Consider the following 52,710-nt stretch of genomic DNA (forward strand, 5'->3'; position numbering starts at 1 on the left):
TAGCTTAAATAATTATGCAACAAATTGATCCATGCACTTTAGTGCCGCTCCCTGTGTATCTATGGGCCGTGAGGTGGTTTCTATCTTGCTGTTCGGAATCTGGTTTGTGTCTGACCTGACATCCCAGACCAGATCAACAGGTTTCGGTCACGCCCAGGAGCTAGAAACGTCTGCTATATAAGGAATAAAAGAATGCAGATGTTCAGAACTAAGCTAAACACGGCAGAGAGAAACATACAGAGTAAACTACTCTCGAATTAACCACCATAATCCACCAAAATGCAGATGTCCGAACCCCTCAGCCAGAAGAACGCTCTCTTCACGGCAATGAACCGCTTCATCGGCGCCGTCAACAACATGGACCAGACGGTCATGGTGCCAAGCCTGCTGAGAGATGTGCCGCTGGACCAACAGAACGAGGAACAGAAGCTGACCAATGTCATGGGTAGCTATCTGCGGGATGCTGAGGACGACATGTACAGCTATTACAGCCAGCTCAAGTCCATCCGGAACAACATCGAATGGGGTGTCTTGCGCGCAGAGGAGCAGAGGCGCAAGAAAGACTCTCCTGCGCCGGAGCCAGTGCGCACAGAACCGGACAGCGACACGGATCTGGAGCAGCTCCTGCAGTACCATCTGAAGGGCTTGCATGGGGTGCTGTCCAAACTTACAAGCCAAGCCAACAACCTGACCAACCGATACAAGCAGGAGATTGGCATTGCTGGCTGGGGACAGTGAACTGCATCATGAAGGATCCATGTCTTTGAATATGATGAACAATTCTGATCTAATATGATCTATTCTGCCTTTGTGGAAGAGACAAAAGGGACTGACCGAACAGATGTTAAACTGTCAAAAGTTAAAATGCAAGGCAAAGCGAGAGGGGGAACAGGGTTTTGTAGTATTGGTGTTGATCACTGACAAATTGTAAGGGCATGCTTCCTGTCTTGAGGTTATATTTGCACTGGAAGATTCCCTTTTTTACAAAACAAAACTAAATCTCCGTTCAAATGGCTGGCTGCCATGTCTTACCTTGATATTTAAATCTATTTATGGATTATGTATAATTGAAAGCTTTTATTTTTTCATTCTTCTTTAAAGTTGTTGTCCTATGATGTTACTGTGTGTTCCAGAGGACTGATGACTTTAAGAACTAAATGTATGATAGTTTGTTTATGTGAAAATTCCTGTAGATGACGCAGAAACTCTGTAGAAAACTCCTGGGAACGTTTCCTGTTAATGATCTGAAACTATCTGTGAATCATCCTGTGAATCAATGACGTGGACAACTCTGAAAATCACTGCTTTTGTGTGTCATGATGAGTTCCATGAGATTCTGGGTTCAATTGTGCCTAAATGCCAGTATGATCAAAACATTGTCTGTGTTTTGTATTGAATTGGTTTTTTATAACAAAATAAACTTTTGTAATTTGAATATCTGTGGTTGTTTATTATTCATTCATGCTCAAAAATCCACAATTAACAGGCGTACACACACCCTGCACCATGTACATACTCCTCATTCCTTAGTTCTTACAAAAGCCTATCATTTAAATAACTTTCATTTCTGAGACTGATGGATTAGGGATAATGACACAAAATAATAATCAGTTCTAATTTAATCTAATAAAATGAAATTCCCATTTACCATTTCAATTTCTATTTAGTAGCCTATGTGTATGCGGGTACGTATATGTACGTTAAGTGAGACCTGTGCAATTAATCAGATTATTTCTCTTACAAAGATTATTTATGGTCATACTTTTTTCTTTTCTTTTTTTGTGTGCAAAAGGTCTACGAATAGACCTACACATATATTTTGAGGGTCTGTAGGACCTACAAATCTGTGGAAGGTAAGTTTTTTTGCAAGTTTTTATTGCACAATGACTTATTGTTCAAAGATACCAAAGATTCTTCATTTTTGGACCTAAACCTAAACAAACATTTTGACAAAGTGAACTGCCACACTATGTTCATCGGATGAATCTAAATCACCTTGCTTTCACTCTACTAAATGTTTCATACCGTGTTATGAAAACATAAGACACACACACTATTCCACAAAATGAATAAATAGCCTATCAGTATAACAGATACGCTGAATAGTCTTATCCATTTATTTTAATTAAAATAATATTAATTAATCAATAACATGACTTCACTGTATAAACAACAGCTAAGTCTGTAGAAAATATAATGTTTATATGAAAGCTACTGGCAGTAACTTAATCACCTTAACTTAATCGCGTTTCGTATATTGTGTTGTTTGTCCCAGTGTGCACGCCTTACGTGTCAATGGGGATGATGTGGTGTTCTCATCATGTGCGTTTCCACATCAAAATATTAGTTAGTAAAAAGGAAGAGTAATTATGGGAGATGAGCATACAGTCCAGGTTAACAACACTAGCAGCTCCCGCTGTACTTCCTTTACCGAAGCGCCCGACGACTATCGATGTGTAAGTGTAAACTTGGTTTAAAAATTAATGTAATGCTAACTTTTTAGCCCTCATGCTAATCACAATATGACATCATCCTTTCCAGGCATGATGATTTTCACTATGTAGTTTACTCCTAGACGTGAAAGTAAGAAAGTATGGTGATTGATAATCATTTAATTTTAGTTAAACATTCTTGTGGAAAGTATATTAGATGGCTTATGGTGAAGTAATTTCATTTGTAAATAAATTACTTCTTGAGTTGTGATGGGACAAACCACCCAACACACGAGCAGGAAAATGGTTTACATTTCTTTGGTGAATGGTTGCAAAGTGTCTAAAAGAACTATAAAGTATTAAAAATGTAAAGAAATATAGGGGAATCAAGACGTCTATTTAAAATGAAAAGAAAAATATGTGAAGTAGCACTTCATGGAATTTCAATTAAAGGGATAGTTCACCCCAAAAATGAAAATTCTGTCAACATTTATTCTCTCTCAAGTTGTTCCAAACCTGTATGAATTTCTTTCTTCTGCTGAACACAAAATAAGATATTTGGAAGAATGTTTGTAACCACACGGTTGTGGGACATCATTGACTTCCATAGTATGGAAAAACAAAAACTATGGAAGTCAATGGTGCAAAATACAAAATACCTTCCTTTGTATTAAAAAGAAATAAGACAACACGAGGGTGAGTAAATGATGAGATAATACATTTTTGGGTGAACCATTCCTTAAATGTCATATAACTTTTCCTTCCTTATGGTCTTTTTAGTTTTCATTATATTTTTATATATGTATTTTAATTCTCAGGATGTGATTCTTAAAGTGAAAAGAGCCACAGGGACATTTTCATTAGTGGCATGGTGAGTCGATTTATATATTGCACAGAACTACTTTGTTTTAAAGTGACTTTTGAACATTCTTAACTAACTTAAAATGTCCTATCTGTAGCTTTTTCATGCTCTTTGTGATATGGCTGCTGCGCAGATATAACTCTTTGGCTCAGGTACAGTGTGTGTTTGATTTGAATTGCCAAGATACATACACTACTGTTCAAATGTTTGGTGGCAGTGAGATCTTTTTTATTTATTACTTTTTTTCTTCAAATTAATACTATTCAGCAAGGATGGATTATATTTTGCAAAAGTGACAGTAAAGATATTTTGTTAAAAAAAAAAGCGGCACAACTGTTGAAGATAATAATAATAAAATGTTTCTTTTACAACAAATCAGAATATTGGAATTATTAGAACATATTGAAGACTGGAGTAAATTTAGTTTTGCCATCACAGGAATATACTATGTAAACCGGGTTTCACTTTATTATGATGGTCCCTTTAACACGTTCTGTTGACTATAAGTAACATTGCACCTACATGTCTGCTAACTCTCATTAGAGAGTTAGTAGAGTATTCGTAGATTAAAAAAAAAAGAGTATTAGTAGACTAGTTGGGTTAGGGTTAGAATAAGTTGACATGTAGTTGCAAAGTTACTTATAGTCAGTAGAATGTCTGTTGGAGGACCATCGCAATAAAGAGTTAGCAGATATTAAGCAGTCTACTAATATTCTAATGAGAGTTAGTTGATATGTAGTTGCAAAGTTACTTATAGTCAACAGAATGTTCACAAGGGACCATCAAAATAAAGTGTATTTTAAATTGAAAAGTGCAGTCTGGTTGAAGAGTTCGTTCAAAAACATAAACAACTCCAAACTTTGGAATGGTAGTGTAATTACCCAACATAATTTAAAATTCATAATTGTCATATTCTGTCATATTGTTGATTATTTTAAATAACATTGTATCTCTTTTTATCTGTATCTTATAATCTCTCTCCTTTCCTTTTTTTTTTCAGAAAATGGTAGTCAGTCTGACAGTAGCAGCATTTTTTGACAGTGTTGCATATGTTATGGTAAGTTATGTTGATTAATTTATGTGTATGTTTGAGAGAGAGATACATATGTAGGCAGAGAGTAATTATTCAAACTAATGTATGTTGAATTTTTTTTATTTTTTTTATTCCTCTTTAATAACTTTATTTCATTGCACCTTTTCTTTTCCTCTCACCTGCAGGGAGAGTCTCATCCAGAGGGTTCTCTGTGTAATTTTCAAGCGTGGTGGCTCACATATTTTGGTAAATTTGGCAACTGATCAAAAGATGTTTGTTTATATGTGTACTGTCTTATTAAAGGGTCAGCTCACCAAAAAATGGGCAAGGCATTAATTACTCCCCCTCTTTTGTTCATCTTGTGAAAAAAATCAAATAAATGTTTTATGAAATTTGAGAGCTTTGTGAATAAAAGCCTAAATTCAATCTGTTCATCATATAAAGTGATCGAGTCTCTTCAGAAAATTTGGCCTACAACACTTAAATCACATTGATTAGTTTTACGATCTCTTTATGAACTTTTTGAAGCGTCAAAGTGGTAGTTGTGTAGCTGTCAGTGGAGGGACAGAAAGCTCTCAGATTTCATCTATGATCTTAATTTGTTTTCCGAAATGAACGAAAGTCTTACGGATTTGGTACGACCTGAGGGTGATTAATTAATAACAGAATTTTCATTTTGGGGTGAACTATCCCTTTAATGTAAAGTAACAGATCATCAAGTCTGACATGGTATAATAAGATTATTTAATTTAGTCATTGATGTAACTAGCAGAACACTTTTAAACCCAAAAATTCACACCACAAAAAACATGTACAGTATGATATTTGTGAATAAAATGTGAATTTGTAGACTGATGTCATGAAAAATTGCTGTTGTTGTTGTTGTTATAGTTTTTGGCTTAAACAACTTTTGGTATTTGACTTTAGACTGGACTGCACTGGTGTGGGTGTGTCTTATTACTTTCAATCTCTACCTGAACCTGGTGAGAGAAATCAGAACTGAACATTATGAGATGTGAGTCACTATACAATACACACAAAAAACTAATTTAGTTATATATATATATATATATATATATATATAAGTATTCCTAACATCTGCATGTGCTTATCAGACCGTACCATGTGGTGGCGTGGGGGGTTCCTCTGTTTATGTCCACTCTCCCACTGATGGCTGGATACTACGGTCCTGCTGGAGCCTGGTGGTATATGCCCTTTGATTTTTGATATATTCTTAATTGCAGTTGTATCACTACAGTAGTCATCAGTCCTTTCTGTCTCATTCTCTTCCTGCAGTTGGATTACAGATAATCATGTTGGGTGGAGGTTTGGCATGTAAGTTTGTAATGTTCAGCATGTGTATGAAATGCGTGTTGTTTCTAGGGATGAACCTGGGTTGGAGTAATGTAACTATGTTATGAGTTTCATCACATTTCAGAGGTTCACGCAGCTCCTCATGCTATTTGCATCTCAGGAATTTCCGTTCTCAATCTGACAGGTTTTTGTGCATGCTGGAGCTGCTTAGAATATTTTTCACTCTAATTATGTAAAGTTTTGCCGTGTTATTTAACACACTGGTAAACACTGGCCACAGATATATTTAGACACCTAAAATGCATGAATGCTTTTGCATTACGTAACTATATAATATATTTATATGGATGCACAAGATATTGTTTCCATGTTGGTTACTAGCCAATATTTATATATATCGAATATTTAATTGTTCATTCTAATTTTCCATATATTTACATTTACATGACCTTTTCCATCATCCAACAATCACTTAAAAGTAATCTTTAAAAATAAAACTTATTAATAATGTTAAATGTTAAAACTTTAGCAAATCTAAAAATGAATATCCATTTTTCATACTGTTAAAGTCTTTTAAAATGTTGTGATGCTTAAATTCAGTTGTAGCATTTAAAATGATTGATTTTACTTTTTTCTTTTACAAATGTAAAGAAAATTATTATATTATAAAAATTATTGATTTGAGTTTTTAGGGATTTATTTGAAACTTTAGACAAATTATAAATAAATATATAATATATACATAATATATAATGTAGTAAAGAAGGATAGTACAAGTGCACTATCTAGGGAACGTAAATGTCCATATACTTTTTGAGGCCTCTGTTTGTGTATTGTCTTGTTTGAGGTGTAAAGTATTTCTTTGTTGTTGTTTTTTTGCAGATGGTACATCCCTCTGTTTAGCCTGATTATCCTCATGATCTGCTGTTATGCTCGAATCATCTGTGTGGCCAATGAGAGGGTGAGTGAATGTGACTCACAAACATCAACTAAAAAATTGTCCCGCTACTTCCAAAATTTGATTGCATGGCAATTTTAGGTCCAACTTAGGTGTGTAATTCAAATTCATCTTGAACAAAGCACTTCGCTTTTCTCTTCCCTGTTCTCTGTAATGCTGACGTGCCACGTCTGGCAGCTTCTTCTAGTCACTGACGCAATAAATCAGGCTATACAGGCTCATGTACGTGCAGACACCCATGTACTCTGCACAGGTCTAAGGGGGGGGGGGGGGGGGGGGGGGACATTGAGCATTGTACAGTACACACCACATTATGATCCATGCATTAGGAGTCTAAATGCATGTTTAAAGTTACTGTCTTTATTTCAGATGCGGTCCTGGTTAGGCACCTTTAATCCTGAAAGAGAGAGGAGGAAGGTAAGCGTATGTATTAGTGCATGTGCAGATATTACAATCCTGCCCTCCACTGGTTTATACATCAGTAATGTATCATTAATTCTTCCTGCAGATCTCTCTAGCTGAAGAGATCAGACCGTTGAAGTGGTATCCCTCTGTCTATCTGCTCGTCTCTATCTTCCCCCTCATAAATCGGTAACAGTGCGTTTTTTTTGCCATATTTAACATACTGAACCTCATGGATGTGATCTGTATTTATATTGATTTCCATATTTTCTGAAATGAAGTGTCCCACATGTTAGCTGATCACATATACCGGTAGTTGTGGATGCATCTTTGTGCTTGTGTGCATGATCTGCATGTGTATTTCTGCAGACTTCATAATGCTGCTTACCCAGAGGACCCTGTGTTTTTTCTGACATTACTGCACGTGCTCAGTGCACCATTGCATGGACTTGCAAATGCTCTCGTCTTCGGTAAGGACACCTGGAGTCAACTGAGTTCAACAGGAATAAAGGTACAGTTCACACTCACTGGTCTCAGCCATGGATGGCTGTGATTGGTCTACTTGTCAATCAGACAGTCCCTTCCTGTATCATTATGGTTACTAGGCAGCATAAGCAGCAATGCATACCAGACACATTTGTGCGGTTTGATTTCAATCTCTCATTCACGTAATGCATGCGTTTTCCACAGATGGCGATCCAGTCTCGACTGTGTGACAGCACAAGGATTGGAGAGTACCATGCCACGAATGTAAGATACACACATGACCTTGATACACACTCCGATTCTGATGATGAGGACAACAATGTCATCTTTTACAGTCCGAACATGATCTTAAAAGACAGGGGACCCTTGGAAAGTGTTTAGAAAAGAAGTGCGTATGTGTGTGCCTTTAAAGAGTTTCATTCAGTGTTTCTGTTGCAGCTTTTATTTCGACACTTTAAAATATGTATTATGATTATTGGAAAACAGAAAAGAAAATGGTTGATAGAACGTCTTCCTTTGCCTTTAATGATGGGTAGTATCATAACATTTGTTTGTACTGTATTAATGTGGGAAAGCTTTCATTCAAGCTGTTTACCACCTGAAAGTAATATATTTTGTTTTAAATAATGGAATTAAAGACTGCCTTTTCATTCATCTGAATATTTCAGACATTATATACTTTGAGAAAATTTGAGCATGTTTTACTATCATATTTATGAAAATGTATGATATATTTTTGTATTGTTTACATATGCAACAAATTTTTAATAAAAATCTAATAACATTTATCTCATGTTTGTGTCTTTTGCCTAGTGGAATGAGTTAGCACTCTAACTTTAGTTAATTAACTGAGTTCTAGATATTAAATCTCAGCACTTAAATCAGGATGATTAATGAGAAAGCCCAGTGGAGTAAGACATGCTTCCCATGATAAGAGCGTTATAAAAGCTCCTTGATATAAACCAGTGATATAAGTGATATAGTTTGTGTAACTTTGTTTTACGAAAGCTAATTTAAACGATACTGACACCGTGTGGACAGAAGTGTGAACACTATTCTCGTCAGAAATAGACAATATTTATCGCTCTATATCTTGCTTTATGAAATAAGAATCCAAAAAGTTGATTCTAAAAGTGTATTTAAATATAATTTAAAGTGTTCAATAAACTATAAGCAAAAGGAGAGCTGTTATTTGGTTATTTCGCGGTTCTGTTTTCCTGATTGGCTGTGTTGTGTTATATCATCTAAGCGCATTTAACAGCGATTGGTGAACAACTCCTCGTAAGTGACGAGGGAGCCAATCAGTGAAGAGTGCGTTGTAAAATTGATGATAAATGCAACAGTAACCATACGTAACATATTTTCATAACATCAGCTGGCGAACATTACATACTAGGCAGGGCACTCCCGGAAAGACAACAGTATCATCCATAACCCGTAAAGGCTGGTGTTTCAAGGCAAATTGCTGGGTAGGAAACGGAATACAGTAGAAACTGTTCTATCGAACAGAAACATTCTATCTAAACCATGGTATGACTTCTGATAAAAGGTAAGACTGATTAGTTCTTTATAAGCCTTTAACATTTATTTCCTGTATATGATATAAAAGCCTATTATATAGTTAATATTATTGAATAATATCTTTTTTTTTTATTAACAAACATGAACAAAAAAGTATTACATTTCTTGACTGTTTCGTGTACATACAATTGTACATGTGGTAATATGGAATTGTGCTTTATATGAGTACACAGTGTTGTGATTTGTGTTTTGTGTATTTGTATGACTTGCAACATTTCCTTTACAGCCAGCGTCTATGTGGTGCGCAAGATCAGGGCTTCCATTAAAGAGGGAGAGCAAACAGAACAACCTGTCCTCACACCATGTAGCCTGGCTAAAGGTGAGTTTACATTATAAATAAATATATATTTCTATTTAAAGTAAATATTACTGTCAATTCACTGGAATAACAAGTTATGAAACTCATGAGGAACGCAACAGTTCCCGCCCCCTTTTTCAGTGACGTTGGTTCCGGGAGTTTAAAAAACGTTTTATTCTTTTACTTTTTTTTCTTTTCTTTTTTTTTTTTTTTATAAATGAACGATGAACCAAGCCAATCAGCTACAAGTTGAATCACAACACTACAAACTCTGATTAAAAGCAAAAACCTTTTTTAAAATCGGACAAAAAGAGAGAGGTACAAGTGTACAAGACTGTAGTCTACTTAACGGTAGGGAGGGAAAGAACTACAATCCCATGAAGCATTGCGAACAGCATAATCGAATGGATGTGGGCGGAGCTAAATAGCTATTTTGGAGTGTGTTGCTTTTTTCGACTCTGATTGGTTTAGTTTTCTGTACAGGATCTTCATGGGTAATGTAATTTTTCACCAGCAATTCCATTGTTAAACACGATTATTTTATAGATAAACTGACGGCTTCAGCAGAAGCAGATACCATGGATTAGCAACCTCATAGCTCACAGTAAGGGCTGTCTTTTAAAGGGGTCATATAATGCCATTTTTGTACAAGCTAATATGATTCTTTAGGGTCTAAATTAAAAGTTTGTAATATACTTTAATTAAAAATTCTCATTAGTATTGTAAAAAAACACTCATTTTACCTGGTCAAAAACAGCTGTTTTCAGCACGCCGTTTAAGTGCATGTGTCTTTAAATGATAATGAGCTTTGCTCTGTTCTGTGCGTACTGCGTACACAGTTTTAATAACACAATAACCATAACGCGTTGTTCATTGTAAACGTGGGATTATGAATTATATTGAGAACGTCGTACATAGAAAACATGCCGTAATGTACCCTGAGTGTAAACAGCCGCATTCATCGTGAAGCGTGCTAGCGATTTGCAAAGATTAATATAAAGATTAATATAAAGGTTAATAAAACGTTACACTCACTTCTTCTTCTGGAGGTGCAGCAGGAACACGAACAGTTGGTACCGATCCTTTTTTCAGGAGCAGCTTCTTAGCAAAACCAGCTTTATAACGTTACTGACCCTCGTTTGTAAAGCAATGTATGGTGTGTGAAATGATTCGCGCAAACATGAAAGCATTGACGTTGATCGTGGGGAATATTCCCTTCAAAAACAAACTCAGCCACTGCGTCTTCAGCGGTTCGGATTTAGGAACATCAAAATGACTGCTGTGTTCGTTATTACACCCAAGAACAGAACACCACAATCGCTTCGACGCCATTCTGCTCATAGACAGTGCTCCAGCGTATCAACAATGACCGCGCCGGTCCGCGCGGACTATGATTGACAGCTCGCTCACGAGCGAGGGTGGGTCTGTGTTGAAACGCTGCTGTCAATCAACAATCGTGGGAGGGGCATGATTTGAGACAGGGGAAAACATAAGAAGATTTAAAAAAAAACACTGGATGGATTTTTATCATTTTATGATGGTTGTGTACAGGCACTGCCAACACAAGTTTCAGTACAATCAACTTGTAAAAGTGCATGTACCATTATATGACCCCTTTAAGGTTTTAAGTTATCATTCAAAGTTCTTACTTCCGGAACACACTTGTTGCACTCTATTAAGAAAGTATATAGAGTGAAATTGTATCTCAGTGTTTTATTACTCTATAGCCTTATCTGAATGAGGCAAAGTACATCAGAGTGCATTAGTTCATTCCACATTGTACAGATCAGATGTGAATGCACAGCGGGTGTTTTCGAATGTCACTGAAGTTGCCGGACTTGTTTGTGTGTTTCCAGGTAAAAAGAAGAGCAATGCGTCAGACAGTGCATTAATGGCAGCTCCAGAGTCTGAGGGTGCTGTTGGGTCATCTGCACCTACGGAGAGAGCTATACAGACATGTGGTTCCTGAGGTTAAAGGTCACGCAGAAGCAAATCTGGAAAAAACTGCCTCGCTGGACACCAGCATATGTTGTGTTTTGCACGCTGGTGTTCTGGTGTTCCAACAATGGCATCTAAGCCGGTATTTTCAACATAGACTTTACAGAAGCGGAAGGCAGATTGTGACAAAGATCTGATATCAGACCAGTTTTGCTTTGCGTGACCTGTATTCTCAGTTGCCGACACTTGCTCTGTCTCCTAGCTCTTTCTCTTTTTCTTTTCCTCTTCAGCTGTAGTTTATGAAGGTCTGTTCATCAACCTCTGCCTCAGGGGCGGTTCAGATCTGATGTTTACCTGCAGCTTTTGCATTTATACTCACTAACAAACTGAATGAACACGTATCACTGTAACTTTGACGATATTTATAAAATCATTTCATGTTTGTCATGATAAAAACAACTAATAAAATTGTGAAACTCAAATTTTTGTTTACTCGTGTTCTTCCTAAACTACTCAACATTTTTTTTGTAATAAATATTTCTTCTAACCTGAGCCTCTATTCTTTGATCAGATAAACACACTTCTGTATTTAAAAGATGACATCACAATGACATAATTCCTCCACAGGGTTAGAGATGATCTCCGTAATCAAAGGATTTATTTCAAACAACATGAAAGTTGAAAATATATGTATTGTTATTTATATGTGTGTAATTGTAAGTGTTATTTAGATAAATACTCATGGTCATGGTGAACAATATTGACAGGGAAAGGATTTTGTGTCACACGATGTAAACACGAAAGCAAATAAGATTTGCATTATATTATACACATGTATTATATTATATTAGTTATATTATATTATATTATAATCAGTTTGAGGACGGTTGTTTTCTGCTCCAGCATGACAATGTCCCTGTGCATAGACAAATGTTCTACTGACCCTGGTGTGATTATGTAAACCTGAACAAAGTCTAGACCTGAACCCCATTTGAACACCTATTGGATGAATTGGATTGCTGACTGTGAGACTCCGTCAGTGCCTGAACAAACTGGTGATCTTATTTCTGAATGGGACCAAATCCCTACTGCCATGTTCCAACATAATAAAAGCTTTTGAAGAGAGAGAATAGAGAAAGCGTTTAGAGAGAACCAGCTCCCTATAACATCAATGTTTTTTGTTTATTTTTAAATAAATGCTCAACAAAGACATATTGTTTGAGTGTCCGAATACTTTTGTTTTGTCCATACTTTGTAATTTCGTACAGTCTATGATTCAACCTCAGGGAAAAAAAGGAGCTTACACTAGTTTATATTTAATTCAACATATCCTCCATGGCGCTAGATGGCGCACAATACCTGGTGGGGAGAAGAGAAGAAGAGAATCCGATTTCCTGTGAGTGGCGGAAGTTTTCAATCGAGGAATATAATCCTAATATTCATGTGCTCATTTCTGTTCAGCAACTGAATTATCTTCATTAAACATGTTCTACAGCTTAAACTGACTCCTGGACTTAAAAAGTAGGTGCAATATATAAACTTGAAACCAGATGAAGATATAATAGGACATTGTATTTAGCTACAGGCCAGTTAAGATCACTTTTAATTTGCATCAGTGTAAGTTAAATTGCTGACTGTTTTACTGCACTGACAGAAGTGAATAGTTACAATGTGCAGATTTTTGACTCGGTATATTAGTTAAAGTCATCTAATGATAAAATAATCTTGATTTAGCTCTTCTAGGACTGGTTGCAGCGGTACATTTAAATGCATTCATTTAGCAGACGCTTTTATCTAACGTTAGAGCGACTTACAATTGAGGAAAACAATCTACAAAGTAACTTAGTATATTAAGGTTCTTACCCTTTCCTGATTGTTGTTCTTCTCACTGCTTTATCTGTGATCTCAAAGAGGCCTTGAAACATCTGTTTGCAGAATGCCAAATGAAAAAACCCGCAACAGCCCTCTTTCTGATTCGTGTAAATTTACTTTGGACCGGAGGAGAGTTCTGACTCTCTCACCTGGGCTCAAACGTGGCAACTGTCAGGTATGTCCATGACTTAAACAAAATTGAGGAAGGTTTGAGGTGTTTCCAGTGTTTCAGTGCTTTCACCTAAATCATTCGGTAACACGTTATTTTACAGTGTCCTAGTTACATAAGTTACATGTACTTATTGTAGTAATAACAGTAAATTATGTGTAATTACATGCAGCTAACCCTACCTTTATAGTAAGTACATGCTGTTAATTAACATTACTCATTACTAAATGTATTATTACACTGTAACAAGGACACCTTAAAACAAAGTTAGTGTATGCAAAACTATTCATATTCAAATTTATTCTTTTGATTAATATATTTTATTAATCATTCCTTTTTATGAATCGTATTAATCTCTTGTCACTGATAGCTATGCATTAATTTAATTATCATTGTTATATTCCTTGTTGCATTATTATTCTTTTACATGTTATTGATTTCTTTAACAATTTATAGGCTATATTTTCTACTATATGCGCTGATATGTTTGATTATTTACATATGGTGTCTCTTTTCTTTTACATCTCCTTTCATTGTGCAAATGTCTTACTACTTTTGGGTCTTTTCTTTATACTCAGATCTTCAAAATCTTCATCTGTTAGATACAGTACTTTGGATTTCATTATAAACTAGGCCTATTTAATAAGAGAAACCTTATTTTTGTTTAAACCTATTTGTTATTATAATTTTCATATTTACTTAATTTGTTGTCTTTATCATTGTACATGTTTACTTAATAAATTGGTTAGTCCTTATTCAAATTTGATCTCTGAGTCTGACATAATTATTGCTTTGTATGCCTGGATCTCTCTGCATCAAAAGGTAAACTCATCTCTTCATGTGTCTCAGACTGAAAGTCCCCTTAAGATCCCCAGGAGAGTTTCCGCAGCTGAGGATGAGTGTGCAGATACGGAGATGTTTAAAGATCTGACAAAGAGCCACTCCAAGGTGAATGAGATTGGACAGGAAGTGATGCATTACATGTGTTTGTGTATTTGTTGACTTTTTTTATTTTTTTTAGAACTACATTTGAACTAAGACATTATGGACATTTGTGGTGGAAATTCACCAATAAAATTAAAGTCAGGCAACTCAATGGTAAAAATGAAATGAAATGTATTTATGTGAAATCGCGATTCAGATATGTTTCTCTTACTACCAAAACATATCTGACATATATTCTTGACATCCCATAATATTCATCGACATCCCATAATATGCATGCCCACCTGACGTGCGTAAATATTTTTAATTGGAAACATCTTATCTGACTTCCTAAACTCTCCTCGGCCTAACTTACCTTGACTGCAGAAAGAAATAATTATACCCAAGTTGCTTCTCACAGCATTTGTTTATTAGCTTTGAAACATCAGAGAGAGAGAGAAAAACACAAAAGACAATATATCTGAGTTTTTCACCAGGTGTATGACAGATGACACACAGTTGACACTCTTTTTAAACCATTACTTTTGTCCTCCTCCACTACTCCCTCTGTCAGAAACAACATACAACATATCTTTATATATATATATATATATATATATATAATTGTGTAAGAAAATCTATGTAACTCATGTAAGGTTAACAAAATTGATGTATAAGCAGCAGCATTGACGGAATACATAGAAGCAAATCATATTTATCTTGCACATTTAGTCAAATAATTATAGTTCTTTTGGGTGTTATTGCTTTTATAAATCAGAAACTACAGCACTATGATAAAACACACAAGTGTTCAATAAATGATGCTATATAGTTAAGTTAGATAGTTTATAAGCATACCTATATGGTTGCCAAGCACATCATTATTTTGGCAAATTAATATAGAATGTGTTTATCTGTTTTTAGATGTTTTCCTGATCCAGTAAACTACCTCTGTCAACAATTCAACCTGATATGTCCTAATGTTTGGCAGTTTCTGATTGGCTTTGTTTTTTTACTGTTAGATCCACTGGACAGAGCTGGCCTCAAATGGTACATCCTCCCAGTCAGATCCCAAATCACTAAAAAACAGCATTAAAGAATATACAGTATGGCAGGAAATCCAAAGGTAACGTGCTTTTCCCATTAACCTTCAGATCCCGAAGGCGAAGCCCGTTCTTCGTCACTCACTGTAAAAGTTTAGTTATGTTGTGTGTATTTTTTACATTGCATTATCTGAATTATGTCGTTTTGAACCACACAAATGACAAAAGAATGACTTGCTGTCAATTGCATGTGTGATATTATATGTGATGGACTCAATATTGCATGTATTTTGACAAGAATTCAAATTTCAGAGGTTTTAAACTGAATTTGTAACATTCTTGATTACCCAACACCTGTTTCCTGGCAGAGGAAGTGATGCATTGAGTGCATTTTGCATTGTGTCTCTTATCTGGCATTAACAAATTCCTATGAAAACTGGCTCCTTGGCCAGGTTTTGTATTATTTTCCCTGATGTCCACTTATAATTTTAATCAAGTCATTTTTAGTAATTTTCCACCCTCTTTCTGATCCTTGAAATAGGCTTGCTGGATAAAGTTTTAAAAAATACTAAATCGCTGTTTTTTTGTGTTGTGTAACACATAATTTTTTTAATGCTTACTTTCATTAAACCATCTGGGGAGGGAGAATTTATATAGAATATAGTATATCAGACTCTTGTTTCAAATGAGCAGAGGGAAATCCTGTTTTGCATGATATGGTGCGCATCTACACTCTCCTACTGACGTTTTTTTTCTTATCATTTGTGCACCATCTGTGCATGTTGACCCGTTTCATTCCATGTGCACACTGCTAATACGTTAAAATGGCTAATGTACCATTAGTTAAAAAGTCAATAAACAGCTGTGCAGCATGTACCAAATGTTTAAACTGTCTGTCTTGTAGTTAAGGAACTACAGTGTTTTTATGCACATACAATTTATGATTTATAATTTTAAAATATTTTGTGATCTTTATTTGGCAGTCATTTGTTTTATTATATTTGTCTTATATATATATATGTGTGTATGTATGTGTGTGTGTGTGTATATTTGAGCAATATCAATTTGATTGTTGGTTGTTTAATATTTATTATTCTTTTCCCACAGGCGTCAGGTTAAAGTTGTCTTAGAAGATGTTCTTCAGACAGAGATCGGACAGAATCTAAAATGTAGTGGGCAGACTTTCAAAAAGAGAGACCAATCAGAGAGCAAAAGACGGAGTGATCACACCTCAACAGCCACGCTTAAAGAAAAGAGGAGATCCAGCTTAACAAAAAGAGGAGGAACAGACACTACCGAACCAAATGCCACTTCACCATCCCATAATCCGACTGAGTCATCTACTGAAAATGAATCGTGTCTACACAAGGGAATCAAAAATCTGCAATCCAAACAACTGAACTCATCACTGAATCTCCCGGATTCATCTGAAGTATCAAGTATCTCTTGTTCACCCAGAGAAAGCGACTCGCCACAGGCTGTTCAGATTAGTGAACAGTTTGCTAAACAGACCAAACCATTTACTTTTAAAGTGAATGACGCATCACTTCTTGAAGGATCTCCACAGCATGAGGAAGCGCTTTCCTCTGGATTTGAAATTGTATGCAGTCCCTCGTCACCATTAGAAATGCAGGGTAGCCTGAGAGAAGAAATAGCAGATAGTGAGGTAAGACCTGTACACCTTGGCAAAAGACGTTGGAACATTTAATGTGCACTGCCATTCAAAAGTTTGGGGTCAGGTGTTTTTTTTGTTTTGTTTTTTTCTTTAAGCAAGGATGCAATAGGCCTAAATTGATGAAAAGTGACAGTAAAGACATTTATAATGTTACAAGAGGTTTCTATTCATCAAAGAATCCTGGAAAAAATGAATTATGGTGGTTTCCATATAAATAACAAATTGTTTAAAAAAATAAATTAATTGCACTATCTTATCTCATAATTAGTAATCATGAGGTTAATCGCAATTATTAGGTTTAGCAAAGAAAAATATAAGAATAATATATTCTTAAGTACATCCGTTTAGGATTCACTTAGAAACGTTACCATTTTATTGTAGATCATCCTTTTTGATTCTGCCTTCGATTTTACAGAATTTTGATCTCCCCAATAAGCAAGAAATGAGAGAAACACAAGAGCCCCCAAAGGATTCTGCAGGAGATGAGGAAAATCACTTGTGCAAGAATGGAGAGGTGGTGCAGGAAGTGGAAGGGATGAGAGGAAGTGTGTTACGCCTCTCGGTCGGGGCTGAGGGCCAAATCCCTGTCAAAAGATGTCGTATGGATAGCTTCTCAGGTGAACAGGGTCCCAACTCATACCCCGCCTCCGGGAGTACAGAGGGACGGAGCTTCATCATAGAATCCTTTAAGCTCGACCCATCTGAACCTAGTAAGTGATTAGTGCCCAATATTCAGCAGTCATTTTCATTAACATGTACCAATTCGAGGTGTAACTATATATCATTATATCTATTTATTGCGATATAAAAATGTGACGTTATAAATCGGTGATCACGATATAGAGTTTTATCCAAGACTCAGCTTACTCTATTTATAAGGTAGGCTATAAGTCGCCTAAAAATGTAAATTCTGTCATCATGTCGTTTCAAACCTATAAGATCTATTTCGTTTATCTTCCAAACACAAATTAAGATATTTAAGAAACCTGAGAGATTCCTGTTCCTTCATTTAAAGTCCATTCCTCTAAAAAAAAAAAAAAAAAAAAAAAGGCATCGTAAAATTAATCAATCGAGCGGTCTAATCCAAATTCATGTCTTATGAAGAGACACGATGGCTTTATATGATAAACAGATTTACAATGCACTTACTGTAGTAAACACGGACGTTCAAATGTGTGACGCTTGCGAACAACATGAGAGTGAGTAAATGGAGACAATTTTGATTAGAACTTTGATTGATTGCTTCGTGCTGGAGCAGCTCCTCAAAGTGAAAGTGCAGACATCATTTTAATCACCGTATCGCATTTAGTTGTAGTAGTGTGATGATTCAAAGTGTTTTAGATGGATTATTCTTACCATGTAAGTGCATTAATAAAGTGAGATACAGGACTTTGCTCCATAAGCACCAGGAGTGCTGTGTTCGATGCCTGCATTGAAAGCATGAGGGTACTGCGAGTGTACTAGTTTTAGTGACAGCACTACATTACATTAAACTACTATAGCCTATATAGCTAATGTTTAATATAATGTATAATAATGCAATGGGGGAATATTTGTGGGTCTTAATAATGCCAAATGTCTGATTTTACCAGTGAAAAAAGGGCCTACATTATATTTATATGTAGTCAGTGACAGTTTCTAACATAATTCTGCATTTTCAGCTTCAGAATCATGAATTTTTTTTTTTTCTGGTGTCACCACTGCCCTGTGTATTGGGACCAGGACCAAGTTCAAGTCTATTCAAGTCCACTACCCCAAGTACATAACAATTTTAGCATTTTAAACAACAGTTGATTTTTTTTTTTTTTACTTTTTACCAGTAATAATAATTAAAAAAAATTTCTTTTGGCTTAAAATATTGTTCAGTATCGTGATTTGTATTGAATCGTGACATAAGTGTATTGTCTCTCACACCCCTAATAACAGTACATAGTAATAAACGTTTAAAAAAAATTTGCTACATATGTTGTAATAAAATATTTTAAAGCAAATAACTTGCCATGCAAATGTCTCTGCCATTCAAAAGTTTATGTCAGTATGATTTTATTTCTTTGAAAGAAATTAGTTCATATATCCAGTGAGGATTAAATAGATCAAAAGTGGCAGTAAAAAACTTTCATTAAACTTCCTTTTGAATTTTCTATTCATCATCAAGAATCCTGGAAAAAAAAAATCTATCACAGTTCCCGCAAAAGTATTAAGCAGCACAACTGTTTCCAACATTTGGTGTTTCTTGAGCACCAAATAAGCATATTAGAATGATTTCTGAAGGATCATGTGAAACTGAATACTGGCTTAATGGCTGCCAAAAATTCAGTTTACCTTTACAGAAAATGTTTATTTTAAATTGTAATGATATTTCACATTGTTTGATCAAATAAATGCAGCCTTGGTGAGCTTAGAGACTTAAAAAAAAAAAAATTGAAAATCTAATCCACGCCAAACTTTTGAACAGTAGTGTATGTAATTGATAAATTACATTAATTTTCATAAAATATCAAAACATCGTAATTATTACAGATATAACAAATTATTTTTTCTAACAAATAATTTTTTCTAAAGTTGTCCAGCTCATGTTTTACTTCTAAACTTTGTATGTTTATTATTTAAAAACAATTCTATCATTACCTTGCTTAGTTGTTCTCTCCAGTGAAGAGGATGATGAAGAAGAGGAAAGAGAAGAGGAAGCCTCTGCGTTAAACATCCAGCCACCGGAGTGTGCAAAGTTCATGAATAAAGTAGATGAATCAGAAGTTTATGAGCAGAAAAACACACCTGAGTGTAACTTACAAACTACAGAGATGTATGACCAGGTTTGTATGATAATCTAAATACTGGACTAAAATAATATAGTTAGTTTACTAAATATATAGCTCATCTATATATACTATAGTAAACCGTCTAGCTTAACATAAAGGGTGGGTTGCAACTGGTCACTGGTATTGATGTGTGTTTGTATGTTTTCATTGTCAGAATTCTGCTGTGATAGAGCTACTGCTGTCTTCCCTTCACATGGGTGGAGTTAATGTCACATCCAATGAGAGTATGATGGTGAGAACGATATGTTGATGTGATGGGTTGGAGTAAACAAATATGTCTGAATCATTTTAATCAAAGTTGTAAAGATATGTTTTACGTAATATAACAGGAAGTGTATGAGGAAGGTTTCACTGGAAGGAATGAGGGAGTGTCACTGATTTTTAATATACTATTTTTCAGATTACTACAGACAAGATCACCTTTTTGTTGAAAGGTAAACCTGTTTTAAACAAAAATTATTAGAAATAATCTGGTGAAGTGTAAATTACTTATTTTTAAGCATTTACTGTTTTCTTTTGTAGATTTTAGATTTTCATAGTTTTTTATATTATAATATAGATTAGATATAGATCAAGGTAAGATATATGCAAGATATACCTTATGTTTACATTTTTGTAAACATCTGTCTATTTTGTTTTTGTTTACTCAGATTCTTCAGTGAAAATTGATATATCAACTGCTAGTGTGTGCAAATACAGTGTGTGGGAGGGGGCTACATTAAGCGGGTGTGGCCTGGTTAAGGATGATGAGGTCCCGCCCCCTTCTCTGCTCCTCTTTTGGCTGTCTGATGCTGAGGCACACCAACTACACAATGACCTGTCTGTCATCGAGTCAGGCACGCGTCCAGGTGAGATTACTGATTTGTTTATTTTTTTGAAAGTAATGACAGTACTTTCTTTTATACTCTCTCCTTTTACATATGTTTTCCTGTGTGTGTACAGCTGAAGGCAGTACATGTGTGTTGCTGTGTTTGGCTGAACCTGTTACTGGTATAACGGGTGCGCTCTTGGCCTCTTTAATGGACATGGTGGTTTTGAAGCAGAACGGCTCGGGCCTCTCGTCCCCCCTCACACAGCCGGACAGCCTGAAACTGCTGCAGAGCTCCCAGGAATCACACCTGCTCCAGCTGCTGACGCCCAAAATTGATGCACAAACCAGCACTGAACATGCAGCTGTATCTGCTGTGAAGGTTCAGACAAAATATTGTATCTATGATTCTAGGTTGCGTGTTTGCTTTTTTTTTTTATATAGCCATTTCATGGATTGAATGTGTGTCTCCAGGGTCAGGATTCTGATGTTCAGTTGAAGCCAGTCTACACTCTGTGCCATAGAAAAGCTCAGGGTTCATACAGTGTTTCCATGGCACCTACAATTGGGGCAGAATGGACACCATACAGACATTCTGTCCCGGCACGCAGGTGAAAACTTGTGATTTTACCATGTTTAAGGGGGATTTACTATCTCATTCAAAAGTTTGGAGTCTGGAGGCTGCATTTATTTTACCAAAATACAGTTGAAAAAGTAAAATAATGAAATAATACAATTTAAAATAACTGCTTTCTATTTGAATATATTTTAAAATGTAATTTATTCCTGTGCTGACAAAGCTGGATTTTCAGCAGCCTTTACTCCAATCTTCAGTGTCACATGATCCTTCAGAAATCATTCTATTATGCTGATTTAGTGCTCAAAAACTAGCACCTCACTGCAGTACACGAGATCCAGGGGGCGGAGTTGGATCCAGATCTAAGGGGTGGAAATTGGTAGGTTTAGGGGTGGGTTTAGGGATCAGGGGGTGGAGATGGTAGGTTTAGGTATATGTAAGGTGGGAGGAGTTGGATCTGGATCCAACTCCTCCCCCTGGATTTCGTGTTCTGCAGTGAGGACCATCTCAATATTTCTGCGAATACTGAGATACTTTTTTTTTCAAGATTCTTTGAGTAGAAAGTTCAGAAGAACAGCATTTCTTTGAAACATAAAAAAATTATTTGATCCAAAGTGACAGGAATTTAACAAGTATTCATTTCTTTAAAAAAAGACTGACTTTTGAACAGTTGCATATTCAGTCTTGAATAAAATTATAACCCTGTACCTCAGTCCTAATTTACCACTATTCCTCCCTGTTTAGATTGATTCTGTTCCCTCCTCCGCCCTCAAAAGGAGCCCTCACCGTGACGACAGAGGACCTGGAATGTTTAGACAGCGGCGAGTTTCTTAATGATGTCATCATCGACTTCTACCTCAAGTAAGACTAAGACAATATTTCAGTGGGAGGAGTTGAATTAGATCCAATCCTTCACAGTTATTCGGGGATGAAAGGGGTTAAGAACTGGGACTTTTGACTATAAGCATAAAAATTGGTCCAATTGGCATCTGGTTCTGCTCAAAACCTGCACATAGTTGACTGTCTTAATAATGTGGAAACCAACCAACCATTTCCTTTTCCTTTTTTTTGAATATCGGCTACAAACTCGCAAACTGATGTTGTATTTCAGGGATTAAAGTTTAGATTTCTGTCAATTGCAGGTTTCCCGTCTTTCCTTAATGTCTTAAATTCACTTTTCGTTTTAAAAATTTTAAGGCTGTAAATAGGCTTACATTTCTCAAATAGTGTAATAAATGTTTTAATTTTAGTTTGAATAGGTCTTAAATTAAGGAAAGACGAGGTGTGTTCACCCTGCTGAGGGGGATGTGATCAAAGCCTGGAGTGGAGCGAAAGCACGTTCCTCTCTCCACTCGCGGTTCACTCCGGGTTTTCCATTCCCGCTCATGGAAAAACTGCTCCGTGTTCACTCCATTTTAAAAGTTATTCTGATATGTTTATTTTTTTTATATCATGAACGTCTGAACACAACATTTATAATACTATATGTAACGGTTTGGAAAGTATTCTACACATTTAATAAATAGAATTACACAAAAATGTCCAAATGTAGGCTAGTGAACGCGCCTATAGAGAGAAATGCACATTTACGGATTACATAAGAGAGTAGTCGGTTTCTTTTAGTTTGGAATTGTTTTGTTTAAAAGTAGACATTTCAAGCTTTCTTTAGATATATTTCTCATGCCTGTGTACTTAGCCTATACGCTGAGTTTCGGTTAATTTATGAGACGAGCTCCAGTTCACGAGCAATGCAATCGCGCTGGCGCCTCCTGATTATATTGTCAGCTATATTTGCTTCTCATTTATTAAATCTAGGCAATTGGTTGATGAAATGTTAGGGGTTAACAGTTTAGGACCCAAGGACCAGATGTTTGAAAGAAGACCCGGAGTCAGAATTATAAAAAATAGAAGAAAAGTTTTACTGAAGATAGTTTGCAGTTTCATCAGCAGAAGTCAGCTTCAATACTCACACAGGAGTTCGAAGGCTGCACCCCACTTACAGTTACAAAGATCACAGCAGTTATACCATTTCCAAGATCTAAGCTACGTCATTGCTTACAGGCTGAATGATTCTTATTGGCCAAGAAATTGATAAACATAGTAATTTTCCACACATATACAGATAGACAGAAGCATATCTCCATAGATTATGCCGTTGACACTCGGACCCTGAAGTTAGGCACGTCATGACCTTCCAGGTCGCATATTTGGGTTGCTGGGTGCCAGCATGTCTCGAACAACAACTCAGTCAATCTCCAACAATGCCAGTGGTTCCTTAACCTGTAAGCAAGAAGACTAACACACACACCCGGCACACATCTTTTCCAAGGTTGGATTTGGCCAGGCTCTAACTATAAACAGGAGTCTCGTCTCAAAACATCAAGATAACAAGTTCTTTCTCTCAGGATAGGACACTTTATCCTAAATGGAAACTATAGGCTTTAACTGACAAAATGGTACCTTAAACTATAGACTTAAATGACCCCTATGTGTTTTAACATGTTGAAGACCTTTCTCAAACACAAAACCAGTCCCTATTTAATTTCTGGAAGCTGGGATAAATAGGCAAGCAACGTTACTGCATTCAAATATCAAATACTGACATTAATGAATACATGAAAAGAACATTTCAGTAATCACACTGGTAACTTCTATAAAAAAGTAAAATCTTCAGAGAAGTCATTCAACTCATTTGATATAGAAGGAAAAGTATTGATTAATACCTTGATTATAATCACTCATTACATATACATTGAAGCAGCAGTGGATTCCAATCCACTCCCTTCAGAAACATTGATTGAAAATTAAGATACAATTTATTCAAAACAAAATTCACTTTAAGTTTTGTTTTGTAGAAAGCCTTTCTTTAATGAAGTGGTCAAAATCATGTTTGACCCACTCCATGTCTCCCGATATATTGCGCATCTTATCATGCTATCTTACTCATGCTGTTTACTTTTCATATAATCAACATAGGTGAAATTTAAAAATAACATTATATGATTTAAACATGCATATGAAACTAAATGCGTTTTATTTTAATGGCTACAACACGTATAGTAGGCCTACAGTACAGAGAAATGTAATGTCGGTGCGGGATTTGAGCGAACGCCGTTTACGGTGAGCATGTGGGGGTAGGGGTGCGATTTTCAAATAATTATAATAATAGAATAATTCCCAGCGATCATCGAATATTATTTTTGCTTGAAATGCCCATCCCTACCATAAATGCACTTTTTGTTCTGATTCTAGTGCTATTAGTTTCCCTCATCTGTTCAGTGTTAACAGGTTGAGTTAGAACATGCGTTATAATTTCTTATTATAATGCTCTGGTTAAAACTGAATTTAGCCAACTGTTGGCTTTTATAATTTGAGAAATAAAAACTTGTGTTAAAGTTATGGTAATGGTTCATTATTTGTATGACTACATCACACAGAGTCAAGTCTTGTAAAAGCATTAGATTAAAAACATTGAAATTTCATAAAAATATGTAAATAATAGAAACGCAGTTCAAAATGGCCTTTCTTTAAATGCAAATGTTCTTTGAGTATTTCATTTGTCAAGGTAAAGCATGTACTCACTATACCCTTAATTACAAGAAGAAAAAAACTGCTCTTAAACTGTGTGTGTGACAGGCTGTGGAATGGGATTTGGCCGAGGAAAATTGCTTTAACCCCTATATTTTATATGTGTGTGTTTCAGGTATCTTATGGTGCAAAAGGCCCCGCGGGCATCTGTACACAGATCTCATGTTTTCAGCAGTTTTTTCTATAAGCAGCTCACACGCAGAGACAATGCTAATGAGGACAGTACAAGCACACCGTGAGTATTTGTCACACAGCACACACAGAGTTCATATATACAGCTCACTTGCTTATTGTTACAAAAAGTTTTTGTTACACAACAATACATTCATATATTTTTATGATGGATATGTGCCATCAGAGCTCAGGTCAGAAGACATCAGCGTGTGAGGACATGGACCCGTCATGTAGACATCTTTGACAAAGACTTCCTGTTTGTGCCTGTAAATCAAGAGTGAGTATTAGCTATACAAATACATTGTTTTGATACTTAAGCCTTACTTACTTTTATGGGGCAGTGTTTTTATTTATATTTTTGTACTTTAAATCACTAGTTTCTGTTCATTAGTTTGCGTTAATATGGACATATATTATGGACTTTTGTTCACTCACTGGACTTTATGCGTATGATGCAACTTGTGAGATTTAATGTGCCTGCCTTGAATGAACCTGCGTGAATCATATTGTTTTTAAAAGTATTTTATATCAAGTCTGGTGTTTGTTCTAGGGCTCACTGGTACCTCGTGGTGATTTGTTTCCCCGGCTTAGAAGAGCCGCAGTATGTGAAGAGGGACGGAAGTGAAGGTTTGGGTGAGTCTGAGGGTGAGATACATGGAGAGAATAGATCCAACAGTGATGAGGACAATAATACAGGTAAAATTTTGATTTTAATGCTTTACTACTAAGCTACTTATGCTTACTAGTTTAAGAATGATTTCATGATTCTAGACAAACTTTTGTTCTTAATCTAGATGACAGTCATATAAAGTCAAGCACGTCTCATCCTCTCGTAAGTCAAAATAAATGTTGATAACTGTCAGAAATCTGCATTGGATTACATTTGATTTGGTATAATGGAATATGGATAGAGAATGTGCACATGCACAGCAACAGCAGAATCTTGTGCTTCTCTTTCTGTAGAACTGTACGGAAAATACCTGCAAAAGACACACTGTGTGTAAAAGGTATGTGTGTGTTTTTGAATTGCATTTTTTTTTATAATGTTTCCTGAGGTGCACTTATAATGTTAGTATGATTTTTTACATCAAAAATGATCATAATTTAGAAATAAAAGGCCATTTTCAACCCTGATTTTAGCAGACTGTAGACAGCGTCATTTATTATAAAGGGAGTCACTGCACTGAGACATTCACATAATTGAAAATAAATAACCACTTTCCTAGCATAAGGATCCTTTGGAAGGTGATGTCAGTTTAGTCCATTGATCCTGTATCTCTCTTATCCTCATCTCATTATCGTGCCAGTGGGCGGGGCCAAAGACACAATGATGTAGAAGCAGGCATTGATTTGATTCTGCAGAGGCGGTCTTTCGTCGCACTATTATGTCATAATATGACAAAATCCCAAATGAGTTGTTTTCTGAGCTGGGATTCAATAAAAGCTGTTTTTGGATTAACGAGGAAGTTTTGAGTTCTGAAACGCACAGGATGTTTTTACATTTGATATTAGCTGTTATTTTTATTATTATTAGCTGATATTAAGCATACAGTCAACTAATACTCTGAGTGTCAGTTGACATGTAGTTGCAAAGTTACTTAGAGATAACACTTCATTTCCATGGTCCACTTTAAACATTCTACTAACTATCATTTTTATTAGGCAGCCTTTCAGAAAATAAATTTCACTGCTAACGTGTTCAATTTTAAATGAACAAATTAATTGAAATGTTTAATTTAAAGGTATAGCGGAGGATTTTCCTGAATTTTAGAAAAGAACCGCCCTCTCCACTTTTTGAAAAAATGCACATGCGCAACACTCTACCTGCTCCTGAGAGGGAACGCCTATTAAACGTGCGCACGAGAGAGCATGCACGAGCTAATCATAGCTTACATTAACTTTTACTAGCAGTGATTTTAAATGGATTTCTCCAAATAGCATGCCAAACTTTACCTGTCAAGTAGAAACTTCGCGACTGAGGCATCAGTGGGAAGCCCAACCTGTGTTCTGAGCGCACGCCATCGTGTGAATCGTGTGCACGAACACGTACGACGGTCTTACGTAAACATATCACCAGAATGATTGACACTTAGGAGGACCAATAGTCTTGATGATCCACCCGGAAAAAGAAAATCCTCCGCTATACCTTTAAGGGATTTTGCCATTTAATGGGCAGAACAGTGACAGAACATTTTTAATGTTGAGAATTATTAAGAATTATTTTACTCTTTATTTTTTCAGACCATGTATTCTCATAATGGATTCCCTGAAGTTGTCGGTTCATGAACGTATCTTCAAACTCTTGCGCGAGTGAGTGTTTGCTCTCTGACAGCAGTCCAACTATCTCACATTTATGTTGTGGTATTATCATAATTGTTATAAATATATATATTTTATATGAAGTGATTAATTTTGAGTTTTTTTTATTTATTTTTTAGATACCTTCAGGTAGAGTGGGTGGCAAAGAGAGGTGGTCATCGTGACTTTAGTAGTGACCACATGGTAGGTTCCCACTGTAAGGTCCCCCTACAGGACAACAGCAGTGACTGTGGCCTTTACCTGCTACAATATGCTGAAAGCTTTTTACAGGTAGACTTGCACTCGTTCTTTATTCTTTATTTTCAAATACAAAAATGTGTGTAAGAGTCTGTTTTGACCACAAAGGCAACTGCAATGCTGTTTGTGTATCTTTCAGGACCCTGTGTTACACTTTGACTTGCCATTGAGATTGGATCACTGGTTTCCACGGCAACAGGTGCGAGGGAAACGGGAGGAGATTCGAGACCTCATCCTAAACTTGTACAGATTTCAGAAAGGCTCTTTGGGAAATGAAGCTCTAGAAGATACCATAGATTATGGAAATGTCATTCAGTGATGTAAAGCTTTTAGGTCCACGTGATTATTTTATCCTAGATGTATATATATTTTAGCTGATTTTTAAACTTTTGTATTATTTTATGCTTTTGTATACATTGTTGTGAAAACTTTAGAAAGAAATAAATGTTGATGAAATTAAATTAAATAGTTTTGCCTTTTTAATCTCAGATTTTCTGTATAGCCTGTGTCTTTGAGGTAAGTAGCACAAGTAGCACTTTCTTTAAAGGGGTTATACTGCATGAAATCAATATTCCTTGATCTTTTACGCAACAAACAAGAACCTTTTAAACAAGGATGTTTGATTGTGGTCCCTCTTAAAAGTGGCTTTGGTTGTGATGAATGAATGTAGGAGAAGCCAGCCATTAGCACATGATTGGTTGAGCAGTCGGGTGAGGCTTGACTCAGTTTTCTGGCCAACTCATTTAGTTGTGCTTAAGTGGATTGTCAAAAGGGAGTGTGCGTGCAGGGATCTATGGTTGAATGCTAATCAGACAGAGATTAGACCGATTTATAGACCACCCACCACCTTCCAATAATCCCAGTGTTGCAATCTATGTACAATGTTTGTCTTTGTTTACTTAAAAGACAAACAATACAGTATAAAGTCAGTAAACCTAGTGATTTTGAATCTTTCTTTGTGTGTGTACCAAGGAGGTATTTAATACCGTTAGCATTTCCTTACAAACCTTGACCTCTTTAAGTCAGGCCACAAGAAGGCTATTTTTGAAATTGCATGATAGCATACTATTACTGTTTTTGCTATATTTGCTGTAGGCAAAAAAAAAACTAAAAAACTGGCCCTTTTAAGTGTGACACATAATTTGGAATATATCAACAAGAACAATTGTTGTCAACACAATCTGTTTCTTTACTGACTATTTGATCAAACCACCAGAGGGACAAGGTTTTTTTTTTTTTTACCAAAATGGAAAGTGCACAGTATAAATACTATAGAAACAGCAAAGAACTGTATGCTATCTCTGGTGGTTAATTTCTAAGGACACGGACACTAAACCACCTGGACAGTAATTGTATTGTGGGTGATAAATTAGTGTGAGAGCACAGGGGGTTATTAAAACTACAAAATCCTGTCTTGGCCTTAGCCATGCAAGACACGCAAGGCCACATCTCCTCAAAAGACCCACATCTAAAACAATTTAGAATGAAATATTTCTCAAAACATTAGTCTCTATGACAGCCCTGTCAGTCAAATCTTTTGGTGATTGCAGGTCTAATTCCATTCCATTGCTCTCTATGACATGTATCAATATCGTACATACAAATTTGAATACTAGCAAGAGCCTTGAGCTGCTAAACATTGGGACAGATGTTTTATACATCAACATAGTTGTTATACATTCTAGTTATGCTTTTGGTTTTGTCTAGCGAAGGTTTCTGAGAACTGGAAATGGCTGATCCCTGATAAGTGTTGCTAACTCGGGAGCAGCTTGTGAGTCATGTTAGAAACATAGCTAACATGGCTATAGCACTTTTAAAGTAAGCATGAAAATTCACTCTGCACATCTATTTTCTAAATGCATGTTATTAAATGTATGTTTCACTTTCTAAGTTTTTTTTTTTTTGGCCTCAATGTTTAATCAAAATGTCATATCTCAGTCTTCCAGTGAAACAATGAAGACTTCTCTCTGATGATGTATGTCCGACTTCACCAATCATTTAGTCTGCTTAAATGCCACTCCTATCTTACAATCAACTGCAAACACATGCTGCCTCGATCCAATCAACAACCGATGGATATAACTAAGTCCCCACCCTACTTTTTTTTGGCATACGGAATAAAAGATCTGATGCTAATTCCATTACATCACAAATTTAAGTAGTTGGATCAAGCACACAATTTTTACTATTTCAATTTTATAATGGTGCATACGTTTGGTCATGTAGTTTACGTGTTTATTGCCTTGTACTTTATTGCTATATTGCAATACATTTGTTATTTAGACTTTTTCATCACACCAGCTCTGTGTTAACAATGTGACTTAAGCTTCTTGATTGCGGTTAATTTACAGTTGTAGACTTTAAGGGTCATACCATTAATACCTGTCCTCAACCTTACAGGTGGTCAAATGTTCAGCTGAGAAGTGATTATGTAATCGCCAAATCAGTTTGCCTCCATTCAGAACTCTTGGGATCCTATTGGGTTCAGGTTATTTTGGTTTATCTGGCATATCACATTTTCCTTGATTTCTCCTTCACTACCTATCACTGGTTCCCTGCACGTGTATTTTTTCTTAGCACTCTTGGTAAACTTCAGTTCCCGTTACTTCTTGATGAGCTCCTCTACAGGATTACTTAACAAGATTAGAAGAAAAAAAAAGAGAAAAATCCCTTTCCATCTGCCTACCTGCCACAGGATCGCCAGAGTTATTCACCTGCGCTTTGACGACCTAGATAGTACTTTCTAACAATAATAATATACTGTCATTGCTATCAGCGGGTACTGTGTAACAGGTATGCACAGGTGTTGGAAGCTTTGGTTACATCGTCCGAAGTGAAACAGCAACTATTGCACAACAGCATAATTTTTAAGCCACAGGAAGTCACTATGTGGAAGCTCATATGGACCTGTACCTTGTGTTGTTTAAGCTGCATTTTTGCAATAGGCCAGCTGGATATTACTCCTGGTATGTATGTTTTGTGTATGAATATATGTTTTAGCTGGGAGTGTGATGAGAGGATGATGGCTATAATACGTTTATGTGTATATTTATGTTTCAGAGGAGGCTAAACGGATTCCCACGCTTATGAACACAGATAAGCGCTCACAAAGATTGTTTCAAATGTTTGTGGAAAAGCCTGGAGACCAAGAACGCTTGCCAAGACGTAAGCGTAATGTTTTTCTGTCCAGTGGAGTACGCATTTGCCATCAAGAAACAGTGCTGCAAGTCATCACTAACCACCTGAAATACTACCAGCTCAGAGGTGAGACACTATTGCAGTACTATTACTATTTATACTGGTAGTATTGCTTATATATTGAATAACTCTTGAGTTAAATGAATTTATTATATATGTACAATTCAGTGTTGAAGAACTGACAGTAACGTTTGTATCTGCTGCTCCCTTTTTGTTACACTCTAAAATTGTTTTTAAAAAATCCTCTAAAAGTCCATTTGTAGTGAGATTTTTGGAAAGATAAATCAAATTTTGTAATACAATTGCAAACTGGGGTGAGTTTTAACTAATTTAACGACTCTGGTCATCCTGTTGGCCCTTAATGACAATATCCTACTGGAACTGACATCATTTTTGTTGGGAAAACAACAGCGCAAACATGAGAATTGGTGATTTGTGTCATGGTATCGCTGTCTTAATACATTTTTAGTGCCTGAGCCTAACCAAATCATATTTGTAAGATTCTGATATGCCCTTTTATATAAATTCTTCCTTAAATTACAACACAGCATGTTTATTTACAGAACTCAAAAGATATTGCATAACAGGAATGGCTCAAGTACTCAAAGCCAAGAAGTGAATCTGGACTTACTGGCTGAAAAAGGTTTCTGACATCTATAAGGAATGCATGAGAAAAAAGGCTCACTATAAACTGATCATGAAATAACTAGTGCCCGAACAAGGAGATGGGTGAAGAAGGATTTTAGGATTTTATTAATAGGTAAGAGCAAGCAGGTGGTAGACAGTCAAATAATTTGCCAGACATTAAAAAGTCTGGCGAAACATGAAGTTCTTGCAGATTTTCTGTAATGGTGAAACATGGCAGAGTGCCGACCTGTGGTTAAGCTTGTGGTTACGGTAATTATCACCTTTAACACATTGTAAAAAGTCTACCTTATTGTCTGAGACCATAAGCTGAGACCAAGACTTGACCCAAGTAAGAAGACTCAAATCAAAGCCATATTTATGTTAAGAACACAAGATCAAGACTCCACAAAGGTTACCATTTAATTCATCAACTATAGTGCAAGCAGTTCTGTATAGCTGACAGCTAGAATAAATAATGGGATCTCATTCGTGTTTGGCAGTTTGATCCACTCAGAGGTCTGGGGTTAGTGTTGAGAGACCTCAAGACAATCCTTCACAGTTCACGTGTGATTTCTTCCTAACCAAATTAGATGGCAGGATGGTGAGGCTAAAAGCCAGTTAACACATTGGAATGGGGCCAATAAGGTCAGAGCTTTTATATCCATTGCTGAGAATGAGGGTGTCAGCAGTCTTGTCTAAACACACACTGAGACACTACTTTCAAAGTAGAGCTTGAACCACAATGTCATCTGGACAGGTTACTGCTGTCGGTCAAAAAAATACACCATATGTCAAAAAGGTAACACTTTTTAGAATACTGTTCCATCGTTAATGAATAACAACACAGGATGAGTTACGCATTATTAACATTCTAGTGACTATTAACTTACAAGAAACTCTGATTAACAAATTAGTAAGTAATAGCAGTTGAATGGGGTAGTTCTCTATTATCAATAACTAAAAAAATGTCATACCTCCCAGAGAACTACTAAGTACTCTCTCTCTCTCTCTCTCTCTCTCTCTCTCTCTATCTCTCTCTATATATATATATATATCTATACAGGTTCATAATTAATGTGAATAATGCATAATGTATAATTCATTCTAAAGTAAAGATTATGTTAACCCACTAATGACTCAAGTATTACCAAATCAGAAGGAACTACTAATTATTTGGAACCTTATTCTAAAAAGCATGATAACTCATTGTAAGCTTTTGATGTCTATAAGGCTTTGGATAGCGGTCACTAGAATGTTAATATTGCGTTACTCATTTGTCCTGTGTAGTTATTCATTAATGATGGAACAGTATTCTAAAGTGTTACCGTCAAAACAACTGTGATGCAGATATCTAATTTCAATGTTTTTGACCTTAGAAAATAAAATTAAGGAAATACCTTAGCAGGTTATTTGGCCTGAATGCATGCATCACTGTGATTGGTAAGATGGTAAAATCGTGGTACTTTGATATATAGTCTGCTACTGATTAATTACCATTTTCACTTTAAGGACTATCACAGCATTATTAATGCTCATGTCAGAAACATGGTAATTCCATGATAATATACATGTTACTCGATTTAACAGCTGACTAAAGGATTATGTGAAGTGTTAGGCTAAATGTTAGCGTCATGAGTCATATGTTTGTTGTGGTAGTTTCCAACCTCCTGGCTGTAGAACCAAACACGTGTCCAATCCTCACTTAAGTGGTCAATCCTGTGAAATCACTACGAGAAATGTTGCTCAGTGTTACTCACTCATAAAAAGTGAGCAGTCTGATTGTATTTCCTACTGTTCTGATTGTGTTTAGTTGCACTAATACAATACTGTTATTGTTGTTGTTGTTTTGCAGTGTGTCAGGAAGTTGTGTGGGAGGCCTTTAAAATCTTCATGGAGCGTCTCCCTCGTCAGGAAGAGTACCAGAGCTGGATGAGCCAATGCCAGACAGAGAGAGTCTCCATACGGGAGATTGGCACTTACTTTAGCCAAACAGAGGAACACTTAACACTTGTCCACAGAGTATGTAGCATAAGACAAGTATCATTAACTTTGTACTAATTATGTTAGTTGATACTTTGATAAAAAATAGACTATTATGGGTCAGTGGTGCATGTGCATATATCATCAATGTCTTACTTCTGTCTTTTGAATCTTTATGGTCCATTGCAGAGACTTGCACAGACGGGACTGAAAAGGTGCATTAACATTTTTTTAAAACCTTTGTTTTCACTCTCAATCCATACTTTTTCAAATACCCCCTTTTCTCCCAGCCATTTATTCATTGTATTAGATGAGTTCTGTCTTACTGAGTCTGTTTTTCTCCTCACCTTTTGCCTTCCTCTTTTTTTCTCAGTAAGACACCTACATACTCAGTATGCAGGTATTACACCCTTTATACCCGTTCTTTATTTTTTTTATTAAATGGACTGTGCAGTTAGAGATCTTGTGTGTGTGTGTGTGTGTGTGTGGTTTTATCTCTTACATTTGAAGGTCTGTTTAATTTCTAACTGTTTTGTTTTTTGTTTTTTTTCAGACCAGAGGATTCTTCCCAAGAGAAAGACAATGTGCCACCAGGTATGTCTGTAATGACTGAGTGTTACATACTGATACAGTATCTTATATAAACTGTATAAAACCCTTACCATGCATGGATCATATTTGACATTAATTTTGTAAATCAAAAGGAAAATTATATTTTACAACCATGCAGTTTTTTTGTATTGATCCAAAATTTAAACATCAATTACAATTAGAGTTAGTGCTGATGCACATATTGTGGCAGAATATAAAAAAATCAAATGGCTTTAAAATGCCTTTTAGCGTTTGGTTTGAATTTCAGATAATCCTTTTATGTTTTTCCAGGGCTATTTTGATGCAAACTTTGTTTGCAATTCAGATTGAGATGTTGTAATTGGAAATGGCAAGAAATAAACTTAAAGAGATCTTATAACATGTGCCTGACCACCAAGATACAAAAATTATCTTCAAAACTTGGTAGGTGATGAGCTTCCAGCAGAGACCACTGTGTTGTTGACCACAACGGTTCCAGATGAGGTCATCTCTGAGAGTGTGAAGGAAGTTACTGCAGAAGCACCATCTGTTGCTGTGACAATGGAGCTGGATACTGAGGTAGACAGCTGATGTAGGCTGAAATATACTGTTATTGATGAAGATATAATAAAAATGTATGAGTGAGGTCTAGTTCTAATGTGATGCACTCATGAGTGATACATGCAAAAAATATACATACAAACACATTTTAAATATTGAACATCTGCTAAACAAAGTTTGTGTGTATTGTCTGAGGTAGATCACTAATGAAATTGAGCAGGAGGCAGCTGCTTTGCCTACACATCCTCTGGTTGAGCAGAGGGTGGAACTGGCTTTGTTACTGACTGGAGAACCATGGAGTGAAGAGCTGTTCAACTCCACCAGCAGTGAGCATCACAGACTCACTCAGCAGATCACAGAGAAGGTACGACAACACACACACACTTACTTTATTTTTTACACTGATGTTATTTTTACGTTACTATATTGTTTTAGATTTGTAACAAAATGTGCTGCCTATATATGTCATTCTTCCAGATTTCCGCTGCTTTGGAGAAACTGACAGAATTCAAGAGTGTGTCAGTATTGAACATCAGGTGTGTTAGTGCATGTTTCATTCTGCTAGTTACAATAAATTGGCTCCAAAAAGTATTTGGACACTTAGTTCACGCTTAAAAATGTATAAATATCATTGCATTAGATTAGAACATATGAAGGTATTTTAAGACAGATCAAGCACACTTTTCAAGCAAACTTTTTTTAACAAAAAGAATTGTAATAGATTTTAAATAAAACAATGGATACACTATATGAAATCCGTGCACCACTAATAGTTACGGTACACAATGCAGGTCAAAATAACCGTTGAGAAGCGTTGTGGAAAATAATACTATATATAACGAGATATCCCAGGACTGAGTCAGTGCAGTAGTGATCCTGAGTTATCAAGGTCCTGCCCATACTCCCACTCCCGCAGACTCAATCACAAGCACAGTTGTCAATTATGAAGTTACACCCCATTTTTACAGCATCAAATAACTAACTAAAACCAAACTTATTGGAAAAATTAACATGCATCTGTGAGAGAAAAACTACCTAAAATGACAGAAACCATATTTGGAAAAATATTATTTAAATGTGTAATTGGATTTTTAGTTTGTCTCACATTCGATTAAATGGAGAGAGCAGGGTTTATGACCTATACTGCAGCTAGCCACCAGGGGGCGATCAAAATGATTTGGCTTCAGTTGTCAGGACTTGTATGGTACATTTAGGACAGACCCTGGACCCAACAGCAACTGGCAGTGTCACACCTAATTTACCCATAAGTGATCAAGGCCTTAGTGGGCACTCGTGCAATGTAAGAAATTATGTACATCTGAGTGAACAAGACAGATGGAGGTTAGCGAGGGAAGGGAATAAAAAGTGGACTTAAGCCCTGGAACATGTCTATAGTTAATGTATGATTAGACAATATGCGTCATTAGTCTATCACCTGTTATAGTGGTAAGACTATTGTACTAAAAATATGACCTTTATCTTTTCTGTAGGCCACAGGTGGATCCCTCAAGGTAAAATACACTCGATTGTTTGCATGAATGCAGGTTAGTGAGTGAGAGAATGAATTTTGCAGTCTTTCCTTTAGTTAGTATAAACAAGCAAGAATCATGTTTATAGTCATGCAATTACAATGGAAGTCTAAGGGGCAAGTCATTGTTTGTATATTAACATTAAAATCCCCAATGTTTTGAAAATATAGCCACAAGACTTACAACTGATGATGTAAGACTATTGCAAAGTTATCCAAACTTTCAACTTATGTCATGATCATGTTCTGTCCTGTAGACTAAGTGCGGTTGTTGTTTTCTCTCTGCAGTGGGGATAAGACAGTACTGGTGGAATATGTTGTGTCCCTCCAGACCAACAGTGAAGTAATCAGCAGTCAGACACTGGACTTCATTAATCTTCAATCCAACATGGTAGAGGGCACCTTTAGTTACTCAGAGGGGCCCACAGTCCAGTATACCATTATTGACCTCCACCCTGACATCACTGAGGCTCAGCATGGTACTGCTCTACCTGCTTGTAGCTACTAGTCTTCTACGGTACATCTCAGCAGTCTGTAATGGTGTAATATTTTCTTGTTGTCAGTGGAAACATTTCCAGAGGAAACCCATCCTGCCAAGGAGTCACCAGACCCTGACCACAAGGTGATTAAGATTTCTGTCAAGATGACAGTGAAGTTTGAAGTATACCATCTAAATATTTGCATATTCTTAAAATCTAAAATCTAAATTCTGATTCCTAGTATAGAAACACATTGCTAGGGTTTTTGACAGGATATTGCTAGGCTAGGTTACAGTGATCTGGATGGTTTCTAGGGTATTGTAAAGTGATTACCTAAAGTAGGTGTTCTGGGATGGTTTACTAGCCCAAGCACACTAGTACAAGCACACGCCCAAGTATATGGGATATTCTGGTCTGTAGATACGTATAATGTCCTTTAATGTAAGTCTATCACGCTAGACTATACCTCTACTTAACAAAGCACACAATTTGAGGTATTATTCTTGTCACATAGAACAAACAATTTGGTGTGAGTTACCTGCCAAAGTTTTTTTCCAAAAAATTCCTAACTCTAAGAATGGAATTGCAGGAACAGTAATAGTAATGACAGCCTTAGCAAGCACCATCAATAACTTTCACAAAGACTGAGAGCCAACTGTTTCATTTTGTTTATTGTCTAGGATGACATTTTATCAGTAGAAAAACCATCCGAGCTGCCTGGAGAAGTGGCAAAGGAGGTCTTTACAATTAGTGACCATTTGGATCCTACAATGTCAGAAGAGGAAGGTATGGGAGAGCAGGATGTCATACATTTAGATGAGACCACACCATCACTTATAGACTATCCCAGCGGCAGTTTCTCAGAGGGTAAGAACCAACATTCACATGTACAATGATTTACAGCTGGGATGTGAAATAATGCACTTGGAGGGTCTGTATCCTGCAGTGTTTAGCTTCAACCTGCCCAACACCCCTTCCTAGAATCTTTCTGAAATCTGCAGGACAGTGGCCCTTCAGGAGCAGGATTGACACCCCTGATTTAAACCAATATGGTGGTGAAAGACTTGTCAAGATGCTTGTTTGTTCCTCTTTTCAGACCTTCAAGACAAGGACTTGGTGTTACCGTTTTCCCCTAGCCAGACTCCTGCTGTGGAAGGTGAAGCGGTTAGTCCTGTTATCGATGCCAAGCAAGACAGTGACATCACAATGGATGACCTTGACCCTGCCTCTGGATTTGGTATAATCGAAGAAAATTGGGTAACTGTCCTTCCTACTGAAGTTCAAGAACCAGTTGGAGATACAGAAGCTGATGAAGAGTTTTTGTTTAATGTAGATATGCCACAGAAAGTGGACTATGAATTCTCCACAATTACAACAGTGGTTGAAGAGGACCAGATCTTGCCTGAGGAAACCACAGAATTGATTACTGTTGAAGAAGGAGAAGATGAAAACCTACAACGTGGTAGTGATGCCCCTGCAATGCCACCAGTCAAGGTGGCTGAGGCAGAATCTACCCCACAACCTGAGGAAGACCTCATATTACCTGCAGAAGAAGAGAGGCAAGAGGAAGACAACAAGGAAGAAACTGTTCTTACAGAAACACAAAAGGATGAGGAAACTGAAGTTGATGTGGTCACGAAGCAGAAATCAGAGGAGGCTGGAGAAAAGGAAGAATATGTTGACAGTACCACAATGCCACATGAGAACAAAGATTTTGCACTAATGGATGTTTCAGCTACACAGTTTTCAAAGGAAGTTCTAAAAGAGGAAGAGATCCTATTGGTCACCACTGAACCAGCAAACCCAGTTTACTCAACACCGCTTTCACCTGAAATAGAACCACCCTTCTCCCTCTTGACCATGAAGACCCCAGAAGAGGTGGAGTTGGGGCATAACTTAAATTCAGAGGTCATGACTACATCTCTGGATGTGATCGATAACAGCGAGGAAGAGGGTAGTGGTGTCCCTAGTGTCATTCAGGGCGATGAAGTTTCCAGCATTGCCTTGCCAACTAACCCTGGGCGGTCTTTGATAGTGTTTTTCAGTCTTCGTGTAACTAACATGATATTCTCTGAGGATTTGTTCAATAAGAGCTCTGCAGAGTACAAAGCCTTGGAGCAACGGTTCCTTGAACTGGTAGTGTACTTTCTCTAAAGTATATTTGTACATATTCTTTTCCCTTTCCTTTTCCTACCATCACTTGTTCTTTCTCTTCGCCCACATTCCCTGTCAATTTTCCACTTATCAGTCCAAATCAAGAATGTCCAATCCTGCTCCTGGAGGGCCATCTTCCAGCAGAGTTTAGCTCCAGCCACAATTAAACAGACCTGGGGCCGGTTGTATAAACTGCCAAGATTAGTCTTACAAGTTAGTCATAAATATTTTTTTCTTTAAGACTGTTCATAAAAACGTAGATTGATATAATTTGATACCGAAAAGTAAGACTTATTACCCTTAACTAACTGCTGTTGGTTATACTAGTTCTTAAGACACAGTCTTTACATAATGGCTATGTTTATGCAACTGGCCCCTGAACTTGTTAATCAAGGTCTTCAGGATCTTTAGAAACTTCCAGGCAGGTGTGTTGGAGCTGAACTCTGCAGGAAGGTGGCCCTCCAGGAGCAGGAATAGACATTCTTAATTCAGAATAAATTGTTCACTAACTTATATATACCAAGTCCTGGAGTGCCAGTTTCCTGCTGAGTTTTGCTTTAACACTAACCAAACACACCCAAACAAGGCTAATCAAGGAGTCCAGAATTGCTTGTAAATTACAGACAGGTGGGTTAGACTGCAATTGGTACTAAAGTCTGCAGGACACTGACCCTCCAGGACTGGGGTTGAAAAGGCCTGTTTTATACATTTTATGTTTGTGAGTTTATGCACTTATTGGGATTTTATGTCCCTTAGTTGGTGCCATATCTGCAGTCAAACCTCAGTCACTTTGAAAACCTGGAGATCTTGAACTTCAGAAATGGAAGTATTGTGGTGAATAACCGTATGAAGTTTGGGAAGCCTGTTCCACGTGAAGTCAATGCTGCCGTTTACCTCATTCTTGAGGACTTCTGCAACACAGCTTACCAGACCATGAACCTCGCCATTGACAAATATTCTTTGGATGTTGAATCAGGTAAGACAAATTCAGAAAACTCTCACTTTGGAAATGCAGCCTGTGTATAATGTGTTCAGGTACCTCATCACATGCCACCTTTATGCAGCAGCTAATCAATGTGTGTGTATGGTTGTTTGTTTTTAGGGGAACTTGCAGACCCATGCAAGTTTCAGGCATGTAATGAGTTTGCAGAATGTACAGTGAACCGCTGGTCAGGTGAGGCTGAATGTGTGTGTAATGCTGGTTACTTCAGTGTGGACGGACTACCCTGCCAGAGCATCTGTGACCTTCAGCATGACTTCTGCCTGAATGATGGGAAATGTGATGTCATTCCAGGCCAAGGAGCCATCTGCAGGTATGTTTATTTAGATTATATAATGCTCAAGAAAGTTTTAATGAATTTGTGCAAATTTAAGAAAGCCTAAATACAGATCATATACTGTACAGCGAGGTCTATACTACCTGGAGAACAGCATTCTCATTCATCTTGAAGTACGTAGAGGCTAGGCTGGCATTTTCTTAAGGTGGGCCAAACTTGCCCATTGGCCTCGGTCCATCATCATGGCCACCTAATCATCCCCATATACTGATTGGCTTAGTCACTCTGTCTCCTCTCCACCAATAAGCTGGTGTGGGTGGGCGTTCTGGCGCAATATGGCTGCCGTCGCATCATCCACGTGGATGCTGCACATTGGTGGTGGTTGAGGAGATTCCCCCTTCTATGTAAAGCACTTTGAGTACCCAGAAAAGCGCTATATAAATGTAACAAATTATTATTATTATGTGTGTGTGTGTCTGCTCTGTAGATGCCGTGTGGGGGAAAACTGGTGGTACAGAGGGGAACATTGTGAAGAATATGTTTCTGAGCCACTCGTGGTTGGCATTGCCATAGCATCTGTTGCTGGGTTCCTGATGGTGGCATCAGGAGTAATCTTTTTCTTAGCAAGAACTCTGAGAGACCAGTATGACAGGGATGAGACGGAGGACCAAGTACGGTAAGACACATTCTCTATCACAGTCAATCTGGGGTGTGTTTCCCCAACAACGACGTAACTCACTGCTTAACTACCGTAGTACGATGCACCGTTGAAGAAACCAACTAGCTAGTAACGACTGTTTCCCGAAACCATACTGTCACAAATTGGTCGTTCAACCACGATGTCACGCAGGTGGTGGAGTAATAACTTTTTAATTAATCTGTTTGAGATCTAATTGATGCTAGATGTTTTGCTATAAATTACAGACATGTAATCAGACATGCCATGTAATCTGGTAATCAGACATGTAATCAGACTTTTAATCTGGAAATAAAGCAAATTTTTCTCAGTTATTTTGCTTTATTTCCAGATTCAATCATAGGCTCATTCTTACGTAGTAAAGCATGTTCACACATGCGCACTATTCAAAAACGATGCTTTAAATCTCTTGACAAATTAAAATATGTAAATTATGTATGTATTATAAATAAAAGATATAGATTGAACTGAATGTCAGCTTGTTTAGTTGACTTAAGATAAGGATTTATTGACTCCAGATGTCATGCAAACATGAAACTATGCTTCTAACCACAGCTCGAGAACTGTCATTCCAACCACACAACTTTGCGATGCAGTTAGCGAATGTTCGTTGGAACGATGTTTTCGGGAAACACAGACTCGTTGAACTATGCTGATAACAACGGAACTAGCGACCATAGTTGGCTAACGATGCTTTCGGGAAACGCACCCCTGGTAAATCGCAACTTCGTTCCAACTCGCATACTTTCACTGTTCGTTATAATATTCTTTCTATTATAGACTTTGTCTATAAGTGAACTAAAGTACATGAAAGCTTTACCTTAGAAGTCTGAGCCTTCAGAGCCAATCACCTGACATGAACCCTTGATAAGAGTTTGACTTTGAGTAAAGTAGCCTTGAGCCTCTAGAAAGGTCCTATGTCACACATAAAAAAATCACAATGAAAGCATGATATTTTAATTTCAATAAAAGCTAAATTAAACCATTAAATTGTAATGGTGATGAATGCGAACTTACAAACTGTTTAATGGAAAAACAAGTATTTTAAAATAAAACTAAGGTTTTAATTTTTACATTACACACTAAACCAAGTCAAATCTTGAAATCAATTATTTATTGAAATTATTATAAATGAGTCTGTTACATATACATTTAAAGTGCCCCTATTATGCTTTTTCAAGTATTACCTTTCATGCAGTGTGTAATATAGCTGTTTGTGAATGTTAAAGGTCTGCAAAGTTTTAAAGATCAAAGTGGACGACAAATAAATTTGTCTCTTAAAAGAAAGAATAGATTCTGAACTGCCTAAACGAGTTGTCAGCAATTCCAGTCTCATGTCCTGTTACATACCTAGTAGCAATGTACCCACCTTCAAACACTGTAGCTGGGGCCTGAAAGAGTTTGGTTTGTGTTGTCGACATGTTAACAAGACGCTGTTTTCAGCGTTGCAAATCCACTTTGACTCACACTGGAATTGATATGGGAAAAAATTAAACAAACCTTTTTGACAAATCTTTGACAAATGAGGTGATGTGCAATGTATATTATGATAATTAAAGTTTTTTTTTTATCTTTGATGCATGTAAATTTATTGTCGAAAACCAAAAAAAAAATGGCATAATAGGGGCACTTTAATGTTCTTTTTTCTCTCACTTAAATCTCTTTAATTACTGCATGTGCATTACCTAGGAAGAAGTTTACATCTCCAGTAATGCCATTATGAGATTTGCATTAATTCATCAACAAGGCTGATCTTTGATCCCTTTAGGCCATGACTTCTTACCCCTGTGGATTTAACAATGGCTGTTGCAACTTTGTGTGTGTGTGTGTATACATGTTTGTATGAAGGGGAGAGGACAGGCCACCGTTTATAGACACAGCCACTAAGTATAACCCCATGTTCGAGAGCGATTTAACGACAGGCTACAGCCATTACTACCAGCGGTACCCAGAGCCCCCAGTCCACAGCAGCGCCAGTGCTGAAGCATCCACTGACTTCAGCAGTGAAGAGATACGGCATATTTATGAGAACAGCGAACTCACCAAGGAGGTATGGCTCTGTGTGCATTAAAAAAAATATATATTATTATTTTTTTGAAAACTGTATGAGCAAGTGTGTGATGCGTGTTGTTTATGGAATTATCTCTTCCTGTCCATTCCGTAGGAGATTCAAGATCGCATACGCATCCTTGAACTCTACACGAGAGATCGTCAGTTTGCAGATTTTTTGCAGCAACATCAAATGTAAGTATGTCTTTTAAGATGTCTTATTCAAAGAATATAGCTTTGCATATTTTCACCCCTCATGTTTTGTTTTTGTTTTTGTTTTATTTATCAGAACAATGGATAATCGAAGAGAAAGTTCCTCAACATAGGACACATATGTCCAATATTCGGCTGGGTGCATGACATTGAAGGTGATAGCAATGTTATGAGAACAGCATGTTATACTTTAACAGTTTGTGTCTCCAATGTTGCATCTAGTGTAAACATAAGTGGAACTTTTGGGCTTTTCATCTCTTTAATCTATTATTTTGCTTGTTGTGTTCCTCTTCCAGAAACTTGCCTTGTCTTTTGGGAAATGACCTCTCAGTGATTCCTGAGCAAAATCCTCTCTTTTTCCTCTTAGAGACTTCTGCCGTCACAAATAAAAATGGTTAACTATAGATCTTTCTTAAAATAAGCTATTTTGTTGCTTTTATTATTATATTTTCCCTACTGTTAAAGACCATTTCACTTTTTTTCTGTATTAGAACAAGATCGCAGTCACAGACAATGCCATTGGTTGAAATGTTTTGTTAGTGCCTTCTATTCTTATAGCTGTGGTCCGTCTCTCAGCCAGAGAAAAAGATCCCTGATGCATTATTCTTGAAAGTTACTTGAATCACAGACCATCAATGTTCTATTACTTTTAGGACATTACATTTATTTTTTATTCTTTGGTACCTTTTATAGTTTCACTGCTTTTTAGAAATTTCAAGACAAAATAAACAGCTAATTTTAACGTTTATTTTATTGAATATTAAAAAATGTTTGTCCGAAAACTTACAAAACAATAAAAAGTGGCCTCTAATAATGTGCCCATTTATGAAAGAAGAAAAAACGCTGCAAACTCCAAAATGTTACTTTGAAAAGTAGATTTGTCTCTTTCAATTTTTGAATGAAGATTGTGAGTATTAACAGGGGTTATAGTTTTATTATGTAACAATAATGTATATTATCATTGTTTTAACTGCCCTTAACGGAGTGGCTGCTTTAAGCCAAAATCCCTTTAAGGCAAGTCACTTCACTTGGCAGCCATATAGCAAACATCTTCGGGCAGCTATTTCCTATGTACAGTGTGTAATAGTCATATAAGTACAGTTCCTATATACTTGAATGAAGAAAGACCAAAATCTTCAAACATTTGTTTCAGAAACATATTTCAAATCAGCAATAAAATACAGCAGTGGTATGATTAATCTTGCTTCTTAAGCTCAAATCATGGCTCATTTGACAAAAAGGCTAGACTTCGATTCCTACTGCTATTTAGTGTGGCAATTTCTCCCATTGTTTTTTTCAGTGAGTGGTCTGTCACCACCTCCTTGCAATAATGGCTGTTGCAATAATTGACATTTGAATGTATTGTTTTTTACACTATCTACTGTATTTAAGTTGTATCAGTTGGGATAGTTCAGAAACAAATTAAATGACTGTCATCTTTTAAATACATCATTACTCATGTGGGTAAATGATTTGACAGAAATTGTCATATTTGTGTGGATGATGCCTTTGAGAATTTTTGTGAGAATTAAATGTTTGTTACACTGAAGACTTTTATTTACAAGTTTTATTACAGGTGCTAAATCATTGTTTACAGTATATGGTTTATTGCCATTTTGTCTTGGTGTGTTAATTTAATGTGCAGTGTGTGAACATTATGATGTCTGTTCCTGAGTTGGCCTGCTGGTCTTCCACGTATCACAGCTAATTTAGGAGTACAGAGAGCTCACTACAATTAGTCAAAGCTGAGATTACAGCCCAGATTACAGGGCATTACTGTACCTGCAGCCTATGCTGTAAACTCGGAGATGTGACTGTTTGTTTGTCTATTATACCATGAAAATGCTTACATGTAAATGGCTCTAAAATATGTAGTACTACATAGTGAGGTCTAGTCTTAGACAGACTGCATATGTGCAATATAGGCTACATCATGTGTGTTTGGAATGGCATGAGGCATTTTTAATGAAAATGAAAAGACCTGAGTAACATACTTCATTTTGTTGATTTTATGAGAAACAAATGGAGACCAATGTGGTAATGTGTAACACATGAAAAGCATAATTATGCATAATTTAATTGTTAGTGTAAAGAGAGCATGAGAAAGGGCTATAATCAGAACCAGACTGGGTGCTTGAGCCACAAAGAAATGGGCTTTTTTTCCCCTCTCTACAATATCAGTAGTGAAAAAGATCTGATGGTCCAGTGATTTTTGTCAACATGTCAAGTTTAATTGAATAACTTGCAGTTACACTTCAGAATGTAATCTCTAGAGGGCGTTGTTTGGGTTTTACTATTTCAAAGTGCTCAATGGATCACACACTACATGATCAAGTGGCTGTTGTAAAATTCCTATGCTGCTCTATTTTAGGTTCTGCATTGGCTATGAGAGAGTGTTTACACTCTATTGATGTTGCAAGTAGTGATGGGAGAAACTAAGCTTTTCGAATCTCTAATTCAATTGAAGCATCACCCTGGTTCCCTACACAAAAACCCAATAGGATTTTTTCATTGGCTTTTGGATTAGTGCACTAAATAAGGTCTGTGACTAACAAAAGCTTATGATTCTTACACTATTTGTTCATCTTTATAATCTCCACAAATGAACACAACTTTAATGAATTATGAGGCATAAATACAATCTGTATATCAAAAGCTAAACGTAGGCTACCATGGTTGCGTGACTTCAACATCACCATCAATAAGCTTCTGACAAATCTTTCAGGTTTTGTTTAAAAACATTTTTCCTGAAAGTTCGAGTTATAATAATTTGCAAGAACATAATTATAAACACAACGAGGCTTTGAAAGCAGACTAGTGAGTTAAGTTTCCCTGTTTGGCTGATGACGATTAATATCCTCGACAACCTCCGTAGTTCTATTTAGCCGATTGTTAGCAACCGCCTTTTATAAGACAAGTAAAAAATCACAAGAGGGTATTACAGATTATGTTTTCTATCATAGAATGTGAAATGTAGAAATATCTTGAGCTTGTGTTCACCACAGACCTTATTTCAAGCATTTAACCAAAAACCCATTCGAAAAACCCATTGACTTCAGGACAGTGGAACTGGAAGTGCTAATATGCTACCCTGGAAAAACAGAGTTCTCGCGTCACTGTGCCATTGATTAATTATGCTCATTAACTATGCCCTTGTAGCCGAGCTGTACCAATCACATCGGTGTATCTGATATAGGCGGGCCAGAGGCGAGCTAAACAGATGATGACAGCGCTGCGACGTCGAAGTCATTAGTAAACATTGCAAGATGGCTATGGATGAACACCAGTTGTTTGAAACGGCTTTGGCTGCTACAATGAACGAGTTAGACTTTGCTTTTTATCTAAAAGAGGAACAGAAGACGGCGCTCGAATTGTTCCTTTGCAAGAAGGACGTTTTTGCTGTTTTGTCGAACGGATACGGCAAGTGTCTAATCTACCAGTTAGCTCCGCTGGTATCTAAGCGTATGGGGCTCTAGATAAGTCACCCTGTGTATTGTTGTGATTGGTCGTGTCTCGTGTCATCCAATTGCGTGCAGTGAGATTTTCAAATGCATGCTTGGTGCCGCCCCTCGAGTTGGGCGATTTTCATTACTCAATGCCCGACCCTTAATCTTTCGGATTTGGGTCTGGATTTCCAGGCTACTAAAATACTGTTTTGTGTGTTCTTAGACAGGACTTGGCAAAGGCCAATTAGGAACAATTGTCATTCCCTTTTTATGTTATAAAACAAACTCAAGTTGATTAGTTGAAGCTACATTACAAAACTTACCCAAGATCAGTTAAAACCATAGACTGTAAAAAAAAATTAAACAATTAGACAATCTTTTGGGGGTTCACCTTCTAGTGGTGAATCAGCAGAAGTGCATGGACAAACGCCAAAAGGAATCTGCAGCTGTCAGGTGGTAGCCTAGTCGGAGCTCTCAGAAAATTACGGGTTTAATTACAAGTTTAATGTGGCCTTCACATGCTATCAGGAATTTCGGTCACACTTTAGATTAGAGTCCAATTCTCACTATAACTAACTATGACTTTTGCCTCAATAAACCCATAATTAGGCTAATGCTTATGTATAGTTAGGTTAGGTAGGCTAGTTGTTAAGTTTAGGTAGGCCTATTGGGTAGGATTAAGGGATGTAGAATAATGCCATGCAGAAGGATGCTTTATAAATACCAATAAAGCAAGTACCAGTAAAGCATTTATAAAGAATGCTTTATAAGTAGGCTACCAATAAACAGCCAATATCCTAGTAATATGCATGCTAATAAGCAACTAGTTAATAGTGAGAATTGGACCCTAAACTAAAGTGTTCATGAAGCAGTGTTTCAAAAATGACCATCATTAAAAGGTACCACTGTTTTACTTATCCTATTTAGGTGTTGTTTTAAACCTGCAAAGTTTTTGTGTAAACTTTAAAAAGTTTAAAAAGTGTCTAGCATTCTAAATTGAATGGACAATGGCCTCATGTTGATATGGCTGTGTGTCATGGATGTAAGATATAGGTTGGGCCTACTTTCGGAATCTAGTGTGGAAGCAGAACTTTCATTCAGGTAATCTTTGTTTATTATTCATATAATTAATTGTACATAGCCTAGTTTTAGCATAGGCTACTGTAGTAAGGAGAAACAGGAATATTCGAACATGGGAAAATATATAGCTCACCACACCCGCTACAGGTGGAGAGGAATAGACTATACAGTTATGGCGCGAAATACAGCTACAGCGGAATTCAGTATACAGAATAAGAATAAAGTTAAATTAATTATTTACCAAACAAGTAGGCTACTGCATATTCTCTGAAATTTGGGCTAAAAAACTAGGCTATTACTTCATTCGTGATATTGGTCAGACCCTCAGTCTCCTCTCAGATACCATAGCCTGACATTGCCTGTAACCAGAATAGATGGCCACACTGGTTTTGAGAAAACTATCGCTGCATTCGAAATCGAATACTTCCCTATACTATATGCTATGCGAAACACTGTAGCTTAATTAGTCCCCAAATTACCTACTACTTCTGCCGAGATTCTGAAGTGCATCAGATGGACACTTACTATCCTGTGAAGCCACTGAAGGGGATTTATGAATGGAAGTGAAGTGACGCAACTGACGCTTGGTAGGTCACATGACTATAGCCTACTATAAAGTGCGTAGTTTTTTGAACGGAAGAGAAGTAAATTCAAATTCAAATGTTCCTACTCAGACAGTACGCGATTTTGGACGCAACGTTTGATTTCTAATTCAGTATATAATTCAAAAAGAGGGAATGTAAATTCACCCCCTTCACTATACTTGAATGGATTTGTTTAATAAAATAACGGCAACACATAATAAGAACACATTATGTCCTTGACAGAATGTGGTATGCTAAACTATGAGTCTTTGCCTGAGAGAGTGCCGGAGACAGTCGCAGAAAAAGATGCTTCCAGTAATTGGTGTGCATCTAGTGATAAATTTGATAAACGTCCTGCTGCAGGGCATGCTTGTACAATATTTTTCAGTGTTACAGTCCTATTGATTCTGTGTGCTTAGACTTTTCTGGCATTGTTAATAATGAATTATCCTCCTGAGTAGAATTCATCAGTCCCCCAAATAGACATATGTTGCCAACAGCTGCGCTTAGTCACTTCTTCTTCCTTTGTGTGAAAAACACACAAACACATAAAAATGTTCACAACATTTAACACCACTGATCGGTGATGTCAAGGGCCACCAATGACCAAACTTTACAGTCAAACTTGTCTTCTGTGTGGGCCGATAAGTGCTTGTAATTTTAGTGGTTTATGCAATATGTCCACACCTTAGTTTTTTCTACTTGTGTTTTTGTCTGTTTGTTGATTGGTATGCCATGTGTGTCTGTTTATATTTGTTGTTTTGTGTCCTGACCAAAATTTCTTCCACAGGAACATGTGCGTGAGGTTCATTTGGTTCAGCACCACTCTTCCTTTGAGCCAATCACAGCTGCAGAGCAAAACACACACATTCATCTGCACCAAACCATCACACAGGCAAGAGGCTGTCCATTGTTTCCCAACTGGTTTTGTCTTTTGTACCACTGTAGTCCAATCAGTAGGTCTCTTAAAGGGATGGTTCAGAGTAAAATCAACCTAGGGTCCTTTGCACCATGTCCTTGAGCCAAACACCCCTCCAGAAGCCTTTTTTTCCTTGGTCGAACATTTTTAAAGTTAGAGCTTATTTAGAGATATCAGCCGAATGGCTTAGTGCAGGCGCTAATGGATCCAATGATGTATCTCATAAATTACCCCACTAATAATGCCCAGAATGGTACCATACTTCTACAGTAGTACAAATAGATTATGTACTCATAAAACGAGGCATTGGAAAGTTTGTAAGTACATCAGGAGTTTATTTAAATGACACTTGCCTGATGGCTTATGCTACCACTAACCCGGACGTTGAGGTCACTTCCATTGTATGGGTCAAAATTATTGCTTTTTCTTTTATGCCAAAAATCATTAGGATATTAAGTAAAGATCATGTTCCATGAAGATATTTTGTAAATTTCCTACCGTAAATATATGAAACATTTATTTTTGTGAGTGAATGCAGCACAATCGCGAACCCTAACCCTAACCCTAACCCTAACTTTAAGGTGGTTTTCTCAACATTTAGATTTTTTTGCACCCTCAGATTCCAGATTTTCAAATAGTTGTATCTCAGCCAAGTATTGTCCTATCCTAATAAACCATACATCAAAGCTTATTTATTCAGCTTTAAGATGATGTATAAATCTAAATTTCAAAAAAATGTGTGGATTCAGAGTCACCTTTAATAAAAATCAAAATCTTTCCAAGAATCCCCAGGTTGGGAAATGGCCAAATCTGTATCTCATATGATAATGTCATTTCTGAGCTGCTAGAGCTCAGATTTATAATGGCAGCGCAGTTTTGTTTGCACAGAAATCCAACTATACCTTGGAAATGTATGGAAGACTAATCTTAATTAATCCCTGACACCTCTTGGCACATTGCTTTATCATTGCTTTATCAGTGTGCCCAAGGTAAAACAGGCATCTGCAGAATAATCACCAGAAAGTGTTGTCCCACTGCCACAGGTCCCATGATCAGATCCTCTCTGCCCAAAGTGGATGAATGCAATCAGTTTCCATCATGAATGCAACTTCCTCTTGATTGGAGTCTGAAAGATACAGTCCTGTACATCTGCCACTGGCACGTCAAACAAACAACGACAGAGAGCTGATAGAAAACAGACAGAGAAGAGAGGTGATCCCTGTTTCCCTGACATCTCAAAGCACGACTCTCAAACATGTGACAGAAACACGCCAGTTCTGAAAACAATGTGGAAATATTGATCCACTCATATTAAGCGATCTGTCACACATACTATTAAGCAAGTGAAAAGTCCCTGGCCCCCTGTTATTGTATACACAGCATAATTCATGAATATATCATTCATATTCATATTTAGACGACTGGTCCTCTGCTGCTGAAGGCTAGGGTTTTGTGTGTCTGTTTGTGATGTAGTTGGCATTTTTATAATGAAACATCTGTGCTGAATTTTCAATTATTTATCCTGAAACACCTCCAAGAGTGAGGAGGGGTGAAAAAAGTGGAAAACTTCTGGTCACTACAGACAAAAACAGCATGCAGTAACTAAAATGCTGTCACGTAGTTCAAGTAGCACTGTTTAAAATAGGCCTACCTGTTATAACATATGGTATAAATCTGTTATGAAACCCATAAAATCACTTTTAATGCAGCCAAATAGCTGTAGATTTGCTTTGCAGATTTTATTTGACAATAATCTTGACAAATGTGACCAAAATCCTTGTATGTTTGACAACATATAATTTATATCAGGCAAGTTAAAGGCTGCTTCAATAATTTAGCAAGTAAGCATGATTAATTTAACCAGAACAACTAAATAAAATTAATGTTTTTTTTAATAGTGTGTCAGGACCATAACCATACACTATAACAAAAGTTTGGGGTCAGTAGATAAAAAAAAAAAAAAAAAATTAATACTTTTATTCAGCAAGGATGTAGATTGGTCCAAACTGTCAAATATTTGTTACATTGTTGCTAAAAGAATATTTCAAATAAATGCTGATATTTTTAACTTTATATTCTTCAAAGAATTATTTAGAGCCAGCATATTATAATGTTTTCTTAAGGATCATGTTACACTGAAGACTGAAGTAATGGCTGTTGAAAAATAAACTGTCATCATGGTAGGAATTAATTGCATTATAAAATATATTAAAATACAAAGCGGTTATTTTAAATTATAATACCATTTCACAATATTTTTTATGGAACAGGGACCCGGAGACAGAAGAGCAGGTGAAAGAGTTTATTAAACAGCAGTGGGCAGGCAAACACAAGGTAGAGGAGGGTACAGGACACAGACGCTGGAGAGGAATGCTGGTGATGAACACTGGAGGAATTGTTGGAGAGGACACAGGTAAAGACACGGGAGGTATGGGTCCAAACGTTCCACACACTCGGGATAAATGAGACTGGACGATGAGGGAACACAAGGTGAGTGGTTTTATGGTGAAGTTAATGAGGGAGATCGCTGACAGGTGTAGGTGATTGTGAAGGCGGTGCAGGTGTGGGCCAAGGAGGATGCTGGGAAATGTAGTGAAGGAGGTGTCGACTAGGCTGGTGACCGTGACAATATTACTGTTTTTTTTTTTTTTTTTTTTTTTAACATTAAAACAAATCTTAACACCTAACTTTTGAACGGTAGTGTAGACCAATACAATTCTTAAACTATTAAATTAGGTAAATACGCTACTGAGCTTGACCTTATACCCTGGTTTCAACATCTCATTCTTTTGCCAACTGACCGCAAAGACATTAGCAGTAAAACTGTAAAATTTAACAAACTCCAGCAGATTATAATTATTTGTTTGGTCACAATGTACATTTTTAAAGATGACTTGCTGTTTGTTTGAATCATAATTAATTGTTGATAGGAGACAGATTGCTGAGAATGACATGTTCAAAAGCCTTCTAGACAGTTGATCGTACAAACAAATCGAATAATTTCCTGGAAACATATTGTGAATCATCAGAAACCTGGAACACTGTTACATGCTATAAATAACATTATTTTGTACATTTTTAACATGTTCATTTTATTAATGAATGAATTCCAATCAGTCTTCAAACACTTCTTCATGTTTTTCTTCTTTAGCTGTGGTTAAATAGATTTAGTCAGAGTAATGGGTAACATATGGTATTACATTATATTTTGAACAGCCACACTGAAAAAAAAGAAGATTTTCAGCAAATTGCCATTATTTCTTACATAGGGTTATGTGTTTCTAATAAGATAGAGACTGAGGAATTTCCTGTTGAGGAAACCATGTATCGTTCTGTTAACAATTATGTTTAGTATCTTTGTTAAATCTTTACATCCGTATTATGTACGTATTTTGACTTATTACAGTTTTTATCTACTTAAAGTATGTTTTCCCTAAACTCTTAACACCTAACATCATATAATTAGGCAAATAGTTTATTTTCTGCCCCAAACCACATTTTGCTCATTAAATACCAAGTCTACAGTTCAAGAAAAATCCATGATTTTGGTATTGGTTAAGCAATAAAGAAATTAAACTTTTTTTTTATTTTTTATTTTTAAATGTGCTAATTAACTGCATTGTGTGAAAACAACATGGACATGAATGGATGTTGTGCTAAATGTGTTTAGAGTTTTGAAAATGTGACTACAGATTGGACAGAAGAATGTTAGCAATTGTAAAAAAAAAAAAAAAAAAAAAAAAAAAAAATTTATAAACTAACAAAACAATACCGTAAAGGTTTTTGAAAACCTTTTTGTTATGTGACTAAAAAAATGATCAGAATGCATTTTTATTTAG

The 52,710-nt window shown here is 36.5% G+C and overlaps 4 protein-coding genes and 1 long non-coding RNA gene across 9 annotated transcripts; all 5 read left to right on the forward strand.

Moving 5' to 3' along the window:
• The first annotated feature begins 210 nt into the window (after positions 1-210).
• Positions 211-1,427, forward strand: mid1ip1a (MID1 interacting protein 1a). Its single transcript, XM_084422371.1, has one exon. It carries the CDS (start codon positions 280-282, stop codon positions 736-738), a length of 459 nt encoding a protein of 152 aa, XP_084278497.1. The 5' UTR covers positions 211-279; the 3' UTR covers positions 739-1,427.
• Positions 1,428-2,268: 841 nt separating this feature from the next.
• LOC311298213 (cyclic AMP receptor-like protein A) lies at positions 2,269-8,275 on the forward strand. The gene is made up of 13 exons (XM_084420955.1): positions 2,269-2,456; positions 3,251-3,303; positions 3,392-3,446; positions 4,295-4,351; positions 4,513-4,573; positions 5,255-5,342; positions 5,443-5,532; positions 5,624-5,662; positions 6,524-6,602; positions 6,969-7,016; positions 7,108-7,190; positions 7,371-7,512; positions 7,692-8,275. The coding sequence occupies exons 1-13, from the start codon at positions 2,370-2,372 to the stop codon at positions 7,866-7,868; spliced, it is 1,059 nt and encodes a 352-aa protein (XP_084277081.1). The 5' UTR covers positions 2,269-2,369; the 3' UTR covers positions 7,869-8,275.
• A 541-nt stretch (positions 8,276-8,816) lies between these two features.
• On the forward strand, positions 8,817-11,786 carry LOC311298255. The gene is made up of 3 exons (XR_014628928.1): positions 8,817-9,036; positions 9,295-9,387; positions 11,223-11,786. It is a non-coding gene; the product is annotated as an uncharacterized lncRNA (long non-coding RNA).
• Positions 11,787-12,673: 887 nt separating this feature from the next.
• LOC311298420 (sentrin-specific protease 7) lies at positions 12,674-27,975 on the forward strand. 4 transcript variants are annotated; one of them, XM_084421315.1, is made up of 21 exons: positions 12,674-12,825; positions 13,240-13,351; positions 14,195-14,293; positions 15,292-15,395; positions 16,420-16,978; positions 17,403-17,697; positions 19,625-19,800; positions 19,961-20,038; positions 20,207-20,240; positions 20,457-20,654; positions 20,749-20,996; positions 21,089-21,225; positions 21,936-22,052; positions 24,895-25,014; positions 25,138-25,230; positions 25,504-25,649; positions 25,748-25,785; positions 25,917-25,960; positions 27,195-27,263; positions 27,392-27,542; positions 27,649-27,975. In XM_084421315.1, exons 2-21 carry the CDS (start codon positions 13,241-13,243, stop codon positions 27,826-27,828), a joined length of 2,997 nt encoding a protein of 998 aa, XP_084277441.1. In that variant the 5' UTR covers positions 12,674-12,825; position 13,240; the 3' UTR covers positions 27,829-27,975. The 4 variants fall into 4 exon arrangements, with proteins under 4 accessions (XP_084277441.1, XP_084277439.1, XP_084277440.1 ...); XM_084421313.1 differs by having other exon boundaries at positions 12,689-12,825; positions 14,168-14,293; XM_084421314.1 differs by having other exon boundaries at positions 12,703-12,825; positions 13,216-13,351; positions 14,168-14,293.
• Positions 27,976-30,193: 2,218 nt separating this feature from the next.
• Positions 30,194-44,389, forward strand: impg2a (interphotoreceptor matrix proteoglycan 2a). 2 transcript variants are annotated; one of them, XM_084421727.1, is made up of 21 exons: positions 30,194-30,475; positions 30,570-30,773; positions 33,187-33,353; positions 33,504-33,529; positions 33,688-33,714; positions 33,868-33,908; positions 34,333-34,463; positions 34,645-34,809; positions 34,923-34,981; positions 35,936-35,956; positions 36,262-36,452; positions 36,537-36,595; positions 37,133-37,319; positions 37,549-38,588; positions 39,363-39,582; positions 39,709-39,919; positions 40,371-40,559; positions 42,429-42,630; positions 42,745-42,824; positions 42,919-42,997; positions 43,139-44,389. In XM_084421727.1, exons 1-20 carry the CDS (start codon positions 30,397-30,399, stop codon positions 42,953-42,955), a joined length of 3,336 nt encoding a protein of 1,111 aa, XP_084277853.1. In that variant the 5' UTR covers positions 30,194-30,396; the 3' UTR covers positions 42,956-42,997; positions 43,139-44,389. The 2 variants fall into 2 exon arrangements, with proteins under 2 accessions (XP_084277853.1, XP_084277854.1); XM_084421728.1 differs by lacking the exon at positions 33,688-33,714 and having other exon boundaries at positions 30,198-30,475.
• The last annotated feature ends 8,321 nt before the right edge of the window (positions 44,390-52,710 follow it).

Source organism: Rutilus rutilus, assembly GCF_951802725.1.
Source record: "Rutilus rutilus genome assembly, chromosome: 10".
Taxonomy (NCBI): Eukaryota; Metazoa; Chordata; class Actinopteri; order Cypriniformes; family Leuciscidae; genus Rutilus; species Rutilus rutilus.

Excerpts from the sequence above, each read along its gene's own strand:
- mid1ip1a (XM_084422371.1), top strand. The coding sequence starts at position 280 with ATGCAGATGTCCGAACCCCTCAGCCAGAAGAACGCTCTCTTCACGGCA.
- LOC311298420 (XM_084421313.1), top strand. The coding sequence starts at position 13,241 with ATGCCAAATGAAAAAACCCGCAACAGCCCTCTTTCTGATTCGTGTAAA. Across the intron at positions 19,801-19,960 it reads CTACAGAGATGTATGACCAG|AATTCTGCTGTGATAGAGCT; the intron begins GTTTGTATGATA and ends TTTCATTGTCAG. Across the intron at positions 25,786-25,916 it reads CAAGCACGTCTCATCCTCTC|AACTGTACGGAAAATACCTG; the intron begins GTAAGTCAAAAT and ends CTCTTTCTGTAG.
- LOC311298213 (XM_084420955.1), top strand. The coding sequence starts at position 2,370 with ATGGGAGATGAGCATACAGTCCAGGTTAACAACACTAGCAGCTCCCGC. Across the intron at positions 6,603-6,968 it reads TCTGTGTGGCCAATGAGAGG|ATGCGGTCCTGGTTAGGCAC; the intron begins GTGAGTGAATGT and ends TCTTTATTTCAG. Across the intron at positions 7,191-7,370 it reads ATCTTCCCCCTCATAAATCG|ACTTCATAATGCTGCTTACC; the intron begins GTAACAGTGCGT and ends GTATTTCTGCAG.
- impg2a (XM_084421727.1), top strand. The coding sequence starts at position 30,397 with ATGTGGAAGCTCATATGGACCTGTACCTTGTGTTGTTTAAGCTGCATT. Across the intron at positions 33,354-33,503 it reads ACTTAACACTTGTCCACAGA|AGACTTGCACAGACGGGACT; the intron begins GTATGTAGCATA and ends GGTCCATTGCAG. Across the intron at positions 34,982-35,935 it reads GTGTCAGTATTGAACATCAG|GCCACAGGTGGATCCCTCAA; the intron begins GTGTGTTAGTGC and ends TCTTTTCTGTAG.